The sequence below is a fragment of the Rhodamnia argentea genome, chromosome 1, assembly GCF_020921035.1.
Source record: "Rhodamnia argentea isolate NSW1041297 chromosome 1, ASM2092103v1, whole genome shotgun sequence".
NCBI classification, from domain to species: domain Eukaryota; kingdom Viridiplantae; phylum Streptophyta; class Magnoliopsida; order Myrtales; family Myrtaceae; genus Rhodamnia; species Rhodamnia argentea.
Genome location: NC_063150.1, coordinates 13,348,531 through 13,419,397, shown reverse-complemented (window position 1 = coordinate 13,419,397; position 70,867 = coordinate 13,348,531). Strand labels below are relative to the sequence as shown.

General features: G+C 39.9%; 6 protein-coding genes across 6 annotated transcripts; 3 read left to right on the top strand and 3 right to left on the bottom strand.

Moving 5' to 3' along the window:
• Window positions 1-12,954: 12,954 nt before the first annotated feature.
• On the bottom strand, window positions 12,955-18,249 carry LOC125316066 (RING-H2 finger protein ATL34-like). The gene is made up of 2 exons (XM_048283080.1): window positions 17,820-18,249; window positions 12,955-13,224 (listed from the first exon to the last, which is right to left on the bottom strand). Exons 1-2 carry the CDS (start codon window positions 18,081-18,083, stop codon window positions 12,991-12,993), a joined length of 498 nt encoding a protein of 165 aa, XP_048139037.1. The 5' UTR covers window positions 18,084-18,249; the 3' UTR covers window positions 12,955-12,990.
• An 8,007-nt stretch (window positions 18,250-26,256) lies between these two features.
• Window positions 26,257-28,251, bottom strand: LOC115751365 (high affinity nitrate transporter 2.5-like). Its single transcript, XM_030689258.2, has 2 exons — window positions 27,038-28,251; window positions 26,257-26,788 (listed from the first exon to the last, which is right to left on the bottom strand). The coding sequence occupies exons 1-2, from the start codon at window positions 28,177-28,179 to the stop codon at window positions 26,404-26,406; spliced, it is 1,527 nt and encodes a 508-aa protein (XP_030545118.1). The 5' UTR covers window positions 28,180-28,251; the 3' UTR covers window positions 26,257-26,403.
• Window positions 28,252-35,688: 7,437 nt separating this feature from the next.
• On the top strand, window positions 35,689-36,968 carry LOC115751357 (pectinesterase inhibitor 12). Its single transcript, XM_030689248.2, has 2 exons — window positions 35,689-35,959; window positions 36,388-36,968. The coding sequence occupies exons 1-2, from the start codon at window positions 35,817-35,819 to the stop codon at window positions 36,746-36,748; spliced, it is 504 nt and encodes a 167-aa protein (XP_030545108.1). The 5' UTR covers window positions 35,689-35,816; the 3' UTR covers window positions 36,749-36,968.
• A 5,688-nt stretch (window positions 36,969-42,656) lies between these two features.
• LOC115751312 (alpha-glucan water dikinase, chloroplastic) lies at window positions 42,657-60,211 on the top strand. Its single transcript, XM_048273266.1, is given in 34 exon segments — window positions 42,657-42,678; window positions 42,813-43,096; window positions 44,401-44,445; window positions 44,587-44,696; window positions 44,802-44,884; window positions 44,984-45,065; window positions 45,188-45,338; window positions 45,879-46,103; window positions 46,240-46,584; window positions 46,672-46,782; window positions 46,926-47,024; window positions 47,129-47,278; window positions 47,389-47,477; window positions 48,228-48,362; window positions 48,595-48,757; window positions 48,930-49,019; window positions 49,100-49,285; window positions 49,845-49,907; window positions 49,981-50,043; window positions 50,136-50,195; window positions 50,306-50,458; window positions 50,576-50,659; window positions 52,656-52,832; window positions 52,919-53,025; window positions 53,205-53,418; window positions 53,502-53,605; window positions 53,773-53,908; window positions 53,996-54,121; window positions 56,151-56,261; window positions 56,869-56,967; window positions 58,277-58,450; window positions 58,530-58,622; window positions 58,834-58,949; window positions 59,674-60,211. Coding segments are annotated over 33 exon segments (4,410 nt in total). The 5' UTR covers window positions 42,657-42,678; window positions 42,813-42,835; the 3' UTR covers window positions 59,879-60,211.
• Window positions 60,212-61,125: 914 nt separating this feature from the next.
• LOC115732922 (heme-binding protein 2-like) lies at window positions 61,126-62,022 on the bottom strand. The gene is made up of 2 exons (XM_030663609.1): window positions 61,781-62,022; window positions 61,126-61,683 (listed from the first exon to the last, which is right to left on the bottom strand). Exons 1-2 carry the CDS (start codon window positions 61,981-61,983, stop codon window positions 61,254-61,256), a joined length of 633 nt encoding a protein of 210 aa, XP_030519469.1. The 5' UTR covers window positions 61,984-62,022; the 3' UTR covers window positions 61,126-61,253.
• A 787-nt stretch (window positions 62,023-62,809) lies between these two features.
• Window positions 62,810-64,841, top strand: LOC125314537 (alpha-glucan water dikinase, chloroplastic-like). The gene is made up of 4 exons (XM_048276992.1): window positions 62,810-62,855; window positions 63,405-63,505; window positions 63,717-63,832; window positions 64,557-64,841. Exons 1-4 carry the CDS (start codon window positions 62,810-62,812, stop codon window positions 64,759-64,761), a joined length of 468 nt encoding a protein of 155 aa, XP_048132949.1. The 3' UTR covers window positions 64,762-64,841.
• The last annotated feature ends 6,026 nt before the right edge of the window (window positions 64,842-70,867 follow it).

The following is a 70,867-nucleotide window of genomic DNA, read 5'->3' as shown; positions in this document are numbered from 1 at the left end:
ATTATTGGTCTGACCAAGAAATTTGTTAAATCCTGCCTCGGCTTTCTCTAGTTCCTATAGTTAATATCGTACAAATCGAAGACCTTGTTTCAAATTGAATCTGTTTCGATTCTACTTTGATCCATCCATAATGTGGCATGTTTTCCTGTGTGGTCATGTTTATTGGCTTTCCATCTTCTGCTTTTTAAAATGGGAGTAATTTCACAGAATCAAGTGCAGAAATCTATACGTTCAGTATTATTTGTTCCCAACATACTTCAGATGAATTTTATCACGACAAGACAATCATCTGCTGTGGCAAAAGAAGTGCCGCGCGACGAGACATGTTTAATTTGTGGCGAAACCATGTCTTCGCTACGGTGAGGCAATTTTTGTTGGAGCTAGATTATCCTCGTTACTGTCGACCAATCGTTTTGATACGATGAATTTCGCTTCAGCAAGGTTATGTTCTATGTGGTGAGACGAATTTGGTTGAGGCGACGCGACCTCGTTTCCATTGCGGCGAGACTGTCTTCATTGTGGCGAGACGAGTTTCATTGCGGCAAGTCTGTCATCATTGTGGCAAGACCAAACGCTCTTGTCGAGTCGGATCTCTCATTCTCATTTCCTAATTCGACTCATCTAAGAAAATTTTCTTCAACTTGACAAAGAAATTGAATTGAAGAGGAAGAGAGAGAGGGATTACCTGGAGGCACCCACGAACAACGGAACAAATATGAGGATTCCCAAGCCCCTGTGGGTAGAGACATTATTGGCACTGATCTTATTTTCGAGCACGAACCCACGAATAATTCCCAGAAAATCCACAACAAAAGCAGCGGACTGAATAGCAGTGTGCATGTAGAACCACATCTCATAGTTTGGCCATGGTGGTTTGGTCCTGTTTCATAGTTTCCATTGGCCAGTAACTCTCAAGACGTTCGGACTCTTAGCGTTTGGAGGTTTAGCTCCTCTGTCGGCCTAGGGATATTCGAAATTCGAGACTTCGGCAGGCTGCAGCTGATCATTGAGAAACTCTCCACAATAAGCAGTCGAAATTCCTTGCTTGCCACCTGGCGTTCGAGTCTAGGAGAATTGGCCACTGCTCTGGCGTCTTCTCCATGTCATCCTGCTTTTGGTGTTACTTTCATGTGGCACTAACCCTTCCGTAAGGCTAAGGGTCCCTTCGGATTAAACCTCCTCAACTAACAGAAGACAACTCTTCAAGTGTTGTACTACTTGACGATGTTATATTTCAAGGTAAATGTAGGAAACGGATTTCCAAAACAATACGAGAAAGTATGGAACAACATGCCAAGAATCTCTTGAATCGTTGATTGAAAAGAATACATCATCACGTGACTAAACGTATTGTTTCCACAGATTAGATGCTACGATGCAGCTTTGAGAGAGAGTTCGTCTACTGTTCTCGCATTCAAGGAAGAAGAGAAAAATTACATCTATGTTTTTTTTCTTCTTAGCCAGTTAAGAACGTCGTTGGAAGCATTGATTAAAAGCACCGATTAAAAAGAACATAAGAAAGAGCAAATAACTGTCTTTGTGCAACCTATGGGTTGGGCTGGGTTAGCCCAACATGGCGGCCCACCCATAACCCATGAAGCCCGTCATCTCCCACTTCCTCATGATGAACTAAATATAACTATCTCTTCTTTGTAAAGTTCATATCAACAAATAATATGTGCAACTATCATACTATAAAAGCTCGTTATCATATATCTGTTAGAAATATATAGCAGCTCAAAATAGGCATAATTATTTAGGGTAAATCCAGTATGTAGTAGTACTCCGGATCAATCAGTCACATTTTATGATCTCTTTAGGTATTTTTGTGTATATTGTATTTCCAATTGTGATTAAACTCAAAAGGATAATAATTGGTTGACCTATTAATACAAAAATATAATGAGACATCAAAAGCCAATCGATCTTCCTCTTCCTTTAGATCTCTCAATTTTAACTCAATTTGCTTTGCCAAAAATGGCTCGTCACGTTGAATCATCCATGATCATCGGTGACATTCTAAGATAGCAAATATCAAATAGAAATTTTGAGAATGACTAAGTGTCATGAGAGCATTTCTCACATGACTTAAAAGTTGAAATTAAAACTTTTACCAACTCCTATTGGTCGCTACACGCATATGTAGTATGAAATATGCATTACAACATTATCTCCTTTCCCATAGAGCATATGTCTTCATGCTTAATACAACACAGATGATAGTTTAGACATTCTAAATGTTTAACTTGAGTTCACAAATATACTCTCTTGAAAAAATCTATCAGAACTAACATCTAACATTAAAGAGAGATAAAGTGAAATATGTGAGCTATATCACTTTTGGACATAATAAAAATTATGACATCATCTTAACATTTTGTTAAAGGGACATCTATATTTTGAGCTTGATATCTCAATTTTCACCTAAATAATAATCTTAAATCATCTTTATTTATCATACAATAAATAGAGGCAATTATTCGTGTGAGTGAGCTAATTTCTCATCTGTCCGGCATACCTTCACAATATAATGCACTAAGTAATAATATGCATAAATGTCGAATAAACTTATAGGCATTAATGACGATATAAAATACAATTAACTGTGAATTGTAGGGAAATACAAATGTCTAGTATATCACTTTCTATGCAATTCTAGAGATTTTGCATGACAAAGGAAAACATCTATAGGATTTGGCTTCGTCAAAGTATTTGCTATAATTCTATGCGTAGATATATACTGGACGTTCACATTTTTTACGCAACTATGTCTTTTACAAAATTATACTTTGCATTTATATGTTTGGTCTTGTAATAAAATTTGGGATTCCTAGTCTAAGCTATTACTGTTTGGCTATCACGATTAACCAATAATAAGTTTGCAACATTCTTAGCAACATCTAAATGATCCAAAAATCTCTTAAGCCAAGCACCTCTTGTGTTGCTACTAATAGTGCCACCAATTTGGCTTCCATTGTAGATAAGGTTATACATGTTTGCTTCTTAGTAGTCCAAAATATGGCGCCATTGGTTATGTGACATTTTATTATTATTTTCTTTCCACATATTTAAAAATTAATTAAAATGTTGAAAAGGCTAATGTTTAATTTAAAAAGCTCAAACTTAAAAAAAAAAAAAAAAGGAATAGCGGGGTAGAGCAAGGTCTCGCCGATGAGGCTTGGCCGCCCATCACCGTAGGGGCCGTCGGAGGTCATTGGCCTTGGCGAGGGTGGCCGGCCATTGCCAACCCCGAGCAAGACCTTGTCGGCCCCAAGCGAGGGTTGTGACTCTTGCTAGGCCAAGCGAGGCCTCGTCATCCCGTAGCGAGGGTCATCGGCCCTAGCTCGGGGCCGCCCAGGTCTCTCTTGGGGTTGGCGATAGCCGAGCACCATCGGCCACAACCGGCAACCTTTGCCAGCCCCTGCGGCGAAGGGTGGCGGCGGTCGAGCATCATCGGCGAAGCCTATTGCTCTTCCTTTTTTTTCTTTTCATTTTTATTTTTTCAAATTAAATATTAGCATTTTCATGGTTTTTAATTTATTTTAAATAAAATTTGTAAAAGGAAAATAAAAAAAAAATGCTATGTGGGAGAAAGAAATTAATATAAAAATGCTATGTCAGCATTTTTCGTTAGACAAATTGACGGTATTAAAGAAAGGACTCGATTGCACTAATTTGACAAGTATTAGGATTCGACTGTATTTTATACAAGTTTTGGGACTTGATTGCACTTTCGTAATAAGTTTTAGGACTTCTAGACAACATATCCCACGAATATAAGTTACTTTGGATGTGCGGTGGTGTTTATTGACTTTCCATGTCCCGCTTTTAAAAATGGGAGTAGTTTCACAGAATTGAAGGCAGAAATCTACATTGAGTATTATTTGTTCACAACGTACTTTAGATGAATGTTATTGCAACGAGACAATCATCTGCTGTGGCAAAATAAGCGTCGCGCCACGGGACATTTTCCAATTGTGGCGAAGCCATTTCTTCGTTACGGTAAGGTAAGTTCCATTGCAGCAAGACCAGATTTTTTTGTTGAGATACGAGTTCTCAACCAGGGATCAACGCAAGAAAAAGTGTTCTCCTTTCACGAGATCGTTCAAGCAAACGGCACAGTCACGAAATTTCGAACCGATCCCTTGATTCGTGTAACTTACGGAAGGAATCCATTAGAACAGCTGTTGTAAAAGTTGTTTCCCTGTCTTCTTCAAGTTCTCTTGGTTCTCTTATGTGCCTCTCCTCTACATGACCAATATTTCTATCAACGGTCAGAGCCTCTAGCGGTACTGGGGAGGAGGATGCCGACGGAGGGGATCGCGATGATGGTGGCAATCATGCAGATGCAGAGGACGGTCGCGCTCATTCCCATGACCGCAAGAGAAAGAGTTAATTTGGTAAGGCCTAACAAGAGGTGGCAGAGGGAGAAGAGATCAGGTGGTGGCGGCGGCAATCCGGCAGATGAAGATGAAGAGGGCAGTGGGACGCATTCCTTCAACAATGACCACAAACAAAACAGATCCAATGAGGCCTACAATGAGGAAGAGGATGGCAGAGAAGATGGTGAGGCCGCCAACAATCACGACGAGGACGGTCCAAATGATTTCTGCAACCCTGGCATCAAGCGAAACAGATTGTTATACTATTCTTATCCTCGATTTTGAGTATATCTCTTTTATGGTACCTCAAGTTCCCGTGGTTCGGCCTCGCATAGTCGTGGACCTTCACGTTAATTTGCCGGCTTTAAGTGAAAACCTAGCAAGACTTGTCCTCGTTTTGCGGAGCTGTCAAGGCTTAATGACCCTTCGATAATCTGTCTAACTAGAAATTCATCACTTGCCACCAGGCGTTCCAATTCCAATCTATGAGAATTGGCCACTACTTCTCATGCATTCTTTATATCATCCTCCTTTCGGCGTTACGTTCATGTGGCACTGACCCTTCCGTAAGGCTAAGATTCTTCAGATTAAACCTCCTCAACTAATCGAAAGACAACGCTTCAAGTGTCGTAATGCTTGATGATTGTATGTCAACATAAAAATTGCAATGGCTTACTTCTCAGGGACAAACGGAGTTCGCACGAGGCCCGGCATCGTTAGGGTAATTAGCCATTCTTGGTGATGACATGAAACACATCGTTGTTAATCCAGGAATTCCTCAAGAACCTGCCACCAGTAATCTTCTTGCTGAACCTTCCGCGCCTTGAGTTACCTCTGCAGACACCATGAGATCGCGTTCATTCTTCCTCCAGGAGTCCTCACAGAGCAACTTAATGGATTATCGGCCATATATGACTTAGCTAGCTCCCTGCAAGCTCCTACATAAATGCTTTAGCTTCCTATTTTACTCGGGTGAATCTTTCGGGAAATTTCTAAGGTTCATAATTCATCAGAAGAGAATGGATGTTGATCCCGCATAAGTCGAGGCGACTGGATCCACGGCCCTGCCCAAGAATCCTAAAGAGCTTATCAACTTCAGGGGAAAGCTTTTTAACTAGCAGAAATGTCGAACTGTTTTCAAGCTTTTATAAATAAGAGCACCTCTTTTGAAAGAGGAATCTCTTAACAAGATTGTTCTCACCACGTTAATTTGGATTGCAGTTCCGGTTGGTTTGTGTCTCACCGCTGCGACGCCGTGGCTGCTGCTGTCGCTTGGTTCTGATGGAAACCTCATCACCTTTTATAGTCATTGCTCGTGTTGCAGTTAATGTTCATGCCACTGCTACTTATAACTTCCTGGCAGCTATTTTATCACTTTGTTGTGTTTACTATTTTATCATTACCCTGCTTCCGCAAAAGGATGAGCAGTAGAAAAGTAAAAGCACAAAATTGAACTCGAACTGGAGTTTGAGCTTGAATTCTATTCCAAACATGTTCTGCTCAGAATCCAGTCGATCGAGCAAGTGTTATACTTCTAAGTGCAGCCTGCCTTCGACTATCAGATCAAATCGAGCTCGAACAAATAGTAAACCGGGGCTAAATCTTGCCCATCTATGCGATATTTTGCCACAATTAGACTGCTTGATTCATTTGATTAGCAACCAAACAAAGTTCCTTAAAAGTCAAAACCAGACTCTAAATTGACTAGCTACAGGGTCACCTTACAAGAGATCTCCCAAAAAAATGACCCAGTCCCCAGATTGTGACTTGATCCCTTGACTCGAGTGACTCACGGGAGGAAACAACTCGAACGGGTCTTGTACCTTCTCCTTCCTTTCTTCTTCCTTCCTTCTTCCATCTCTCTTATTGCCCGGAATGTCAGCGTAGGAGTCCATGATGGAGCCGATGATGCGCTCGGTGAGTACATATAGGAACAGAGATAAAACGAAAATGATGACGGAGGCAGCCATGCTGATCAGTTGTCCGTAAGGCGTTCCTTCGATCGTTTCCTCGAGCCAAAACAGAAGCAGGAGGAAGCCTACCAGGAGGAGGGTACAGACCAGGGAGGCTGCGTAAAGACAGCAGAGTTCGAGGACGTTCCGATGCATGCCTCTCGAACACGACCGCCAGGGAAACACACAGTTACACTCGCCCGGATTCTTTTTCAGGATTCTGAGTACTATCTCTTTGGAAAACGAGGAAGCTAACGAAGCTGTATTAGGAGGCAACGGACGATGCATTCACCACCTCACATACGGCAAGATAAATCGGACAACTTGCATTCTCTCTTTGCTTTACCAGATTCATGTTTCACTTTAATTTCATTTGATTTTGTTCCTGTTGGTACGACTAGAATGATGCCCAACATGATTTTCGCTTAACGGAATATAATTTTACCTGCTCAGTTCAGTTAAAAACTACATCATCTACACATGGACAACCAATGAGAAAAACATTTCGATGCGGTCTGCTTCTGATAACTACAAATGAGACCCAGTGAAAAAGATGACAAACTTAATCGAGAAAAAAGAACTAGTAGAGTTTCTATTCGCTCCTTAAATTTGTTAATCTTAATGTCTTACCCGGAGCTAAAACTACTAGCAGTCCAAATCCTTAAAATAACAAAATATTTTACTCTAAACTCTACTGCTATAGTCACCAACAAGGGCTGAACATTTAGAGATCTTTTGTGGGAATTCAAAGTCATTTTTTGCTTGGGTTGTCTTTCCTTTTCTCTCCCACTCTGTTTTGGGAGTTCGTGAGTGTGAATAATTTTCTGCAGCTGATCTCGGGTGAATGTGAAGACCAATTCAACCATTTGATCGGTCAACAACTACCGATGAGGATGTTCGTGACATGGATCCATAAATTCTCCGAGGTTGGCCTGCTTTCTTCTCTCGATTCAGATTTAGGTCTAAATTTAGTGATTGCACTCTCTCGAATTAGATCTAGATATAGATCTGGGAGTTCTTTATAAGTATTTGATCTGTGTTTTGTTAATATACTGACGTTGGTATTACTGCTCGGTAATAGTGATGGGGATGTCGAACTTGGACGCGCACCGCAAGCCATTGCAAATGGTGTGAGAGTTCTTGGTATGTGCTCATTACTGATTCTGGTAATCGGCCGCCGAACTTTTATATTTGCAGATCTGTTCTTGAAGGTTGAGAGTGGGCTTTTCGTTGTAGAATATCTTTATTATTTTCTTTATGATATTTAGTTTTATCTTCGGTTTATGTACCCCAATAATTGAGGGGCTTGTAGTGATTTTTTCCCTCGTTTGATCAAACAAAAGGACTTTGTTGAACATTTTAGAATAGTTCAAAAAGCACATGATACGAATTCAAAGTTCAATGAAACAAGTGACACACGCAGTTATTACAACAATGCAGTTTCTTCAATTGACAATTCGCCTCCATCGTATAATCTTTTACAGAAGATCTGCGAGGGATAAAGCAGAATAATTGTGGGATCTTTCTTTCTGACAAAAAAAAAACCTCTCCTGCTATCATTTCTTTTTTATGTTACGCAAGCCGAAAAGTGAAATGTTTTTAAAAGTTTAAAAGCATATTAAATTAGTTTCACTAATTTAGTTTTTTGCTTCTCTGTCTTTGTTTTTTCTTTTTTTACAATGTCAGCCAACTTTCAATTCAAAATAACTACAGTAAATAAATATGTATTGTGCTTTAATTCAACAACTTCCATAAAGAGATTTATTGTAGTTTACAAATTTTCAAAAGTTGGGTAACTCATTGAAATCTTATTAAATTAGGTAAAAAATTGGTTGCTATTTTGACTTTTATTATGTCTATAATAGGCTAAAACGTTTCCATGAGTGAAGTGCAAAAAAAAAAAAAAACACATTGAGCTTTACATTTCAGTAGTTATTTGAAGTTAAAGAAAAAAGTTCACATGATCCATCCATAATAGGGAATGTCTTGAAACTAACTCATTTTGTCATATTACTTAAATTGGCAAATCGTCAAAAAGTTTAGGACTAAATTGATAAATTGTCGAAATATTTAGGATTAAATTGGCACAATTGAAAGGTTTATAACTAAATTGACCACTGTATAATAGGTTTAGGACTTTTTGAACAATTTTCCCCTTGAGATTTATCACTTGCCACTATTGAAGTTTGTTTGCAAAACAAACAATAAAGTGCCTTTACTTCATCTCACATAAGATGGAAGGGAAAGTGTGAATCACTTTATTAGTTAGAAGGTTATTATAGTCTTTTCAATAGAGAAATGTGCAAGTGGGTTATATCCCACTACACCTGCATGCAGGTGCGCGGTTATTATAGTTTTAGGATTGAAGAGAGGTGTTCTCTTCGCTAAAAAATATAGTACGTTTTATTCATTATTCTCATAACTACAATTCCATTTTCATTTTTTCTCAAAATAAAATAGCATTGTTTTATAATTGTTTCCCTTGAGAGATCTTGGAGAAATATCGAATCGTTATCTGCTTGTCCTCACCTAAGATTTTATTATATCCTGGAGGATATTTGCAGAAAACCATTAGCAACATTATGGACAAATAAATTCTTAAAGAGAATGTTATCACGCCTCGAAGTCTAATTCCATCTATCCCATTCCCGACGATATTTTCCAACAGCTTGTTCTTGCGACAAATGGAGCTCGCATGAGGCCTGGCATCACATTAACTTAATTATCCATTCTTGATGATAAAAAGAAACACATCGTTGTTAAACCAAAATCAAGGTAGACAAAGACAACAAGAACCCAAATAACTTTGCTTCGAAATTCAATACGTATTACATCAATTTGAAGCAAGACAAAGTAATTGTTCTTTATGCTCTGGAAACAACGTTTTTTTGAACATATGACTGGACTTGCTCTTATATATATATATATCTATATATATATATATATAGATATATATATATATATATATATATATATTGGTCAGAGACTTGCTCTTTATATAGTCTTCAAAAGAGGACATAATGCACACCAGCCCAAAATTATAAAACGGCTTCTTAGCGGAAAAGGAATTCCTCAAAATTAAGGATAGTATTTTTATCATAAGAAAAATAATTTTCTACCTAGAATTTAGTTTTTTTTTTGTCAAAACCTAGAATTTAGCTGATGATGTAGAGGATTGGCAACATGCAGCTGTAAAGTTTACGTTGACGACCGTACTGGAAATCAAATGGAGGTACTCAATAAAATGCCAGTCCTACTTATTGCCATTGATTCATGCATACTCCGTTAATCGGGGAAACATACATTAGAAGTGCCATAACTTGTGTACGACGTTCACTTGAGTGCCATAACTTTCAAAACGTTCACTTAAGTGCCATAACTTTAAAAAATCATTCACTTGAGTGCTACGTCGGAGCAAAATCGTTCACTTGAGTGCTACAGTAACTTTTCCGATGTGCCACGTCGGCTTTCCGGCGTGCTACGTCATCTTTCCAGCATCTACAATAACTTTTCCGGCATCTACAGTAACTTTTCCGGCTGCCACGTCAACATGGCACTCAAGTGAATGATTTTTAAAAGTTATGGCACTTAAGTGAACGTTTTGAAAGTTATGGCACTCAAGTAAACGCCGTACAAAAGTTATGGTACTTCAATGTACCTTTCCTCCATTAATCATTAGGTACTTGCAATCACGAAGTCCAAGAAATTATTACTTTGGTAGTAAGATGGAGTTCATTGTTCCTCCTCCGGGAGTCCTTCTCAGAGTGCAACATAGTGGATTACCAACTAGATGAAATGGGTAATCACCAAAAAACTACTAAAGCTATTGCAATTGTGCCAATTCAGTCCTAAACTTTTTCTTTTTGTTAATTAAGTCCTAAACATTTTACAATTGTGTCATTTCACTTCACTTTGCCGACGGATGAGGCCACAACCGCCTTCTCCCTCGGCCGGCGAGGGCCGTGAAGCCCTCAATGGCGTTGCCCAATGGGTGAGCTCTGGCAACCCTTGCCAACCACAAGAGGAGTAGGAAGATTAAAAAAAATAAGAAAAATAAGAAAAATAAAAGAAAAAATATTGAAATATTATTAAAAATTATCCAAGTTAACGCCAACCGGCAAAGTGGACTAAATTGGCACAATTGCAAAAATATAGGGCTCAATTGGCAAAAAAAAAATTATGACTGAATTAACACTGATTGCAATATGTTTATGACTTTTTTGGTAAATTTTTGCATTAGCTAGCTCCCTCTGAGGTACTGTATGAGTGCTTTTAACTCCCTATTTTACCTGGGCGACTCTTCCGAGAAATTTCTAAGGTTCATAATTCATCAGAAGAGAATTGGAGGTTGATCCTGCATAAGTCGAGGCAATTAGATCCACGCCCTCTCCCTTGAACCATAGATTGCTTAAGAACTTCGGGGGGGAAAGCTTTTTGACATTCGACATTTGGTTCTTGCACTAGCAGAAATGTCAAAGTCAAGCCATGTTCAAGCTTTTATAAATAAGAGTACCTCTCTTGACAGAGGAATCTCTCAACAAGATGCATTTGGAAGAACCAAGGATGTACTTGCCTCTCCAGCTACAATGATTATGTGACTGTCAAGCAACTTCCTAGGACTACCTGCTTAACATCCACTAATAATTGTGTTGGTTCATGATGTCAGAGCATTCCATGAAGGTGCCGATAATGCAGAGGAGTTACCGACTTCCTAATTGCCGATCGAGTATCACTTGTCTAACTACGGCTGGCGAGAAACAATATCTCGCATATTTTTCTTTGTTACTCAAAAGTCGTGGCATCACTTGCTTTGGAACAAGGTCTTTCACGCGTGTTCGGATCCAATCAAGTATCACTTGTCTCCGGGAGAGCTGCCAAGCGGCTACTCTTACTGCCGGAGTTCGACATCACTGCTCTCCTCCCCAAGACTATCAAGTCCCAAGCCCAGGGAGATCTCCTCACAGATCGCCCCACTTAACAATAAGATGGGTACCTTCCCTTCTAATACTAGCAAGTTTCATGAGGATTCGATCTTCTCTGAAACCCAGCAAGGGGAATGGTGTGGATACTTATGCAGCTCCTCAACTGAGCTAGTTGAGGGAGTCGGCATTCTTCGTACTACGCCAAGCCTTGGCATTGAAGCAATCATTCACTTGTTGGGCGCATGCACGCCGTCCTTTGGGAAGCATCAAATAGAAGTCTCCCTCCGGAGCACACCGAACATTGAAAACAATTCATTCTATGGATCACCTCTAATATAAGCCATCCTTCGGGGTGCGGCAAACAGAAGTTGTCCAAGCATCGTTCCACATAGATGTGTAAGACAGCTTCTAAGGTGCACTATATAAGTTGCCCTTTGAGGCACATCTCTCGAAGACGATCTTCGATGTGCATTTTTAAGCTGCCTCATGTCCGACGAGATGCGCTCCACCCATTTTCAATGAAACGGATTGACATTCCTACGAAAGGTACATTGCGGCGACTCCTCGAACTGAATGATCACATGCGCTCCTCCCGAGAAGTTTGCTTCCGGCAAGTCATGTTGTCGTAGTGTCTTTGCAATTACATACTACTTGTCAATAATGATGTTCCAATTGTCGCTTCAAACAACTATTGTGACAATTCGAAGAGATCTTGTGGTTGCTTCTTAGCTACTTCGGTTCTGGAATCGATTGCTCCTCCAGTCGAACTTTTCCACCGTTTCTATTGCTGCTAGCACATCTCCATTAGTGTTCATGCCACTGAATCTTCGGTGTTATGCTGCTGCAAGTCTATCGGTATTCCTGCAGCCTCTTTACCGACCGAAGTTCTGACCCCTATTATTTGAACATGGTTCTCACCGCATCAATTTCGGTGGCAGTTCCGGTTGCTTTCTCTCTTACCACTGCGACGCTGTGGTTGCTGCTGTCACTTGGTTCTGGCAGGAATTTTGTCGCCTTTAATAGTTACTGCTTGTGCGGCAGTTAGTGTTTCTCTCTGATTCTTGTTATATCAGTGCTGTGTTCTGTTACCAACTCTTGGGTTTGCTCATATAATCTGACAAGGAACTATACACGATGCACGAGCTTGAGTGGACTGCTTTCAATCGCCCTACCTCACATTTAAATTATGGAGATGCCCACAAATGTTTAACATACTAGAATTTGAGCTTGCATTCAATTCCAAACATGTTCTGCTCAGAATCCAGTCGATCAAGCGATTAAGTGTGCGTTATACTTCTAAATGCATCCTGCCTTTCTACTATCAGATCAAATCAAACTCGAACAAACAGTGTACTGTGGTTAAATCTTGCCAATTTCTATGCGATTTTTTGCGAGGATTAGAGTGTTAGATTCATTTGATTCGCAACCAAACAAAGTGCCTTAAAACTCAAAACCAGATTCTACTTGAGATGCCCTTTTTTATTAGTAGATACAAAATAATATAAGATAAAGAATATGCGGAAGAAAAATGTTCAATTTCTGTGTGCTTTATAGTGAAGATCATATAAGGTAATTATAGGCATCGCAAAATGATTAAGATATTACTATATCAATTATAATTAACTAGAGAGAGGCACGATCAACTAGAATGTGCACAATCATGAGAGATATGAAGAATGGAGGGAGAAATGGAAATTCTCCGCATATTACATTTCTGATTATGAGCAAGTCAATTCATACAGGCAAAAGAGAGCTAAGGCACGTAGGGCAATACAAATGAATCATCAACCAGCGATCAAAGCAGGAAGAATGAAAGGTATGTTTACATGAGGGAAGGACCCAACAGGGCTCACCTTCTATGAATTCCCCCAGGCAAATTGCACAGTCCCCATGTTGTGACCCGATCCCTTGACCCGTGTAACTCGCTGAAGGAAACGACTCGAACAGGTCTCGTACCTTTTTCTTCATTTATGTTAATGCTGATGAATAATCAGCTATCACAATTTTCTGATTGCACAAAGAGAGATGGAATAGAAGACCAAAAACCTTAAATTTGAAAACTGTCAAGTACAAGCTTAATAGGAACCTGTTTTGAACTGCACACAAACATGCAAAAAACTGACTTGTTCCACTTCCTAGAAAATACCTAACAAACTAACTACCTAACAAATCAAACTTGACTGCAAAACAGAAAAGACTAAAACGACAAGAAAAACAACAGCAAGACTGGGACACGGCTCCAATAAACTCTTCCTTGGATCGGTTGCTACCGCAAACTCCAATTTTCTCCCTTAACAGCTCAAATCTTTCAACCCGAAGTGGCTTTGTGAACATGTCTGCAAGCTGATCTTCTAATTTGCAATAAACCAACTTAACTTCACCACTTTGTTGCACTTCACGCGGAAAGAAGAATTTGATCTTAAAATACTTGGTTTTGCCATGGAAAATTGGATTCTGTGATATTGCTAAAGCAGCCTGATTGTCCACATAAACTTCAATACAATCACAAAAACTCAACCACATATGCTTCATTATCTTCTTTAGCCACAAAACTTGATTTGCAGCTGCAATAGCTGCTATAAACTCAGCCTCCGTAGTGGATCGAGCTACAATCTCCTGCTTTTTGGAACACCGGGAGAAACAAGCGGAACCAAGAGTGAAACAGTACCCGGATGTACTCTTCATGTCATCTACTGAGCCAGCCCCGTCACTATTAGAAAAACCCCGCAACTTAAACTTCTAGCCTTTCCTAAACTTCACACCAAAGAACAATGTTCCTTTGATGTATCTCAAGACCCTTCTTGCAGCGACCAAATGTAACCGACTAGGACTACTCATGAACCTGGATAAAACACTCACAGCAAATAGAATATCTAGTCTAGTTGCTGTGAGATACATGAGACATCCAATCAAACTTCTATACATTGAAGCATCTATCGCTTCTATTGCATCATTCTTTTGCAACTTCTCCTTAGCAGCCATAGGAGTGCTAACACTTCTACAATCTTCCATCCGAAACTTCTTCAAAATTTCCTTCATGTATTTCTTTTGGCGGATGAAAATCTCATGTGAAGTTTGTTTGATTTCCAGACCTAGGAAATAAGCTATCTTTCCCAAGTCCGACATCTCAAAAGCTGCAAACAGACCTTGCTTCACCCTCTCTATCGGTTCCACATCATTCCCTGTCACCAACAAATCATCTACATAGAGTGACAGAATTACAACGCTGTGATTCACCTTCTTGACATAAAGAGTGAATTCGCTCAAGCTTCTTACAAAGCCAAAATCCCGCAAATATCTGTCTATCTTTCCATACCAAGCTCTTGGAGCCTGCTTCGGTCCATACAGAACTTTCCTCAATCCGTATACCTTCTCTTCTTGCCCTTTGGCACTGAAGCCTTCAGGTTGTTCAACAAAAATCTCCTCCTCGAGCTCTCCATTCAGAAATGTAAACTTGACATCTAGCTGAAATATAGGCCACCCATTCTCTGCTGCAACGACTAATAGTAGCCTGATTGTATCAAGTCTTGCAACAAGCGCAAAAGTTTCAGAATAATCTACTCCCCATATCCGACCATAGCCTTTCACAACTAATCTGGCTTTGTGTTTATTGATAGAATCATCGGGATTAAGTTTTGTTCTGAACACCCACTTAACCCCAATCACATTCTTATCGGATGGTCCGTCAACAAGCTCCCATGTGTGGTTTTTCCGAATCATTATCAACTCGTCCTACATTGCTGCAATCCACTTCTAATCCTCCTTAGCTTTCACAAAGTTAGCTGGTTCAAGCACCGCCACATTGCTTCTTTCATAAACTTCAGCAAGTGACCTTGTGCCTCTTCTTGGTATATCATCCATAGTATATTCCAATTCATTCACAACTTCATCAACCTGTATAGTTGTTGCAGGTTGTTCTGCAGATTTCTTCCGTCCCGCATTCTTTTCTTCCATCCAAGTCCACTCATCTTCCTCTAGAAAAACAACATCTCTACTCACGCTTATCTTCCCCGTCATAGGCTGAAAAATCCTGTAAGCCTTTAATTGGAGACTGTATCCAATGAAGACTCCAGGCTCGGCTCTTTGATCCAGCTTGTCCCTCTTGACTCGAGGAACATGCGTATAACACAAACACCTAAAAAATTTTAAATTCTTTACATAAGGTTTAACACCATACCAAGCTTCAAAAGGTGTTGACCTCTCTAAGGCCTTTGTGGGCAATCTGTTCAACAAGAACATTGCGGTATTTGCTGCCTCGACCCATAACTTCTTAGGTAACATCTTCTCCTGCATCATACATCCGGCCATTTCCATAATGCTTTTGTTTTTCCTCTCACCGACCCCATTCTGTTGAGGTGAATAGGGGGTAGTGAACTGCTGCATAATGCCTGCTTTCTCACGGTTTAACTTAAACTTGTGAGCAATATACTCAGAACCATTATCAGACACGAGCATTTGGATTTTCTTCCCACTCTGATTCTCAACTAAGGCTTTGAACTTCGCAAACACATCAGCAACTTCCGACTTGGCTTGCAAAAAGTAAATCCAACTCATCCTAGTCATGTCATCTGTGAAAGTAATGAAATACTTGCTAGCATTGAGAGATGACTCGGACATAGGTCCACATAAGTCTGTGTGGACTAATTGCAGCTTCTCACATGCTCTTGAGCCTCCTCCTTTGAAAGGAAATCCGGCTTGCTTGCCAAGAAGACAAGTTCCGCACTATGGAAATTCCTCCTCCAAACTTGGCAAGTCATCTGCCAAGCTATTCCTCTGCATAAACAACATGTTCTTCCAGTGAACATGTCCAAGCCTTTTATGCCATAGCTCTGCATTTTCTTCTTTGCATTTCAAAGCCATTTGTTGCATTTCTTGTGGCTTGAACAAGAAACACTTGTCCTTCATTGGCATTCTCAACACTTCCTTGCTATCCGCATTATCAATAAGACATTCCTTTCCTTCAAACTTCACCTTATAGCCCCTCTCAACTAATTGGACAACACTCAACGGATTTTGGTCAATTTTTGGCACAAAGAGAACATCACTAATTCGCTTCACCTCCCGATTTCCTTCAATAGCCACTGTACCATTCCCTTGCACTTCGATATACTGTCCATTGCCAAATCTAACTTTGGACCTGACCGACCTGTCTAGACTCCTAAACAGCTTCAAATTGCCGGTCATATGATTGGTACAACCACTACCCACCAGCCATGCATCATTCTCAACAGGAAAACCAGAATAGGAAGCCATAAACAAGCGTTCTTCCTCGGTCTCATTCACTGCTATATGTGCTTCTCCCGCTTGCTAGTGATTGTTCTCTTTGCGGATTGCTTCCATGTGACCCATCTTGTGACATCTTCTGCACTCAGCATCGGGCCTCCTCCAGCATCTAAAGGACTGATGAGTAGTTCCACCACGTTGTTGACAAGGCTTCTTGTTCTTCTTCCATTTGCTAGACCCACTAGAACTTCCTTCTTTCGCTGCAAACTTGGAGTCACTTGCATTTCCTTTAGACTGATTCCATTTCTTCCCTTTGCCTCCATCATTGAACTTCACTTTAGCTTGTAGTGCACCCTCTACGGGCCCTTCTCTTCTCATCAGTCTTTTTTGCTACTTGCTTGCGGGGCACTTAACAATTTTGCAAGCTTTATGTTAGCTAAATCTCTTGTATTTTCCGGAGACGCTATGGTGGCTTCAAACTTCTCTAGAAGAGACACCAGGATCTTCTAAACTAGCCTTTCATCCTTCAAGTCAGTCCCTAAAACTCTGATCTTTTCAGCTCTCTCAATCAGCCTATCAGAGTATTCCTTCACCGACTCTGAATCCTTCATCTGCTGTCTCTCAAACTCCCTTAAGAGATTCAGCACCTTCATGCTTCTTATCTTCTCATCTCCCTCGTATTCATCCTTCAAGCAATCCCATATTGCCTTTGCAGAATCACATCTCATGATCCTTGTGAAGATAGGGGTGAGACAACAGCATACGGGTAAGACTTTGCCTTGGCCATCCTTGTGGTTCTCTCTTTATGGAACTTTATCTGATTCAAGGTCGGATTGTTTGGAAGTGGAGCAATCTCATAATCATTCTCCACAGCCTCCCATAGATCATGACCCTCCAAGAATGCTGTCATCTTGATAGCTCAAGCTTGATAATTTTCCCCAGGAAAGACCGGAGTAGCCATTGCAAAGAATCCACTTGACCCCGCCTCCATCAGCTTTGTCTTTGCAGGCTCACTTACCCTCACTACACAGTCCCTTAAGATCCCATAGAAGCTCTGATACCAGTGTTAATGCTGATGAATAATAAGCTATCACAATTTTCTGATTGCATAGAGAGAGATGGAATAGAAGACCAAAAACCTTAAATTTGAAAATTGTCAAGTACAAGCTTAATAGGAACCTGTTTTGAACTGCGCACAAACGTGCAAAAAACTGACTTGTTCCACTTCCTAGAAAATAGCTAACAAACTAACTACCTAACAAATCAAACTTGACTACAAAACAGAAAAGACTAAAATGACAAGAAAAACAACAGCAGCATTGGGACACAGCTCCAACAATTTCTTCCTCCTCCCTTCTTCTATATCTCTTATTGCCTGGAATGTCGGCGAAGGAGTCCATTATGTACGCGGTGAGGAGCATCATGAGGCACGCAGATAAGATGTACACGCTGGCAGAGACATCCACGCCAATCCGTGCTAGCCTACCCCTCCCTTCAGCTCTGTCATCAAGCCAAAGAAATAGCTTGAGGGAGCCTATCGCCAAGAGGGTACAGATCAGGGCCGCTGCGATAGCACAGCAGAATAGCAGGACGTCCGGATTCATTCCTTTCGAATATGACCGCCAGGGAAACAGACAGTTCCTCTATTCGTTTTCCAGATTTTGAGTACATCTCCTAGGTAAACGATGAGCTAACGGAGCTTGTTATGGGAAGGCAACTGACAGTGCATTCATCACCGCACATGTTGCAAGAGAAATCGGACAACTTGCTTTGCCCGTTTCTCTTTGCTTATTATTCTCTCTTTGCTTTACCGGATTGATGTCACTGCTTTAATGTCTTCTTTTTCCCCCTTTAGTTACAACTACAATGATACAGTCGATACCCAACATGATTTTCACATGGTAGAAAACAATTTTATCTATTCAATTCAGTAAAAAAAACAATGTCATCTACACATGGACAATTAACGAGAAAATTACTTGGATGTGGTCTAACTCTAGTTACTCTAAATAAAACCAAATGGAAAGAGATGACAAACTTAATCAAGAAAAAATCTAGTAGAGTTTCTTTTCAGTCCTCAAATTTGTTAATTTGAATTCTTACTCGTCTTAAAACTAATAAAAGTCCAAATCTTTTAAATAAAAAAATTATATTCCCTGTTTTTATTTTCATGTTACTCGATGCTATTTCTGTGTGGTTGCTAATTTGACTTTCATTATATCTGTAGTAGGTTAAATTGTTCTCCCCGGTGCAGTGCAAAAGAATTGAGTTTTTACATTTAAGAGGTTATATAAAGTTAGAAAAGTTCACATGCAGTAATTAGATTTGCTTCTTATTGGTTTCTGGGAAGCTAACTTAAAATAAACGTAAGTTACTTATTCTGTGTGGTCAAATTTGTTGACTTCCGACGTTTCACTTTCTAAAAGCGGGAGTAGTTTCACCAAATCAAGGGCAAAATCCTCGTTTAGTATTTATTTTCTCACACTTACTTTAGATGAATTTCATCGCGACGGGACAATAATCAGTAGATGCAAATTAAGTGTCGCGCGGCAAGGAGACGGGTTTCGTCCGGGCGAGATTATCCCCGTTGCGGTGAGACCTTTTGCTTCGGTGAGACGAGTTTTCTCGTCACAAGATTGTATTAATTCCAGTTAGACGTGTACCGGCGTTGAGGCGAGACGAGACGAGACGACTTTTGTTGCGGGAGGACCATCTTTGTTGTGGCGGGACGATTGCTAGGGGACTATCTTCGTTGACGGGAGACGCGTCTCGTTGCGGCGAGACTATCTTCATTGTGGGGAGACTATCTTTGTTGAGGAATAAATACGCTTTTACATTTTTTTTTATTTTTTTCTATTTTCTCTTAATTAAAAAAAAAGTTGTCTTAATGATATATTTCGACACGTACCAAAACTTGCACGTTCATAGTTTTCAAAAGGGTTCTCATGCAGGGGGAAAATGACGGGCCTACCCCTTGGCTTTTAATATATATAAATTGGAGACAGTCCTTTATTAGTTTAATTTTCTACTAAACAAGTTATAATTTAGCACGATTCAATATGTGTAATTGAATGTTTGTTCTATTTTCTGTTTTATCAGCTATAGGTTTGCCTCCTATTTTTTTATATGTAGAAAAACTATCTAAGAATTTATTGTCATTATTTTATTGTCCTATTACTTCATTATGATTTGGAGAAATCACAATAAAATATTATTCATATCTATGTCAAATATATATTACGTTCCTCCATGGTATCTCATTATGCTCCTCATGCACATACCACAACATAGTCTTTGCGCCATTTGTAGCAAGAATTATCTTATCTATTTTACGAATTCTTTTCGGATGCACGGCACTTCTTTTCGTATGTCGCAAAGGATTTTCATGCAGAGGGTAATATGCAGATGGATGATTTCGGCCATTTTATTTTTTTGTGCGAAAGAAGTATATTATTTCTTGTTATAACTTACCAAATTTACTAACAACTGACCTTTGCTTAGGTACTGAATGGAGGCTTTTCTTCACAATGCATTGTTTTATGCAAGGATAAGTTGGGATTGGCGGCACGATCCTAGGTCATTCATGTCCGTTTAGAGATCTTGGCCCGTACCCTGATCCGTTCTGGTGGCTTTGGTGTTGACCCCCAGTCCTGCTAACATGCGAAAGTCTGTCATTGGTCCGTGTCCTCCTAGCATGCGGCAAACCGTCATTTACTCGTGCGCCCATGACACGTGGCAACCTGTATTTCCAACATTGATTCCCAGCACGGATTGCCGTACGACACTTTCGTGTCTATTAACCATCATAGACCTCTTATTATAATTACCTCATTAGTTCGTTCATTTGGGGACTTTGGGCTGCTGACTCACGAAACTTTGAGACTTCTGAACATTTGGACATCAGCTCCTCTCGACTTTTTTTTTTTTTTCCCAAAATAACATTTTATTCATTGCCTCGAGATATAAGTGGGAAACATCACAGTTCAATTGCAAACCAAAACAAATCCCAGATAACTCCAAAATAAATCCCAAACAACTTTAAAACAAAACAAGCTCAGATAACAAGAGAAATCAACAAAACAAGGTTATGAGTCACATGCTCAAAGAGCACATCTATGACTCTTTCACACCAAAATCGGGAGTTGATCACCGAATCCGTCTTCAGCAATGATCTCTAGGTATGACTTTGCCTCTTGGTAATGCGCGTCTATATTTAGCGTCTCCAATACCATCACCGAGCGGGATAAAAAGATTGAACGAGCACATATTTGACGCCCGTAAGAGTAAAACCCTTACAAAGTTTCTTTGATCTCCTTTTAAAGTAGACTTGCTCACTAACGAAATCGAGGGGAGCCAAATCCCGAAAATATAAACGTAGAAAACCCAAAATCTAAACTAGATCGGGATAGAAATCTCTCCAAAAATGGGAGAGAAAAGGTTCCAAATCTAAACTAAATTGGAAGAGAAAAAGCTCCGAAATGGGAGGAAAGCAACAATAGAAAATAGAGAATCAAAATAGCCTAAGAAAAGGGCAAGGGGAGGGAGAAATCTAGTTCAAACACTCCCCTCTACAAAGATTGAAGAAGAAAGTGTGTGAAGAAAAGTGAGAGAGAGAGAAGAGAAGAGAAGAGAAGAGAGAAAACTAGGGCCGGTTATGGACTGCTAAGGTTGATTAGGTGTAGCTCCTCTCGACTTCGAGGCTATGAAATCGCAATTGATCATTGAGAAACTCTCCACAAGAAGAATTCGAAATTCCTCACTTATCACCTTTCAAGTCAATGAAAATTCGCCACTCCTCATGTCACACCTTATCTATCTCATCCCGCTTTTGATGTCAATTCTATGTGACCCTAACTATTTCCCAAGGCTAAAAACCTGGGGACCGAGGGCGCATATGGCAACACTCCTGTTTCAGAAATCAACTTCTAGCAAGAAGTTGATTTTTTTACTTCTATTCAGAAACAAAAGTTGATTTTTCTACTTCTGCTTCAAAAGTTGATTTCTAATCGGAGAAATTTGTTTGATAACGGTTGAAAATTTTTACTTTTGGAATATTATTAACTTCTACGAAGAATTACTGTCGGTGGCCAAAAAATTTCTACCTCATTTTCAATTTTTTAAATTTCTTTGAAAAATTATTTTTATTATTAAAAATATTATTTACTTTTAAAAAAGAAAAAAATTGTTATTTATTTTTTACTCCGGCGGCCGAAGATGGTGACGGCGATGGCCGCAGGCCGGGAGCGATGGTGGGCGAGGGATGGCGACGGGCGGTGGTGGGCGGTGGCCGGCGCAAGTCGAAGGCGAGCGATAGTTGGCAGCGGCCGACGGAGGTCGGAGACGGTGGTTGGCGATAGCAACGGGAGGTGGTCGGTGGGGGCGTCGGTGGGCGGCAATAGTCGGCAGGAGGGTAGTGGTCGGCGGCTGTTGGTAGAGTTGGGTTGGGGGGGGCGAACAACGGCGACGGGGGCGATTGTGGGTGACAGTGGTCGAGACAAACAGCGATGCTAGGCGACGAACGATGGCGGAGATTGACCGTTGGAGGCTGTGGGCGGCGACGTTGAACGCGTGGTTGGGTGAGTGAGGCATAATTGAAAGAGGATGAGAGCGTAATGAAAAGAAGGTGAGGCGAAAAGTACTTTTTGAGTTGAGAAGTTACTTTTTTTTAACTTCTCAAATTGAGGTAAAAACAACTTTAGAAGTGAAAATTTACTTCAGAAGTAGAAATTTCTTTTAGAAGTAAAACTTTTTACCAAATGAATTTCTACTTCATAAGTTATATTATCAAACGGTTTTCTGCTCCAAAAGTGCTTCCGGAGCAGAAATCTACTTTCAGAAGTGTTATCATGCCCACCCTAAATCTCCTTAATTTGATCAAAAATAAGTCATCCATTGTTGTAACACTTAATGGTTATATTTGAAGGTAAAATATAAAATGAATTGATACGTCGGATGCATTTTGTCCTAGTGTCTTTGCCATTACATTCTAACCGTCAACATAGATGTTCCAATTGTCACTTCAAACCACTACCGCGACAAGTCAAAGTTGTCTTGTGGTTGCTTCTTAGCTGCATCTGTTGGGGAGCCCATTGCTCCTCCAGGGGAACTTTTCGACCATTTCTATTGTTGTGGCTGCTGCTGCTGCTTGGTTCTTTGTCATATTAGAACAGATAGCATTCTCGCAACTTACTTATAGCTTTGTTTATTGGGTGTTAATTTCATGACCACACATCCACATAAATATTTTTGCATGTTAGGTGGTTGGTCCTCAAATAAATCTAAATTGCCTGCAATATATCTTTTTTAAATAGTACCGGAAATGGCATTAGAGTAATCTAACGTAACTAAATCTCTAAACTCAAAATTTCTGGTTCGTAGGAGTAAAATAATTCTCTCGTTATTTCACTTAGATATCTAATCAACTTACAATAAATTGATAAGCGGCGACTCCATGAATTAGTCTTTTGGCATGCTACATGTTTGAATCTAAGTTGCGATTTGGCACGGACTTGGGAGAGTCCGAGTTAGGTTTGAAAATTTAGTAATCCACTAGCCTAGGTTCGGAAAACAAAAAATTTAGGTCACGACGGTGAGGCCAGTGGTAGACATGGCCAAATGGAACCGTGAGCTCGAGAACCGGCTCGGAACCAGCCCGTTGACAGGGCCCACGGTTTCATAATTGTTGGAACCGGCCAGGAACCGCTGGTTCCGACCTGTTTTCAAAAAAAAAAAGGTGGGGGGGGGAGGCCCGGGGGGAAAGAGCCGTTGGGCTCGGGGAACCGGCAGCTTCGAATAAGAATCGATTCCCGAACCAGAATCGGCGGTTCGGGCGAACCGACCATGTCTAGCCAGTGGTATAGGGAATTAGTTTCTTTATTTAGGTTCTTTTTTATACTGGGATGAAACAAATCAAAAGAGTTTAACACATAACACTAAACACTTGGTGTGCTTTCCTCCTTACATTAAAAAATTTTGTTTTTTGATTTATTCATTCACAATTAACATATTAAAAGAAATTCAAATTCAATTCTAAACGAGTTAATTTGTTCCTTTTGGAGCCAATAGGCCCTGCTTGGGTATTTTCTTGTCTATCTAATTGAAGTTGATAGGTCGACCATGTCTTGACTCGTCTGAGAGAGATTTGCCTTCCAATGTTACTCTCATTTTCACATACTCCAACTTTCTGCTCCCACTCCCAAACTTGCTTGTTTATTTGTGCTTTTTCTTCATTTTGTGCAATTATACAAGCGCCATAGATTTTTACGTACTTATTGTCATAACGAGGACAAAAATAGGACAAGGTCTCAACATCAAATTAGCATATTCCCTCGATGGTATAAAGGATGCATATTCAATTCTAGATGTTGTTTACAAAGTGAGTTCTCTATTAGCTGTATTTTCGTTAAAATTGTCACCGGTCCTACGTTCGATTTGGCGTCTTTCAAGTCTTCCATATACCGCTGAACTTATCACGTAAGAAGGTATATTCCTTTTTCATATAATTTGTGTGCTTAATTATCTATGTTCAAGATCTAAGTTATCAATTTAAATAAGTGGTATCTCTAATATTTTAAAGTAACGTACTAAAAAAAAAACTTTTGTTCAGGAGATTAGAGAATAAAATGTTCAATGCATATCCACTCGTTTTGGTACTATAAAATACGAAGTAAGCCAAACGTACCAAACATTTCCAAACAAGAATGAGAACCACATCAATTCTTTTGTCATCTCTTATTTTCTTCCTTCCAGGTGTTTCCAAAAAAAAAGTGTCCGTTTACCAAACTCAAAAGATATTTGGCTGAAATAGTTATATATGTACATTACTATTATTCTGATTGGGTCCCGTTCACCGCTAGTTAATCAACTAAAGTTGCAGCCGAATAATCGATCATAAGTTCAACATAAGAAGTTAAAACTTCGATGAAAGTCAAGAAACCATTCCTCGTGACTGCTGATTATAATTTCAAGAACAACGCCTTTATATAGCCAAGCTGATGAGCTATGGAGACAACATTCAAAGTCAGCAAAATGGTCACTTTTCAAAGGATCGCAGCCGCAATCATAACTGTGATTTTTCTCATTCACAGTGCTGTGAGGAGCGATCCAGACACGACTCTAGTGAGCCACATATGCAGCAGAGAAATGTACATACCATTCAGAGCATTGGATTGAATTGAGGTCGGGCTCGTGACAGCTATAGAGGCAGAGTCTTTGCAAGTTATTATCTTTGCTTATTCAATCTCTACTATGGGGGGACAATTCCCAAACCAGTCGTAAAGTTCTTACAATTATGCAAATTCAGTACTAAACCTTTTTTTGTCGATTAAGTCATAAACCTTTTGCATGTATTCCAATTCAGTCCATCCGATTAATTTTGGCTGGTCGGCACCGACTTGGAAATTTTTTAAAAATATTTCAATTTTTAAGTATTTTTGCGAATCTTTTAATTAATATTTTTTTTAATTTTCTTTTCATTTTTTTTCTTCCTTCTTTGCTTTCTATTTGTGACCAGTGAGCTAGCTGGCGAGGGTTGTCGAAGCTCATGGCTACTAGTTGAGGGTCACGAAGCCCTCGCCAGCCGAAGACAGAAAGCAAAGAAGGAAAGGGAAAAATACAAAAATCAATTAAAAATACAAAAAAAATTATTAAAAAATTAAAATATCGTTGAAAATTTTTCCCATCAGCTGGCCAGAAAAAAACTAGCCAAATGGATTGAATTGGCACAAATAGAAAAGATTTAGAACTCAATTGGCAAACAAAAATATTTAGAACTAAATTGGCACAATTACAATAGGTTTGGGATTATTTGATAATTCTCCCTTACAAATGGCTTATTATTCTCTCTTTGCTCTATCGAATTCATGTCACGCTGTAAATTATTTTTTTCCCTGTTGTTACAACTATGATGACATCCAACATGACTTTCACCAAGTAGAATACAAATTTACCTACTCAATTCAGTTAAAAAAAAATGTCATCTACACACGGTTCCTGCCTCAGAGAGAGAGAGAGAGAGAGAGAGAGAGAGAGAGAAGATAATGGAATTCAACGGCAATGTTAACAATAATGTGGAAATGAGTACCCCCGTCATACATCCACTTGTACATTTGAGCAGTGTAGGAATGGTGGCAAACTGGCAAGAGTAAGAGTAGTCCCTCGAGCCATATTCGTGCCAGAAAGAATCTCAAAGTAGAATGTCATTTTGGGCTGGTTTATGTAACATAAAACCGTTTTCGAAAATTTGCTTTTTGATTTTTGGGCGATGGACAACTAGACGATTTATAGAATTTCTTTTTTTTTCATGTACCGAAAACAACAGGCTTTCATTAGGAGGACGCAAATATGGTCCGATTAATGGGAGAAGAGAACTTTGGTATTTTGGGAGTTCTCTAGGAGTCATGTTAACCTTGTCTATCGAGGTTTTTGGCTCACAATAAAGCTGGGGTCCTGATCGAGCAACTCGTAGTCCCATCTAGCAAACTTAGGGGTTACTTGCCTTTGATATAGCAGCCGGTTCCTTTGCTACCGCAGGCTTTACGCAATCGATCGGATCATATGTAGATATCCCTTCAACGCAATCTTCTAGCAACTAACCAAACTTCACATAAGTTAACCTACTTCTTTTTCTGGCCAAAAAAAAAAAATCACTTTCCTAAATTACCAAATAAATGAAAATTAATTTTTTCCTTGAAAATGATTTTTTTTTTGTGAAATATTTTCTTTTACCATAAAATTTTTGGTAAGACAAACGCACCCTTAATATTTGTAAAGACAGTTTACATGATCAAATTATTTGGACACGGCGCAAGAGCACAAGAACACAGCGAAACCCCACCAAAAGATTGTAGAGTCTACTGTCAAACAACGTGCTTCCCGAGCAGGGCAAAAAGAGAAAGAGATGCTAATCACGCCGGCGGCTAATCACTAAGCCTGCTCCGGATCGGAGGCCTTTTCTTCCGGGGCCGTCACCAATTCCCCTCTCCTGCTACCTCTCTCGCTCTTGCTGTTCTCGGCGAACCTCAGGCTCGCCCGGTGGAAGTCTTTCTCCCGCTCTTTGTCGCTCCATTCGGACAGGTAGTAATCCTCTTCGGTGGCGCCTTTGGCTGCCGGGGATGGGCCGCAGAACATGCCGCCCCACTGCGGGAAGTAGATGAGAGCGGTGGGAAGGGTGCAGCAGATGATCGTTATGCCCATGAGGGTGATGCCCGTCTCTTTGGAGTACTTGGATCCTTTGAAGAACATCAGTTGGGTCAGGACAGCTCCCACGCTGCCACCACCTCCGGTCATGCCGGAGACCACCCCCAATGACCTGAAATCATGCCAGGTGCTTTTTAGTTGCATACTAACTCAGACATGAAAAACCATTTTTTTTTTTTTGGGTGTGATTTTTGTCTATGAGGTTGAGATATGACTACGTCACTATGACGTGGCACTCTGCAAATAAAGATAAGTAATTACTAATTTTGATACAGTTACTCTTTTTTATTTATGACGTACGAAGGTGAAAAACGGAGATTTGTCGTAAGCCCTTTTGAAAGAAAAATCATCCGTGAATTACCTCCGAGAGACGAAAGGAACCACGCCGAACGTGAGACCGCACGCGGCCTGGACGAACACGGAGAACGCGATCATCACCGCCACCGACGCACCGAGCGAGCCGACCCGTCCGAGCACCACGCACAGCACTCCTCCCATCGTCTGCACCGCCCACAGCGCCCACAGCCTCCCTCTCATCCCGAACCTCCTCGCCATCACATCCGACAGCCGCCCCCCGGCCGGCCTCGAGAACGCATTCGCAAGCCCGAAGGACGCTGCCACCATCCCCGCTGTGTGCAGCTTCAGGTTGAACCGGTCGTAGAAGTATTCGGCGATGATGTTGTCGACTGTTAGCTCGACCCCGAAGCAGTACCCGTACGTCAGCGCCAGGATCCACCCCCTGTAGTTGGTAGCGCCGTGGTAGAGCACCCTCGAGAACTCATCCTTCGGCTTCTCGCCGGAGCTCTCAAGCTTCCCGAAGTTGCCGTCCGGCATGTCTTGCCCGAAGAACATGATCATGAAGGCCGTCAGAGTCTGGAAAAGCGCTGGGATGAAGAAGGCAATCCGCCACGCCGTGAACTTAACCGCACCAGCATCACGGATGACCCCGAAGACAAGCGGCATGATCAGCTGCGTCGCGCCGCCACCGAGGTTCCCCCACCCGGCAGCCACACCATTGGCAGACCCAACGACGGGCGGCGAGAACATGGAGCTCATCCAGAACTGGGTGGACACGAAAGTCGCGAGGGAGAATCCGGTGAAAAACCGGACGAGGAGGAAGGAGCTGGCCGAGTTAGCAATGGAGGAGCAGTAGACTGCCGGGGCGGTGACGAGGATGAGGGATGCGGAAGCGAGGCGTGGCCCGAAGAGGTCGCAAGCGGTGCCCATGGCGACCCGGGCGAAGACGGCCCCCGAGACCGAGGCGATCCCCGCGTTGCCGATGTCGGTGGCGGTGAGGTCGAGGTCATCCCGGATGATGGGAAGGAGTGGCGGGGCCGCGAAGGTGGAGACGAAGCAGGAGAAGAAGGAGACCCAGGAGAGGTGGAAAGCCCGCATGTGGGGGTTCGCGAGCGAGAAGGGACGGAACGCGGTGGCCTTGTGCTCCGAGTCCACCGGGAGCGCGAACATGGCCCGGGCCGGGGACTCCTCTCCGGACAACACCATTTGTGTCCCTCAAGATTTTTCTAAGCTACCCGTTTGCTCCTTTTTTTCCTCTACAAGGAAAATGGTTTTGATCATGCTCACAAAGATGGAACTTATAAGTAGTGCCGACTTCAGATATTCCATAATTTAAAAAAAAAAAAAAATTAGACGAATCTTACAAAAACAAATGTTAGATTACACATTCGTGACTAAGAATACAATGTTGGTACAATCATCGTCACATGGCCTTTGTCCTTTGGGATCGTGCGAAAAATTCCACCCACATGTTTCCAAAGGCGTGAGGTTTTGAGACTTGGAGGATTGACAGCGAGAACTGGCTCTTTGAGAGAGTAAAAAGGTCGGGGCTTAAAAGGTCGGGTCTTTCGCCGAGTCTCAGTCACTTGGGTTGAAGAGTAGGAGGTTTTGGAAGCAAGTAAGGGTTGAATTTTCCAGGGAGAGAGAAGGACGAAAGGACTTAAATGATCCGACAAAGTTGCGAACTTGCGATTGGGCATTGACTTGGTCTGCCCCAGAGACTTTTTTTTTTTTTTAAATAGTACAAGGACAATAATTGTGACACCACAAAATATAGGCACCAGAAATAAACTCTCCCAAAAACTACAGGGACCCATAGTATGACTTTTTCCCAAAAAAAATAAATAATCATATTTTTTTCTGAAAAAATAAGTAAAGCTGATGGAGATATAAATTGTTAACCGAAGGTACGCAATCGGCAAGCCGGTTAACAAGCACTGTGCCCAGCATAGTGTGACTACGCAGGAGCCCAAGCTCCAATGTCTAACTCTAGATGCGGGAGGCTACTATACATGCCTACTCAACGGTAGACAACCAAAGTTAACGTGAAGTCTACCTTCCTCACCGTCATTCCCTTAAGTTGAGAGAAAAAGTTTTTCTTTCTTTCATTTCAGGGAATACCCTTGAATTTTACATCCCAAAGTTTAGATGAAGCATTTTAAGGTCTTGCTTAGGACCAACACAACAAAGTATAGACACAAAAAATAAACTCTCCCAAAAACTGCAAGGATCAATGATATAACTTTTTCCAAAAAAAAAAAAATCATATTTTTTCCGAAAAAATAGGTAAAGCCGATGGAGATGTAAATTGATTTGAGACGTATAAACTACAAGAATAGTTTGTACAGACACATAAGTATTGAATTAGATGATGTCGCGACCTAAAAAAATAGGCTAATGGATTATCATGTTAATTAAAAAAGTAAGCCCTACCAACTCGTACCTTAGGTTCAATTTCATGCAAAAATTATCTTGAAGTTGCCATTAATCATTATTGGTAGGTCGATTAGAAACCTAAATAAAATAGCATGAGAACTATTTTATTCCTACGAACCAAAAATTAAGTGTTCGAGGATTTAGTTACATTAATTTTTTCAATTAATGTCCTTTCGGTACCAATTTTCATGAAAAGATCCTTGATTCGATGATTTATGGGTTTTCTCTTATTAGGTGAAATGCTAATGCTAATGACATGGAAAAAATATGCATGAATGATGTGCATGGCATGGCAAGTATGATTCTAAACTATATGCTATGCATGATGTTTTTGGTTTTTTTTTTTATGAATTTTCGGATTTATAAAAAATAATGGCAAAAACTATCCTAAAGTGAAGAAAACATTAATTATAACTTAAGAAATTAACTTCTCAAAATCCTAACTTATATTAAATGTTATTTTCATGTAAAAGATGATAAAAAAAATGTAATTTACCTTAAGAAAAAGGTGTCATTTTTTTGGTATTTTTTAGGAATTTAATTAAAAAGGAAAAACACAAAAATTTGAACAAAAATAAACAATTTTGCCCATAATACACCTTAAATTCAGAAAATTCCGATTTTATTCGTAACGTGCCCTTACATTAGGGCTGGAAGAATGAATTAAACATAGAGTTACCGTCACCCCTATGCACATAGGGCAAACCATGAAATTCTCTGGAATTATTAATCCGCCCTCAAAATAGAGAGTTTGATGTATAATTCTCCTGTATATTCGAGCATGATTATGCTTTAAAATAGAAGTCAAATTGCGTGCATTGATATACATATTCCGAAGGGAAAACACACAAGGGAGCATGAATTATGGGCACGATTATTTATTTAAATGCAAATTATATCATGATAAAAAAAAAATAAGCAATCGAGATAAAGATATGATATGAGGCAATTCAAATAAAATAACTATAGATAATGTGCCAAATTTAACAATAGGATAATATCGCGTTAATGTCTAACGCAATATTACCCTATCGATAAGGATTTACATCCTTTCGAAAATAGGCAATAATATCTGCAAGAATAAATACTTTAGATATCCAAAAGATAGGATAATATCTAGACAATTCAAATTAGGAAACAACTTATCACTAGGATAACATTATTACCTAATTCGAATAGGCTCGAGATAATCTTCCAAATTTGAACGGGGACCATGCGGATTGGACTGAACGATGAACTTGGTGGTTCATGGGCGGCACCACAGTGACCAGACTCGCTGAATATGGCCGTAGCTGTCTGCGGAGACCGAACGTGAAGGTTACCACTCTCGGATTCTTGGCCGCTCGAATCAGTACTAGCTCGGCAATAAGAATTCAACGAAGCCGCCTGCAATAAAGGGCAAAAGCAAGCTAGACCAGAGTCTGGTCCGTGATTGGCCAAGAGCAAATGAACCACCACGATAACCAAATAACGTAGAAAACCGGATGCGCGTGGGGAGTCTTAGTGCGGTATTGAATTCGTCTTTCGGCTCGTAGTTTTGCTCGGGACCACGGACTATTCAGCGACTGGAGGGACAAAGAAGCCCAGGACGGTTACAATAACACTTCAGAAGGCTCTTGGTCCAAGTCAACCTTTGCTTTTTGAATCAGGCTGGCACTAGTGCAGGCGTAGGACCTTGTGTGACCTGAAAAAAATAAACTAAAAAAAAAATGACACCTTTCAAGTCTGAGTTAGCAAACGATTCGATGATACTCTTTATTCGGATGAACGAATCCACCATGGGGCCGATTTTCGTCAAGGCTCTCCATAACAGCTCGTGGTTTCGTCGTCGGTGTGGATCAATCGGATTGCAATCTCATCCTCGGAGGTCTCGAACTTGAAAACCTGTAATCTTGGGTCTCGCTGGGTTCCCGATCTGGAATCAACACTTGATGGTTACAAATATCAGCAGGATCATGGCGACCATGGCGATGTCGTCCGTGAGGTGGCTCTTGGATGCTGGACTTGCAAAGAGAGAGCTGCCGGTGGTCCCTTTTTTCCTTTTGGTCTTTCCTGCATGTCATGGGGATGACATGGATGAAGATGGTGCATTCATGGGGCGTGTGGAACTCACAGTGGCCAATCATCCCCAAGCCTCCTGTCTCATTCGCCCCTTTCTCTCTCTTTTTTTTGGTCGGAGCCCCTTTCTCTCTCTCACTCGGTGTGTTTTCAACGAGAATCTCATGTGAGCGATTGGCTTTTCTCAGGGAAGATTCTTGCCTAATACCATGACACCGATTTGCCATATAATTGAGATTTATTAGCCTTCTTGATCATAATCTGTTCAAATTCAGAATAATCCACATGCGAAGCACATGGAATTTTCGGCCATGAGCCTAAACGAACTTATTGAAAGCCCATGTGTACCGGTCCAAACATTTCAATTAAGCTCGGAATATTCCGCCGTCGCCTCCGGTCCATAATAATGCAAATGCAGTGCATGTTACATTATTGGTCCTTTCATAAGTTTTGACAGCACCTTTACAAGCTTTTAGAATATCGATAGACGAGCTTTTGTTGTTGGTTTTCTCGTTAACCTAATCGTTGAAATTAGGGTCCCATGATTTTGGAAGGGCGATCGAGTCCGATCGTAGATGTCGGACGTGGGAGCAGTTGTAGGAAAAATTCTTGGATCGATTAGCTCGACATAAATCATTGAATGAGGTGTGATTTTTAAGAGCATGAGTGCTATAGCTCGATCAATATGAGATCATATTATGTCACTACATCCACAAGAGCAAGGTCGGGTGTGTTTATTTCACTGAAAATTTCATGACAGAGGAAAATATTTTTTAGAAAAAAAAAAGCTTTAAGGAAATTTGCTAGCTTTAATTTATTTGATAGTTTAGGGAAAGTGATTTCCTTTTTGTAAGAAGGGGAAGACGTTTGTTTCTAATTTAAACTTGTTGTTTTATTTACCCAAAAAAAGAAAGGGAAAAAAAACTTGTTTTCAATTAATGACAAACGTTTTCCGTAAATCGACTAATTTTCCATCATCCAAACACCAAAAAATCGAAGAATAACTTCTCGAAAATAATTTTTCGTTCAAATGAACGAACCCTTAGCTCAAACACAAAACTCCAAGGGTGATAATTCCGCATCCTTAGTCAACCGACTCCGCACACCTAGTGGGGAAACTCTACCCTCACCATGACCTTTAGCACCAACCGAGGCTCAATCAATGAGCTTGAAGATCTGGGGCAATGAGCATTAATAGCTCAAGTCGCATCCATATATTTGACAAAACGATCGTGGCATTTACTTTTCCATTTAAGGATTTCACACACATTACACTCATTGCAATCTCTAAGAGCGCGCATGGCGACACTTCTGTTTCAGAAATCAATTTATGACAAGAAATTTATTTTTCTACTTCTGTTCGGGAAGTTGATTTTTTATCGTAGAAATTCATTTGATAACGATTGAAAATTTCTACTTTTGAAACATTACTAATGCAAAATCTTCTATGAAAAATTATTATCGATAGCCGAAAAATTTCTACTTTGTTTTTAAACTTGTTAAATTTCTTTAACAAATAATTTTATTATTTAAAAATATTATTTACTTTTTAAAAAATAAATTTTTATTATTTATTTTTTTTACTTTGGTGGCCGGAGACGGCGACTCTGCGGCCGCGGTAGACTGCGGCGACACGGAGCGATGGTCGGCAACAACGACACGATGGGCGCTTAGCGGCGGGGGGTGGAGGTTACGGCCCGTAGTGGGCAATGGTTGGCGGCGGCCAGCAAAGGTCGGCGATGGGCGGTGGGTAGCCGTGGTCGCGGGCAGCAATAGGCATCGGCCGGTGGAGATCGGCGGTGGACGGTGGTTGGCTACGGGGCGCAGTTGGCGGGTGGCAACGATCGCTGGTAGCAGTGAGCTGTGGGCGGCGGAGATCTGTAGTGGATGGTCGCATGCGATGGGCGGTGGCCGATGGTGGTGCATGGCGATGGCGGTAGTCGATAGTTGGCGATGGTTGCAAGCGGTGGTTAGTGGTGGGAGTTGACGGAGGAGGGTGTGGTCGAAAAAAGGTGAGTCGAGAAGTACTTTTTAAGTTGAGAAGCAATTTTTTTTTTAATTTTTCAAATTGGGGGAAAAACAACTTCAGAAGTGAAAATTCACTTCGAAAATAGAAATTTCTTTCGCAGATAAATTTTTTTGCCAAACGGATTTTTGCTCTAGAAGCTACATTATTAAACGGATTTCTGCTCCGAAAGTACTTCTAAAATAGAAACCCACTTCCAAAAGTGTTATAATGAGCGCCCTAATACTCGCCAATCACTTAAGGTTCATTGGTCATCATTCTTACTTGGGAAGGAAGAGGTGGGGAGTTCGATTCCTCACCTTCTCAGGAGGTTAGAGGTGGGGACGCATGAGTGAGGGGTGTGGCAACCTACACATAACACACACAGTAGTGGTGGATCGATCCACCGACGTAGAAACAGTTCAACCCACGGTTGAGATTATATTCATTGTGATCGGACGGCTACCAATCCTCCGAGGAGAGGCTCCTCAGAGAAATTCCGCAAATTGCAGAGTAGGGGAAATATTTGCATGGACCGTCGCTACTCTTTGTTTTAACTTGGGAAGGGCCCAACTAGACAACGTGGCCTATTTAGCCCAAACCATGCGAAAATTTGAAGTCCAGATTCAAAAGAAATGGTCCAAACAACTCTGTTATTGTTTTTATTTCTATTTTTTTGAAACGTGAGTACGGTACTGATATCTCGAGCCCAATTCACACTTGAAAGGTGAAATACGTAATTTTTGGAAACGAAAGTGTATTCCAAGAAGGTAGATGTGAAATAGTCTTTCGAGAGAAAAATGACGATAGAAATTTCATAACTTTTATGCGGCGCTCACTTCAATACCAAAACTTTTTGAGCGACCATTTAAGTGTAATCCCCATTTGGGTAGTCGGAAAATTCAGTATCACGTCATTGTAAAATAAACGGTCCGACGTGGACATCGTACTTAAATGCCTCGACGGACTTAACTTTGTCCATGTTGTACATCAATTTTTTTTTTTTTTTTCAAATTTGCAGAGAATTACAATCAAAGAAGAAGATGAAGAAGATTCTACATGAATTTTTAGGAGCTAAACCCCGGCTTGCCCTAAATTAACGAGCTCAGGATGAATTCATTAAATTTGTTTTGCTCTTCCAAACCACAATCTCTCTCTCTCTCTCTCTCTCTCTCTCTCTCTCTCTCTCTCTCTCTCTCTCTCTCTCTCTCCATCTTCAGTAACTACCGACCTCTTCGATATGGTGTTGACAGAGGTTCGCGGCCTCGAGTTGAAGGTCTTGGACCTCCAAATCATCTAATTTAGAGGTTTGGGACCTCCGTTTGAGGTCGAGGACCTCCACCGGCTTCGAAAAGATGAGGTCGAGGACCTCCTGTCGCTTCAGCGACATTGTTGAGCTTGTCTCTTCGGAGGTGCCTGAACTCTGGCTAGCAAAGGCAACGACCTAATGAGGGCGGGCAGTGCGGCCGGCAAGGGTGGTCTTGGCAAGACTGAGTGACAAGACCATGCAGAGGAGGTAAAGCATAAATACGCTCGATTGGTGAAGAAGATGGAGTTCTTCAACTACTTTTCCTCATTTGTAAGGACCTCTTCACTTTTACGTTTTCATATTAGTTGTTTGGAATCCTTTTGGCCACTTAGGTTAGCTTGGGACTAAAGAAAGGGCTATGTTAGTGTCGAATTTTCAACATCGGAAATTTATTAGACCCGATATAAACATCAGATCCAGGTCATGTATGGATCGTTGAAATTATATTGCACACAAATGGCTCGATATGATGGGTTAAACCACTTAATTTGAGTCGATCAATTTTCGACTCCATTCACCTATTTGGCGGGTCTATCAACTTAGATACTCATAAGGACCTATTATATCGGATAGCATTTTTCCGCAACCTACATCGACTTTGCTTTTATAAGAAAAGGTCTTTGAATCTATCCGACCTGTGCGGATAAGGCATGCTTTGCGCTAAGCTTTACTGTTTTCTGTGCTTTCTCGATCTATTTGAGTTTTTTTTTTTTTTTGGTCAATAACCTATTTAAGTTAAGGAGGAGATCTTTGACTCATTTAGCCACCTCAATCCATGATAGGAACTATTTTTTACCTTAACAGTGCGATTGAGAAGTATTCCCACTCTGGTATATTAAGAGCTTTTCCTAAAACAATGGCCGACCTTAAAAATCCAAGGTACAATGTAAGCCACCGTTACGAAAGAAGGCTTAGACGGTCAACAACGAACAAACTAAAAACAGCCAACTTCCCAACCCCTTGCCGAGCTTTCCGCTCCTCTATAAAAACCCGGCATCGCGACATCGAATCGGGTCATCAACAATTCAATCAAACATGGTTTCCGCCCGCACCTCTGCCCTGGTGGTCCTCATCGCCGCGGCAACCACCACCCTCTTGCTCGCCCACCACGCAGATGCGGGCCGAATCTTGGAAGAAGTCGATCTCTGCCAAAAAACCGACTACCCGATCCTCTGCAGGTAAAAGAGCCCGGCAACGTAGGACATTGTACGTGGTTCTGAATCGTACGAAATGGGTTGAAAAGGGGAAATTTGTGTGTGGATTGTGTTTCTTCGATTTGATATGTGTTTAGCGTGATCAATAATGTCATGTGGGCTCAAATCGAACATCTGATCACTTTGGTAAGCAACGATGTATAGTTTTTGCATGAATCGGGACCTGTTCAATTTCAAAGTCATATTGCCTCAATTATAAATCTTCCGGTCACAATGTGTACATTCGAAAATTACAGGATAAGCGATATATATCCAAGTCGTGATTACAAAGGAGCCATGTTAAAGCGTAGAGAGAATGAATTACCGGCAGGACAAATTGACATGGAAGTTTTACAACCAGATGAAAGCAAGAAAAAATAAAGTCTCATTTCCATCTCACAAATTAACCGCAGGACAATGGTGAAGAGCAAGGTGAATGCGGAGAAGGCGACCCAGAGCGCGATCAACTACCTCATCCTCCAGACGAGGGAGGCGAAGACGTCGTCCTCCAAGGCCAAAGCCGACAAGTCGCTGATGGACGTGTGCAACGAGATGTACGACGACGCCTTGTCGAACCTCGTGACCAGCCTCCAGAACCTCAAGTCCCGCGACAAGCCCAGCCTGCAAACCAACCTCTCCGCCTTCATCTCCGACCTGGAGACTTGCAAGGACACGTTCGCGGAGTCCAACGCCAAATTGCCCTTCGAGAACATCATCCGCCTGCTGGAGCAGATGGCCAGCAACTCCTTGGCCTTGGCCGCCGGGCTTCACTAAATCATCCGGTCGTGACATGGAGAAGAACCGGAGTGACCGTCATTGCAAATTCACTTGGCGTTTGAGAGTTGTGTTGTGGGGGTTAAGTGAGGGAGAGGGAAGCCATGTCTTAGATTGTGAATTGCAAAGGGTTTCTGATGGAATTTCACGCACTACTTAGAAACCTGTGCATGTTTGATATTTGATTCCAATAAAAGTTACGATCAAGAGTATTGATTTTAACTTCGCTTTTCCGGTGCTGAAGTAAGCTTTTTCTTTCCACTCTGAATGCCCGGACCTGGAGATATGTTGTGGAAGAGGAGAGGATATAAGCTAGAAGCAGATAATTCATTGTCATCGGCATCGTCATCGCCGGCAAATGATCAACCTCAAACACAAGCAACAGGATTTGGAAGACGGGCACCTTAGTAAGATATCTTCAGCGATAACATTTACACTAAATCGATCGTGCCCATCGACATTATTTCTTCCAGCTCATCACCTTAGTAAGATTTATGGAAGAAGTTGGACGTCGGTCCCAGTCGTGTACCGTGCAGGATTCGGGTCCTATTTCAAGAAACCCTATGCAGAATGGATCCCACTTGACATTTTACATCTCAAATAATAAAAAATGAAATGAGTCGGCTTGGTTTTGCATACGCGGCAACTTGATGAATGAATTCGCGTAAATCCCACGTAGCACTCAAGGATTCCAAATATTTTCTCCCTGGCAACGTCCCTAACATTTAAAATGTTCTATGTTTAATCCTTTTGTTATACTTTTCTCTTGCTGAATCGGGTGACGGACTGATGATATGGACATAGGAGTACACGTGTTGTGTTATGATTTGCTCGTAAAATTTTACGTGGCACCACGAAGGTGCCAAAATCCTAATCGTAAACCCCAGCATCGAGCCGACGTGGACGGTGGACCCTTTCAAAATATTTGCATGCAGTTGCTTTTTTTCTTTTTCGTTCAAAATATGAAGGTGCTTTGGGGAAAGCTATAAATGCTTCCGATCATTTCCTTCCCCTCAAAAAGTGTAAAAGAATCGATAAAGACAAAAATTAAGAAGCAAAATGTCGGCTTGTAAAATTAAGATTAAATTGCAAAAAGAACAATAAAATTGAAGCATGTGAAGTGTCCTTATTCTCTCTCCGAAAAAAAAAAATTTGTCCTTATCGAATCCGATGATTTTTTAGTGCTAAAAATTCAAGCATCTCCGTTGTCCCCAAATCGGGCCAGGCGATGACGACTAGGCCCTCGTCGGCCCCAAGCAAGGGTGCTGGGGCCCTTGTGGGATTGGACGAGCAAGGGCGTCCTGACCCTCGCCGGCCCTAAATTTAGAAAAATAAAGAAAAATAAAAAATAAAAAAGTATAAAAAATCAATAAAATATCAAAATAAAATTAAAAATGATCCGTGTCGGTGTCGGGCACCTCACGTCATCGATTTCGATCAAAATTGATGCAATGGATTAAATTGCATAAATACAAAAGGTTATAGTTCTACGATTTTTATGGTAATTTTATCGAAAGGCGACGAGATTTGCTTGTCCGGTTAGATCAGTGTCTGGTCCCAAAAGAGCAAGTGTATTTCCACGTGGATGGCCAGGGACCTTCTTCAAAAATCATTTTCCCTCCCTTCTTTTATTTTCGGAAGTTTCCATAAGTAATTATAATTATAAATATAAACGTTGTATTCTCGCTCGTGAATCCATGTGAAAGATCTAAACACTTTATTCGATGCCTTTCGTTGTCCTTACACTTCGGTCCTGTCTGCCTTTCCCTCGCATGATATTGTTGTTTATTACGTGAAAAGTTATGTCTTTAATAACATAAAATGAAAATCAACGGATGGAAGAGATTTGGAGGCCGACCTCCTTCTAGAACAGTGGAAATAAAGTAAGGGATTTGTTTATTGAAAGTACTAAAACTTATCACAAATGTGCAATTGAATCTTAAAACTTTTAAAAAGTGCAATTAAGTTTTAAAATTTAAAAAATTAACATAACCCAGTCATTCGGTTAACTCCGTCCAATATGGTCGATGGAAAATGTCGACATGACAATTTTTTTTATTACTTTCTCCCTTCTACGTGGCGTTGACATGGCTGAAACAGGAAAGATAAATCGAAAACGATGCCGATTTGGTTCAAATTTGATTTTTCACATAGTTGTTAATTAGATTAAATTAAAAATAAACTATATATATAACAGCAGCGAGGGCCCTTGATGGCCCTCACAGCTGGTGATGGTGGGATGAGGTTTGGCCGGGGTCGCCGTGGCGAGGGATGCTGCCACCTGGGGTGGGCATGGGTGGCGGCCCTTAGCCCGATTTGGATGGCCAACGTCACCGGCCGTCCCTTGCCGCTGTTGGTCTCGTTTTAGACTTGTCTTTCTTGTTTTAACACTTCAGCACCACGTAGGAGAGAGAAAGTAATAAAAATATGCGACGTCATAATTTTTCATTAGCCGAATTGGACAGAGTTAATAGAATGACTCCATTGCACAAACTTATCAAGTTTTAAGACTTTATTACACTTTTTAAAATTTCTAAGACTCAATTGCACCTTAAGGGCCTCCGGTGAACATATTCCATAAAATAATTTATCCTATTGTCAACACCAGATCCTTTTTAACGTTAGGCAAAGAAGATATTTTCTAAATAATGGGTTCCTCGTGAAGCAGGATAGTGTGTGCAGGAGGGACCCATCTCCTTCTTGGATCCATCGAAGCTGTGCTGTGAATGAGAGGAGCAATTTTCCTCGAGGCACGGGTGGTATGAAGAGAGGATAGCAATTAAAAGAGAGCATTTATCGCTGAAAAAAACATCATTCGAAAAATATTTTATTAAAAATTGTCAAGTGCATTACTTATGAAAATAACTGAAAATAATATATTTTTACCATTCATGGAAAATTTTCATATAAATCATTATCAATAATGAAAAATTTCGTTAACTAATCATTTCAAATGATATAAACGATTATTTGTAAAAAAAGATATTTTTCAAATAGTTCATTTTTCGTGAACAGGTGGATCGGATTGGATCTAAGATGCTCCAATCTAAATTGACACATTTAGTCTGTTTTGACCCATTTATATTCCATGTAATTATGGTGACTCATACCCAATTCGAAATCAATTTTTAGCAACTTTTCTCCATGAATTTTTGCATTTGAAGAGTGTACTGCTCCATGTACCGACTCGTCAAGTTAGTAAGGGAGCTTGGGGTAGACATGGCCAAATGGAACCGGGGGCTCGGAACCGACCCGTTGACCGGGCCCATGGTTTCGACCTGTTTTATTTTTTTTTTTAAAAGGGGGGGTCGGGGGAAAGAGCCATTGGGCTCGGGAACCGGAATCGGCGGTTCGGACAAACCGGCTACGTCTAGCTTGGGGGTTTGGTTGTGAATCGAGACATGAAGTTGTTGGTGAGAGTTTTGGGTTCCCTCATAAGCGCAATTTGTCACGGTAGTGTGAAGTAGTGAACACTTCCAATAGACCTATTGTAGGGTCCCAATGGCTTGCATTAGAGAAAAAAAAAGAAGTAAAGGATCCAAAATTTCAAACCAGAAGTTGAAGAAAATCTGACGAAAGGCGAAAGCTGAGTGGACGGCGGAGAAGGCTGTGAGTGACGAAATCAAAGAGGAAGAGAAAAATAGATTGGCGAAGAAGGGTCAAAATGTTTTGAAAGTGGGTCTATGACCAATCCACTAAATCATTCGGCTTTTAAATTTAAATTCGTTGTAACCCATATTTTAAGTTTAATGTGATCCATTTATGATTCATTTAAAGAAATGTGTGACCAAGACACGTCTCCATAATTCATGAGACAGGCCACGATGGCGGGGGGAAATGAACCCCCTTCACTTGGCGGATCTCAAGGTGCGATCCTAATCACCTAAGCTGGATTGGGAAGAGCAAAACACTTGCCTTCTTTTCTCCACAACACATGGTCCTGTTTCTTAAATATAATAATTTATATCATTTGAAATAGCTAATCAATTAAAAATATTTTCATTAGCAATAAAGATCTACGTTTAAATATTTTTGTGAATGATGAAAATATTTTTTATCATTCAGTTCCGTCGGCGATGCAAGCGATTGTTTCTAAGAAAATGTATTCCGAATCCTTCATTTTTCGCGAAACAAGCGGAGCTTATATTCACGCGTTTGACTATATCTATCTAAGATGCGCGCATTAAAGAAATCCTAAACAAAGATACTAAATGTTTGTCCCAACATTCTTCAAAAGACCAAAATTACTTACCTAGATCTGGTCCACTTGACCCGGTTCGTCGCCATTGTTGATCATGTCAATCTCACGCAAACTCCAATTGTGAAGCTCGTGCTATCAAAGGCTGGAATTCCCATATCTAACGAGTTCGGATCTAGAAATTTTTTTTTTTTCCCATTAAAACTGATCAATTTATCTCTCTATATATGACTTGAACTATAGGTACTACATTTTGCACACCACATCCATTCGCGGAAATGGGGAAATTGCACCTTTTTCTCATGCCTATCCGCGTCGGTTGCTTTCGCTTTTTTAAAGTTGAAAGCAACCTAAGTGATTTCATTATCAAACTTCAAAAATATCATTTCTTTTTTCTAACAGATCATGATGAGTTGTGTTCATATTCATATGTCAATATTTGCATGTTTTAAATGAAATTATATGCGTGTTTTTTTTTCCGTATAAATAAGAAACTGACATGCACATTGCGATTCATGGCTATTTCCAACGATAATCAGTCTAAAACGCTGAAAAGAAAAAAAAAAAACTTTATAGAATCACGGAAATATCTCAAATCATTTATGCTTTTCGATTTTTGCGTTATTTTGAATCGTTTTTGGCGCATTTCGTGTTAAATAAAGGCAAATCATAATACTTCTTTTTTTTTTTTGGGTCGAAAGAATTATAATACTTGAAAGATCTGGAAAAAAAAAAGTGAAGAAGTTTGGAAAGAATTCGAGGCTGATTTGTGATGTCTGCTTCACTGAATATCTTCTTGTCCCTGGTCTCCAACTTCATATGGCTATAAACTGAGATTCCCCTTCAGACAAAATCAATCAAAAAGAGCGAAAGGACGGAAAAATATCAAAAAGGAGGGAAGGTGAAAGAGCGACGGCTGCGGACGGTCTCACTCGATAATATCCTCCAAAGCCAAGGGCATTTTAGGGACTCCGCCCACAAATATCTGCCCAAAGTCGTCGGCGTCTCCTCGCGTGGACCCCCACGGGATCCGCTTTGTCACGTGACCGGAGCTCCGGGTTCGAGCTCCTTCCCCGCCCCCACGTGGCGCGTGGTCTGCCCGCCACGTCGACATCGTCTTCTCCAATTATAGGAACGGAAAGATCGCCAGAATAGGAAAATCAACAGTAAATAGTAGTAATAAAGTACCCTCAGGCGCATTTCACCGTGCTCAGCTTTCAGTTCAGCTTCTCGAAGCGAGCACAGAGACCAGCGAGCGAGAGCTCCTTCAGGCTCACCCTTGGTTCGATCGAGCTCGCTGCGGAGCGATTGCTTGCCGTAGAACACTGCTGCTCGCATTCCCAATCGATCGCAGGTAGTTTCAGCAGCTGCTGGTGATTGATCTCCGCGCGGGTCGCGCTTCATTGCCTCCGTCGGAGATTTTCGCTTCTTTGTCGTGTTTGGGTTTTCGTTTTGCTTGGTGGATTGTGGTCGTGCGATTCACTCTGGAGATTGTTCTTCAGCGTCCGGTTTCGACGGACGAGCTACGAATTTTGTCGCGGTGTTTGTGAAGAATTTCGAGTTTGTGGAGCCGAGACTGTGTTTTGTCGGCTCGAGTTGGTTCGGCTGAATGGCTTCGGCTTAGTTTCGCTACTGTTGTTCGCGTGTCCCGGTGATCATTATCGGCAATAATTCGAGTTTGGGAGCTGAAATTAGTGCACGATCTATCGACCGTTGATTGAGGAAAGATTTGGTTGTGGTTGTTTCTCCGTTTGGAAAGTTCGATGCAGAATTTCCATAGGAATGTCCTGTCTCAGTGCCTTGTCGTGTGAGTTCTCTTCGCTTTGTTCATTTGTACTGTTCCCTGATCCTTGTTTTTTGCTTCAGGGCTAAGGATTGCATCGAGGAACATGAGTTTGCTTCACCAGAGTTGGCTCTGCCCCACGATTTCGGAGCATCAAAGCAACCTGAACAGTTTGGCCATTCCTGCAAACACTTTATTTCAAACGGCATCCGCCAATCAAGCGGCAACTAAGACCAGGAAACCGAAATTGTCTACAAAGTTTTTGGGAAGTAGTCTTAACCAGAGGAAGAACAAATTGACCATGGGGAAAGGCCGTGCTTATTCATTTGTTGCTAGAGCCGTATTGGCCACTGATCCAGCTCCGGAGGTAAGTGCATGTGTGACTACCTTTGAGCTTGAATTATAGAAAAGGTGTGGGGGTGCAGTGCGCAAATAACAAGTTGTGCTTACTTGATTTGAAAAACTTTGATCAATCTGACAAAAGGATTTGACTCTTAGAGACATATGGCTTAGGGACATATGGCTTTCTTCTAATTGACATATTAAATTTGACTGCCTGGATGATATGTTTTTTGCATTCTCACCATGCTATGGTTGATTTTTTGTTACTTATGCGCATCAAATCTCTAAAAGGTTTCATATTTGTCCAACATTTGGCTTGGTAATTAGAAAGTGTTCATCAACAGATAATCGGGAATGATGCTGTTGTCTGGTGAAGTTGAAAATAAAAGAGACTTACAGTTTTTATGCATTGGCTAGGAAAGCATTTTGTATTGAGAGTGGCAATTAAGGGACATTGTGGACAATCTCAATGGCTTTGTGTGCTGATTCGGCAATTTTTAGGGTTGAACTTCATAGGGAGGAAAGAAGGATACACAAGAGCTGCTATCTGATTATTTAGTTTTTACACCAAAGTAATTTGGCAAAAACTTAATTATGATGTTTGTCATTGTGAAAAAGGAAAGATGGATTTGAGCATGACTATGAAGGTTTTATGATTGTACGGCCACACTATTATTTTACTTCAGACAGATTTCCTTGAGTTTTGATTCTCATTAGCATTTCATAAGATGGAAAAATCTTCATTTTTTTCTTTTGTATTTGTAGGCGCCAGGCAGTCTAATTTGCAAGCTAGTGCTTTCTATCAGTCTATTACCAAGTTTTTTTTAGGCTTAATCAATCGTTGTGCATTTGGAAAGCTATTTCTGGCTACTTTTTTTCCCTTTTTGCCTGTTTCTAATATTTAACATTCCAAATTCATCGTATCTTCGATGACTTTCTGAGTTGATTTCAAATGGTGTTTTCTGATTCCTTCTCTGGAGATTGGTAATTGTGTGCATTGGAGTACATTAATTGGTGCTTGCGAGCAAGCAGTAATGTATTGATGCTGGACATCGATTTTTCTACTCCTTTCATTTTATATTTACTGGAACTTATTTCACCTTCTTTTTGGAAGAGGGATTTCTGATGGACTCAGGAAATTGATGCTTCAGATGAATTAATTAGCTACTGTTTCTACATGTTTGGCACACGCATTGGCTGGGTAACCAACACTTAAAAACATGGGCAACTTTGTCTGTGTGATTGATAGTATTTTGCATTCCAAAATAAGTAGAGTTCCTGAGTTGGGTTCGCACACGATGATATACTGACAAAAAACTCCAACTTTAGCAGCTTGCTGGAAAATTCAACCTGGATGGGGATATTGAGTTGAAGGTATTGCTAATTTGTTTCTTTCTCTTACATAGTTCGTCCATGAATTTGGGATGTGAATTTCTGAATAGGTCGATTGTCAGCTTTTGTAGAGCCTAAATAAATTAGAAAAGTACAACACTGATTATGGCAATTTAATCTCAGGTTGAAGTTAGTGCCCCAGTTCCCGGGTCTACGACTCAAGTTGAGATCCACGCCGCTTGTAGTAGTGATTCTCTGATATTACACTGGGGTGCAGTACGTGACAAAAAGGAGTGCGTAAAAGTTTGCGATTTTTTACTTTCGTCTACCGGCTTTAAAACTAGATATCCCACCCATCACAGTTCTGAAGTATTCTCTGCTTTATTTCCTTATTGAAGAAAGTGGATTCTTCCATCACGGCAACCGGATGGGACCAAAGAATACAAGAAGAGGGCCCTTAGAACACCTTTCGTCAATGTAAGTTCTTCTACCCAGAACGGGCCTTCTAATGGATATAAATTTTCCATTTATCATAAAGGCACTAATAAGATGCTTATATGTGATTTTAATTTTCACCTTTAGTCATCCCTCAAAATAGAGATTGATGATCCCTCAATCAAAGCTGTGGAGTTTCTTATACTCGATGAAGCCCAAAATAAATGGTGAGGTCTCTTGGTCTTTTTATCTACTTTTACTTTAATTTTGTTTTTTTGTAGAACACGATTAAGATTTTTCCCTTTGAAGTGAATTTCCATCTTTACTTCCATTTATTTTTATTTGTCAGGTATAAAAACAATGGTGAGAACTTTCATGTAAAGTTGCCTCTGAGAGAGAAGATACCAAATGTGTCGCTTCCTGAGGACCTTGTACAAATCCAAGCATATGTGAGGTGGGAGAGAAAGGGGAAACATATGTACACTCCTGAGCAAGAAAAGGTACTTTCTTTCATTTTTTGTAATTCAATTGTTTAGATGTTCTGCTTGTTTCTTTTTCTTCTTGGTTGCAATTTCATTGCCAATTCTATTTTATTGTTCATCTTAGTCATGATTTGTGGCTTTTGTGGAAGAGGTGGAGACCAGTCCAATTATATCTTACTGGATTCGTAGCTGAAAAATGTTATTTAAATGTTGCTCTTCCTCAAGCAGAATCTGCAGCACCTTCTGCTGTATCAGATCATGTCGATTGTACTATTTTTTCCTGGTCAGATATTATTTCCACATGAATTTACAACTGGCAAATTATTGGCTTCGATCGTTTCAGATGTGCCACTTTATTCTTTAAAATTTACTGTAGGACCTGAGCTTATTTTCTGCTGGAGTGATAAATAAGAAAGCAGGAACTTTAGTCTTGAGCTGAAGAGATATAAAAAGAGATCACGGGTTTTGTATTTCCTTGATATATCTCTCTTCTGGAGCTCTGAGACTATTACAATATTTAACATTATGGATGTCACTAATCCCATGATTCTGTTATAGGCGGAATATGAAGCTGCACGCTTTGAGCTATTGGAGGAAATAGCACAGGGTACTTCCATTGAGGACCTCCGAGCAAAACTTACTAAGAAAAGTGATGAAAACAAAACTGAGAAGCAATCTCCTCCAGAACAGGAAAGTAAGATACCCAATGAACTGGTGCAGGTACAAGCTTACGTACGGTGGGAGAAAGCGGGAAAACCTAATTATTCAGTAGACCAACAATTGGTATGGTTGAAATTCTCATTTTATTTGCATTCCTGTTCTATGCATGCACATCTAATGGAAATTCCAGTCATAGTCTATAACTTAGTAGCCGAGTTTATCCTTGGTAATTTTGTCTTTCTTTTCCTCTCAAACGCAGAGGGAATTTGAGGAAGCAAGAAAAGAGCTGCAAGCTGAACTCGAGAAGGGTTCTACAGTTGAAGACATAAGGAAGAAGATATGCAAAGGGGAGATAGAATCTAAGGTCTCAAAGCAGCTGCAAAAGAAAAAGTATTTCCATGTTGAAAAAATTCAGCGCAAAAAGAGGGATGTTATGCAACTAATTAATAAAAGTAGAGCTAAGCCTGAAGAAGAAAACATCCCAGTTGTGCATGAGCCGAAAACCTTGACGGCAGTTGAACTTTTTGCAAAAGCAATAGAGGAACGCGATCTTGGTCGACCTCTTAGCAAAAGGTTTTACAAGATTGGTGACAAGGAACTTCTGGTGTGTAGTTGCACAGTAATGGTTTCATTTCTATTTCAGACCATTCACATAGTTTCTTGAGATATGCTAAATAATTGTCTTGTGTAGGTGCTGGTATCAAAATTTGCTGGAAAGATGAAGGTTCATTTTGCCACAGATCTCAATGAGCCCGTTACTCTTCATTGGGCTTTATCTAGAAAAAATGCTGGAGAGTGGTTGGTGAGTCTCCTAAAAGAAATATTTGTGGTTGTCAAGTGGGTCATTGGCTAGCCGGATGTTTAAACAAATCTTACATTGTCCTTTGCACATCTTTCCTAGCTTTTCTTATGGTAGATTGGTTTCACTGTTTGGACATTTTTCAGGCAGCCCCTCCAAGCATCCTTCCTCCAGGATCAGTTTCTCAACATGGAGCGACTGAAACACCATTTTGGATCACCTCTCCTGAAAACCCTCCTTGCCAGGCATGTGATGTTGTCATTTGGATCTTCATATGTGCCTTTGGATTTCTTCATTTGTTTCATCATTCTTAGTACTCCAGAAATAAATCTCTTTTATAGCTCTTCAGGTCCAACTCGTGGAAATTGAGCTTGAAGATGAAAGCTTCATAGGAATGCCGTTTGTCCTTCGTGCTGGAGGGAATTGGATAAAAAATAAAGGCTCTGACTTCTATATTCAATTCGTTGCTGAATCTAAGCAAGCCCAGAAAGCTATTGCTGTATGATCTTTTAGCAAAAACATTTTCTTGAATTGTGTGTCGTCTTCCTCAATTATTGGCCTTCTCCCTTTGGTCTTAATGATTGATGACATTAGCTTTTTTGTTTTAAGGATATTGGTGATGGAAAGGGTACAGCGAAGGGTTTGTTGGACAAAATAGCAACAATGGAGAGTGAAGCACAGAAATCTTTTATGCATCGGTCAGTGATATCTGATGCTTTCATTTATTCAACCAAGACCAAATGTCCTTTCATTCAGTGATAATTACGACATTTTCTAATCAACCGATAACTTTGAACAAGCTCACCTTGTATGTGTGAGATTCTTTCCTATATTGAACTAGGATACCCAAGGAAAATTTATTTTTCACTGGGTTCAAAACCAAGGACAAGAAATGATGTTCCAACATCCTGCAAATTTGCTGTCTTCCTGATTTCGGAGAACCGGTTCTCTCATCGTGTTCTGGTTGGGAAATTCTTTGATGTTTTTGTAGTACTGGTAGCATAACTTGATGAACAAAAAGATGGAGATTACCAAATGCAAAAGCTTTATGCTATTGACTCCTGTCTACTGTCCTCGAATTTTTCAGCGAAAATCTGCAATTCTGCAGCTATATGTAGAAAAATGCATTTTATATTTTTCTTTCCGGCTAGCGTTGAACAAAACAGGAAGCTGGGTGTGGGGAAGCTATCTTATTCCTTTTTTTTTTTTTGAGTGGTTGGACATGTCTTTCTGTTTATTCCATTTGGAATAGGAAGGTATGCCATTTATTGCTTGCTTTTCAGTTTATGCTGCCTGGGTGGAAGAAATATCTATATTGTTCTTTCCATGAGTGGATTTTATCATGAGGTCATCAATAACTTGCCATTATTTTTGTAGCTTGAGTACTTTGAATTGTTTGACTTTTTCTTTTGTTACTTTTGACCAAATGAATCAATTTTCTTTTCCAGATTCAATATTGCAGCTGATCTGATTGATCAAGCCCAAGATGCCGGTGAATTGGGTCTTGCAGGAATTTTGGTGTGGATGAGGTTTATGGCTACAAGACAGCTGATCTGGAACAAGAACTACAATGTGAAACCACGGTATAGCTAATATAAGTAAACAGACTTTGAAGTCAGATAAATGGATCTTTTGTACTTATTACATTGACTTCTGAATGTCAAATACCATCATATTCCCATGAATTACAAACTGGCTATTTAAGCTGCTTCTATATCTGCTCGGTACCATGTCATGGATTGACTGTCACCTTAATTGTCCAGTGGTGATCGTTCCATAGTTTGTAACTGAGGTCATCTTCTCGTTATGGTGCAGAGAAATCAGTAGAGCTCAGGATAGGCTTACAGACAAGCTCCAGAATACTTATATGACCTGTCCACAACATCGGGAACTTCTACGCATGATTATGTCTACTGTTGGTCGTGGAGGGGAAGGGGATGTGGGACAGCGAATTAGAGATGAAATTCTGGTTGTACAGGTATTAATTATTTATGCTCTTTGTGCGAAATGGGATTTTTCTGTACGTGTGATATTTTTGTAGAGGGTTTATGGACACGCAAGGGCATGATTCTTCTATAGTTTTTTTCCTTATTTTTCTCATTCTACACAAAAAAGTGCTGGAATTTTCTGACTTGGTTGGACGATGGCAGAGGAACAACAACTGCAAGGGAGGAATGATGGAAGAATGGCATCAGAAGTTGCATAATAACACTAGTCCGGATGATATTGTTATTTGTCAGGTACAAGGCATACCTCTTCTAAATGGACTTCCCTGCTCATGTATTTAGATTCTAAAAGATCTTTAAATTCTCTTCTACAGGCACTGATTGACTATATCGAGAGTGACTTTGATATTAGTGTCTACTGGAAAACATTGAATGAGAATGGAATAACTAAAGAACGCCTTCTCAGTTATGATCGTGGAATTCATTCTGAACCAAATTTTGGAAGAGATCAGAAGGGTGGTCTACTGCGAGATCTGAGACACTACATGAGAACCTTGAAGGTTGGAGTCATTATCATTCCTTGCTTAGGCTTTGTCATGTGTGGGTTTCTTTGTGGGTTTTATGACATACACAATCCATTCCGATTGAATACTTCATTTTTATGCTACCATGTTCTCTTTCATGGTATGCAGCATATATGCCTTCAGATCACTTCCATCTAGAGAAAAAGAGGCTTTTCCAACGACTTGACTTTTGTTGTATACAGTTATAAGACTGCTTAATCAGTTATTAACTATTTTATTTCTACATGAAAGTGAATTTTTCTGTCACAAGAGCTGGTTACACACAAAATGTGATGCCGGCATCCCCTTCTCTGCCATTTTTCTACTAAATTATTCTCAGCAATATATTCCCTGAATTCCTTTTATTGATGTGGAAAGGGAAATTGATGACTTTCGTTCAATTGAGAAATATTTGAGGGAGTTTTGCATTTGAGTAGCATTTTCATCATTATTGTACTGAAGTGGCTTATGTATGTTGCTGTCTTCATGTTGCATTATTGTATGTCTAAGCCCTAAACAGCTCAGGTTTGATAATTTTTGCTGATGGTCTATGCAGGCCGTTCATTCAGGTGCAGATCTTGAGTCTGCCATAGCAAACTGTATGGGCTATAGGTCAGAGGTAATGAGCATGCTGGATCTTTTGTACAAGGCTTTTGACTCTTGGATATGAACATTGTTCGTGCTTTCTTCAGGGCCAAGGTTTCATGGTTGGGGTGCAGATAAATCCAATACCTGGCTTACCGTCTGGATTACCTGTAATGCTTTCTTTTCTACATTCTCTGTGCTTAGGATTGTCATACAAGTTCGCAAGATAGAAGAAATTCTCAACCGTCTCTTTATCTAACAGGAAGTGCTACAGTTTGTTCTTGAACATATTGAAGATAAGAATGTAGAACCGTTGCTTGAGGTTTGAAATTTTTAAATTGTTAATTCTCCCTGTTGTTCATAGCCCTTCTTTACTCTTTATGTTCATAGCCCTTCTTTACTGTTTCTGTTATCTAAATTCATTTCAATTAGGGTCTTCTTGAGGCTCGACAAGAGCTTCGTCCATTGCTTTTCAAACCCAATGATCGATTGAAGGACCTTCTGTTTTTGGACATTGCCCTCGACTCTACTGTAAGGACTGCAGTTGAAAGGGGATATGAGGAGCTGAATAAGGCCAGACCTGAGGTACATTTTAATTTAAAGTTGCTGCATTTAGTGCTTGATATCCTTAAATAATTATTGTTGTGTGATAATTAGTTTTTCCCTCCATCATCTGATGTTTATACCTTGTACATCATGCAGAAACTTATGTACTTCATCACTATGGTTGTGGAAAATCTTGCACTCTCATCAGACGACAATGAGGATCTTATTTACTGCCTGAAGGTAATTTTCTACTTATGTTCAGTTTCTGCTGCCTAGAGGCTTCATGAGTGTCGTTAGTGAAATCAAGCGCTCTACCATTTAAAGCATGTGTGTGTCTGTGTAAAGCTATCAACCTAATGCAATAGTGGCCACAAAAATAGTGAAAGTTGCATTGACTTTGCTTCTTTGTCACGACACTTAATATGATGGGTACTGTATATGGTATGTGGAACAAGAATCTTGTAGCTTCTTTGTGAGCTTTCAGCTTTCATGGAAACCGACTTTCTATCTTTCATGGTGATAAGGCAGGAATTTATTTTTGCTACATCTTTGCAACAGATTATATCCAAAACTACAGTTTTGACTAATAACTAGAAAGAAGGTACTTATATTTGAACACGTTTGAAGACCTTGAGTCTGCTTCATTTGTTTGGATTTTACATGTTGGGGGGCTCATTACTTCAACGGACCTTGAGTCTGCTTCATTTGTTTGGATTTTACATGTTGGGGGGCTCATTACTTCAACGAGCTTCACGTCCCATGTACGGGATCGCTTAGTCCTTGAGGAGGTTTCACTTGCCCCAAGGCAGTACGGCAGGCTATTTGGAGAAAGATATTTTAACTGGAGTTCACAGAAATGTCCTCTCACGTGCAAGCTATATCACAAGCGGCACGAAGAATTTCAACTATGCACATTCGCGATACCATGTTTAGGAAGTCCAACCCAGAACTTTAAGCCGATGGGTGGAAGGAGACCACTGTAATATTATTTCAACAAAAAGCTAACCAAGTCCCTGCTTTTACTGTTTCATCAAATTCCTGCAAAAATCAAGATGATGCCTCTTAAGCTTTATTTTGGTTAACGCCATTAAATTTTCGCAAATATTGCACAAATTGGTGATAACTAATGATAAAAAAGTTCTGATAAATCATGATCTTGCTAACCCTCAGATAAAAAGAAAAATCACACAAAACCTCGAGCCATAATTGAGCAAAATTCACTTAAAATCATCAAACTTTTAAAAACCCAGTTTTCTGCAAAACTGGTTTGGTGACCCATGTGGAGGTTGAAGAAGATTACTACATGGGCAGCTCTGTCACGGTTCTGATAAAGGATTTAAGCAAAGTTTGTACTTGAATAAATTTAGCGACTAATGAAAAACTTTAGGTTTTCTAGGACTCGATTGAAATTTGTTCGTAAATTTGAAGAATATTAGTCCAAATATCCTTAGTATCAATAGATGATTTTGATTCCTATTCCTTGTTGAGGATGGATATTACTGTCATTGGCAACTGTAATTGGACCCTTTTCCAAGTAGTAGTCGTCTGTATAGATTTTTTTCATGCCACTTATCTCATCAGGAATGTTCTTATGATAGTTGGCCCACCATGCTTTATATTGCCAAATTCTTGGTCTTTGTTAGAATGTTCAATCAAAAAAATTTGGCCATTCAGTGGAGGGAGACTACAATTGTGGGACAGCTTTAACACCTCATCTCATGTGCAAACTAGACTAAGAACAGCACGTGGAATTTGCATACACTGAGCCACACATACACGAAATAAACATGGGGAGTTAAGGATTCGAAACGTAGCTTTAATACTATGTCAAAATGCCCAACCCAAAAGCTTGAGCTATTAGCTAGAGAGAAACCACAGGCATATAAGGCTCAAATAAACCCTGTAGGCAAGCAACGTGGAACACTTATAGTGCACGTGCCAGCTGGACTAAGAAAACCACATGGAATTGACGAACCAGGAGCCACATACTCGACATTAAACGGGGTGGAATTTGGCTTTGATGCCATACTAGAATGTCTACTAAAAAGTTTAGGGAAACTACATGTATATGAGGCCTATATAAACTCCATAGACAAGCAATGTATTACAACTTTGATAGTCTTCATGTATTTATTATGGGCAGATAAAAAGTCTTCTGGCATCAATCCAGTCCTTGTAAGCATCTATTGTATTTGCAAATGTAATGTCCTTAATCACATCTATCCTTCTTCTCAAGGGATGGAATCATGCAATGAGCATACTCAAGAATGGAAGTAATAGCTGGGCATTATATGCAAAATCTGTTCTAGACAGAACCCGTCTTGCACTTACAAACACGGCAGAATGGTACCAGCAAGTTTTGCAACCATCTGCAGAGTACCTGGGATCATTGCTTGGAGTCGACCAATGGGCTGTATGTAACAGCTATTAACATCTGTTCTGATGCTTCTCCACTTCATTAATGTTGATCAATTGTGTGTCAATGAATGTTCCATGCAGATCAATATATTCACTGAAGAAATTATTTGAGCTGGATCAGCTGCATCATTATCCTCACTTCTTAATCGACTTGATCCAATTCTCCGGAAAACTGCTAATCTTGGAAGGTTCTGCTAATCTCCTCTCGTTACTCAGCAGATTTTGAAATGGTTGATAACATAATTTGGTATAGAAGTCTTGACTAGAAACAGCTGTCTGATCACAAAAAATAGGATTGGGGACTTGAATCTCAATCTCACCAACTATGTGGTGCGACAAACATTCTAACTTGATCATCATTATTCAGTTGGCAGGTAATCAGCTCATTTGAAGTTGTGGGATATGTCTCGGTTGTGAAGGAGTTGTTAGCAGTTCAGAATAAATCTTATGGGAAACCGACAATTTTGGTGGCAAAAAGCGTAAAAGGAGAGGAGGAAATTCCAGATGGTGCAGTTGCTGTTCTGACACCTGACATGCCAGATGTTCTATCTCATGTCTCCGTGCGTGCAAGAAATAGCAAAGTAATGATTTACATTTGCAAATGAAAAATCTTTGTGTATCTGATTTCTAGTTGAACATTCACTGAACATTTAAGCAATGACAGGTCTGCTTTGCCACATGCTTTGATCCAGAGATTCTTGCTGATCTTGAAGGGCATGAAGGGAAGCTATTACGCCTGAAACCAACATCTGCAGGCATGCTGTACAAGTAATTTTTTCTGTCTCGCTCACTGGGCATTTTTTTTTTTTAGTTAGTATTTTCTACATCCTGTGTGGTGCAATGCATACGCAAAAGTTCCATGGGCTCGAGGTCAGCTCAAAATCTTTTACCGCTGTTATGTTGTTAACAGCTAACAGAAGTTTTAATTATTTCAGTGAGCTAAAGGAGAGTGAGATATTGGATGCAAGTACAACCAAATCCGAGGATGGTTCTTTTCCATCTTTGACTTTGGCCAAGAAAAAGTTTAGTGGTAGATATGCCATAACATCTGATGAGTTCACGGGAGAAATGGTTAGGCCTGCAAAATCAGCTTCAAATTAGCATTAATATTGTGCATATGAAGTTTGTCTTGACTTCTCTGTGGCTGAAAACTTTTAGGTTGGAGCCAAATCACGTAACATATCTCATATGAAAGGAAAAGTACCATCCTGGATTGGACTTCCTACCTCAGTTGCCATACCATTTGGAGTGTTTGAAAGGGTTCTCTCAGAAAGTGCTAATCAGGTATTTTCTGAAGCTGAGAAGCTGCAAGAACAGTTTGTTTTTTATCTTGATTTGTTTGTGTCTTTCTTCTATCTTTTGTCCGGTTTCATAGTCTTGAGTGCTTAACTCTCTTACGTGGTGGTACCAATCAAGTTCACTAATTAGATATTTTCATTTCTGAAGCTGAGAAGCTGCAAGAACAGTTTATTTTTCTTCTTGATTTGTTTGTGTCTTTGTTCTATCTTTTGTCCGGTTTCATAGTCTTGAGTGCTTAACTCTCTTACGTGGTGGTACCAATCAAGTTCACTAATTAGATATTTTCATTTCTGAAGCTGAGAGGCTGCAAGAACAGTTTTTTTTTTTTCTCTTGATTTGTTTGTGTCTTCCTTCTATCTGTTGTCCGGCTTCATAGTATTAAGTGCTTTACTCACTTACATGGTGGTATCAATCAAGTTCACTGTCTTTTAGGTGAAGGGTATATGAGCAACAATTTAATATAGAATTTGTGTCATAGAGATTAGAGATGGTCAGAGGTATAATCAGATCAGAAAAGAAAATAGCATCATCTGAATTATTAATAAAGTATTAATCTCAAACTGGAAAATGCTCTATTTTTATTTGGTTGGTCAATTGTTCTCTGCAACCTATTATTTGAAATAAAATTTATTTTTCATTAGCCTTTATTGGTGGAAACAATACACTCAATCTGCAAATCTACTTTTCAAATTTTGAAAACCTATAAATTTTGTAGTTCTACTTCTTTTTAACAAGTTGCAACAAATGCTAGTCATTTGTGGTCTTGTCAACAAATAGTAATGCATCATAAAGAAATAATAGTTCCATTAAATAGGTCAAGGGTCAATATAGGTCCAATCCAAACTGATAGACACAATCCAAGTCGGGATTATACAGGTTGAATCTGAACATAACCCATTTACCAATCGTGTCAAAAGACGATAAACCTGAACATTCGAATTTTTGTTGTGTATGAGTTGCATTCTTTTGCACATATGAAACACGCACTTAGTTTGTCTCCACTCTGGATCATATGTTTTCTTATATCTTTGCTATTTTTGACTTAAAGAGCAAAAATAATTTGCTATGACTATCGACTGCTTCACTTTTTAATTTTGGCTGTTCAAGTGATGCCTGTGTTTACCTTGTGGGGCAGCCTTACCAGTATCCATACTTTACGGCCAAAGGAAGATCTGAACACAACTTGGGCTAAAATGTGATTTTGAATGAAATGGCATACTTTGTCGTCGAGTTTTATCACATGATGCTGGAATATAACATTTTTGAGATGTTTGATACCACTGTGATTATCTATTTGAAGGAAGAGCGGAAAAAATTAAATAGAGATACATCCAACCACATATTGGTGTATCTATATATCCAATTACACTTGGGCTCCATTTATTTCGCAAAAAAAGATGATTGGGAAAACATTTTCCTAAACGCGATCGCTTATATCGCTCACAAAAATGAATGAACAAAAAATATGTTCATGAAAATATTTGGGCATAAAGTTTTGTTGAACCATTATCTAATTATTTTAAGTAATGCAAGCGATCATTCTTAGGAAATTGATTTCCTAATCATTCATTTGCCGCGAAACAAACAGAGCCTTGGTTATTGTCACTGTACTTTTGTGGTCGTTTCTGTTCTTAGAAGTATTAGTGCTTTCTACAAGTTGCAACACGCTCTTTTTACATAACATACAGTTAGTTTGACCATGCATAACTCTTAAGATATGAAATATTACGTTGTCCTCTAATATTTAAGGTTTGAAGGATTTTCGGACGAAACATTGGGCATTCAACTTTTACTTATTGAGCTCTATTGTTTAGTTAAAATTAAATGTTTTGAATGGACACATTGCGCATTCAACTTTTTACAATAATTAAGCCTTTTTTCCTCAATTTACGAACTTGCAGGATATCAGTCCTATAAGTGATTGTTCAAACTTTGCAGATAAAGTGAGCTGTTCAATGATAAAGGTATTCCAATTAAACTGACAGATATCCCCCATTTCACAATTATCGTACAGGTGGTTGCGGAAAAGTTGCAAAACCTGAAAAGGAAGTTGGAAGAGGGTGATTTCAGTGCTCTTCGAGAGATACGAGAAACAGTTTTAGAGCTGCAAGCACCAGAGCAATTGGTTGGTTCTTTTTCTACGGTGACCCTTTTTTTGGCTGTGAAGTTATGATATGGTTTGTAATGCCAAGTTGTAGATTATTGTCATGATGAATAGCAAGTAGCTGTTGCTACTAATTTGAATATTACATCCACCAAAACATCGTAGTAGGAATATGTAATGCCCTTAAATAAAGACTTCCTGTGAGCATATATGGGACTTCTACAGTGGCATCACCCGTTCAGGGTAAGAAGGGTAAGAAAGAAAGTGGGAACGGGGAATTACACACATACACACACCTATGCAACTCTGTACCCACACTTACTCTTATGGAGTCCCAGATTGATGGTCAAGGCAGGTACATCAGAGGAAGCATTTGACTTGGTTTTGTGGCAGAGAAATGTCTTCCGTTCATGAGGATTCCATGAATCTATTCCCCATCCCATTATTCATGTTAATTAGTAGCTAGTGATGCATCAGTCACGCTGATGCTCTCAGCAAGCTTTCCCCTAGTACTGCATGCTGATACCAATTTAAAGAGTTGATAGCTGGAAAGTAACTCCAGCTTGTCAGACGTGACCCATAATTTATCATTTTTGCACTAATCCCAGAAACAATTTTTTACTTGCAGGTTCAAGAACTGAAATCGACAATGAAAAGTTCAGGAATGCCATGGCCCGGGGATGAAGGCAACCAGCGATGGGAACAAGCATGGACAGCTATAAAGAAGGTCAGACTTTACTAATGCAGTAGCATGAATATTCAAGACTCTGATCTATATTTCGACGGTGTTATTAAAGCTGGACTGGCTGGTTCGACTGATTCTTCCAGTCTAATTGAGCCTGGAATCAGCACCCTAAATCTTTTGGATCTGGAACCACTAAAAAACCCAGAGTTGACCAGGTTCAACTGGCCGAACAGGTGAATAGGATCTGGAGACTTTGTTAAAGTCAAAAGCCCTTTGTTGGTGGAAGGATTCAATTCCGTCGTATGGAAATTCCATCTCACGCATAGTAATTAGAGCCGAGCCTCTCTTTTGGTCATTTAATAGCAAACAAATTCCATTAGCATCTGACCCTTTCTGAAGTGAAAAGGTCATCGTTACTGATTGACATTTGAAATTGTTACACTATATATCTAAAACGGTGTATTTGATCATCTGGGCTGTGAATGGTCGTTTTGTCAGATGAGTGTTATTTTCTTTATATCAGAACTTTACTGCGAAATGCCTCTTTAACTTAAAACGGATTGTTCAGCCACTTAAAACCTGTTCGACCAGTTGAACCATGTATTGCCGACATTTCTTGCGCCATTACAGTTCCAAAGGCATTGCATTTTATATTGAGTATAGCCAGCTGAATATGGATCTTCGTTTCCACATGTGAAAGTAACTTTATCTATTTCAGTACATTAGGTGACCTAAACTTCCCCTGCTCCCACCTTAAAGAAGAAAATGACTACTAGAATGTTTATGTTTCTGTTTCTTCTTTCATCCTCCCCATGTAAAAGCTTGCTTCTTTGAAAGTGTGTTTAGGGAAGAAAAAATAAGTTTTCAATTGGTTTTTTAGTACAATGTAATGTGACATGTCGGTTGTTGTAATTCAACAACTAAAATGATGGAAACTCTTAAAAGTTCATTCCAAGTCTTGGATCTCTCAATTAATTAAAGCTCAGAGTGATGTCATACTTTATAGGCATTGTTCTTGCGTATTGTCTCACGATTTGTGGGGAAGTTGACTATAATTTTACTTTTTTGAAACCTTTTCAGACAATTTCTGAATAAGAGGTCCAGATCATTGTGACAAAAGAATTCCTGGGAATTCTATACAAGAAACTTAATTATTCTAAATGAATCATGTCACATGTACTCATATGGCATGTTGTTGTTATAGTTCAGCTGTAGCTAGAGGTACAGATATAGAATACCCTTTATTTGTTTAGGTGACCATTTCCAAATCCCATTGCTTGTATGTCTAATTATTCCTGCTTATGATAAATAATCTACTTCTGGTTTATCCTCATCTTCCAAAAATATTCAGGTCTGGGCTTCGAAGTGGAATGAAAGAGCATACTTCAGCACTAGAAGAGTGAAATTAGATCATGATTACCTTAGCATGGCTGTTCTGGTACAAGAGATAATAAATGCTGATTATGCATTTGTGATCCACACAACTAATCCATCCTCAGGAGACTCAGAAGAGATATATGCGGAGGTACTTTAGTGTTCAGTATAGTTTATGTTGTCTGGTAATTGTTGAAGTTGAATGAATTTTTCTGGTCTTCCTCATAAAGGTTGTCAAGGGACTCGGTGAAACTCTAGTTGGAGCTTATCCAGGTCGTGCCTTGAGCTTTGTCTGCAAGAAAAATGATCTTACATCTCCTCAGGTGACGCAACTTTCTTTCCAGCTAAGGCCATTACATAGGATATGCCTGGAAGGCGAGATTATGCAATTTCTCTGTGTTGAAGATGAACATATTTGATGACCCTTAAAAAGTTCTCTTGGAAATAGTGGAATTACCCTTACCTTGAGTATCGGACTTATACACAAGTTTGAATTTTCTTAGACGGTTTTCGTGTCTGAATTTCTTTTTTCAGGTACTGGGTTACCCAAGCAAACCAATTGGACTTTTCATCAGAAAATCCATTATTTTCCGATCTGACTCAAATGGAGAGGATCTTGAAGGTTATGCTGGTGCAGGCCTTTATGATAGGTAAAAGTATACTACACGAATCTTCTATACCAACTCAGCATTTCTCCTCTCTTTTCCCCATACAGATGGGCATTAAATCTCAGAGTGCCAAATGATTCTCATCCTCAGTTAGCTCCGTGAATTATATTTTGTACAAAATAAACATCCTTCACTAGTAGGCTAGTAGCTTCATTAATCATATTAAGTTTTTCCCTCCTAACAGATAGGTCTATCTTCATTATCAGTTGCACTAGTCAATCAGTTCTTGATTGCGCAAAAAGTAATCCACGCATCAAGTTTTTCCATTCAGACATTGAACAAGGAAAAAGGAATCCTAACTTACTTATATTTGAGACAAATCCTTAGGAAAAAGCAAGCACTTATAAATTGAATGGGGAAATGTCTTATAAGTTGACACCTCTTGAGCTTAGTTAGTTGACAATATGCGTAGTGTCAGTATGCTGGCCAGCTGTGAATTTTCCACAGCAAAATCAGAACATGGCCTGGCAAAAGCTCATGCATAGATACTGGGATATGAAGTTTAGTCATGTTTATTTGCCCAAGGGTGGTCCATCCTTAGTTCCATTTCTGCACAAACGAGAAAATCTGCAAAATCTGCAATATACATGATCATCAGCTGTCGGCTATATGAGAGTGTTAGTTTCCAGTTAAGCCAATTTCTCTGCGGGCCCGCGTCTTCCATTTTGTTTCATATGATTCTCATACATCAAGTTGCCTGTTGCAGTGTTCCCATGGATGAAGAAGAAAAGGTCGTGGTCGACTACACATCCGACCCTCTGCTCGTCGATGGAAACTTTCAGCATTCTGTGCTTTCCAGCATTGCCCGTGCGGGAAGTGCAATCGAAGAATTATATGGCTCTCCCCAAGACATTGAAGGCGTCGTAAAGGATGGGAAAATCTATGTTGTCCAGACAAGGCCTCAGATGTGATATCACTGGTTTATCTTCGTGTTAATTTCTTTCCCCTGTATCTGGCTTATATAGAAGAGACGACACAGCAAACCAGAGATCTATATAGAGAAAATTCAAATAGGGGACAGATTGGATACATAACGGGAAGGGGTAGAAAGTATCATAACACGGTCCGCATAAAGTAGATGCTGCCATATCATATCATTAGGATGGTCGGTTATGGCCATGTATAGTCCAGTCCTCGAATTATTCAATTATGTACTACGTTGATTGATCAGTTATCGTATCTGACCAGGAAATAAGCTTTGGCAACCTTGTGGCCGGCATACTTCTTTACTGGTAGTTAGGTAAGTTTTCATTTATTGCATAATTTCGTAGTGTATATGTGGATCCAGGAGATCAAGAGCTCAAATATGGTGATCGCTTATGAAGAACTGGTTCTCTATCCCGTTTGACGGGGATGGTGCAGTTGATTCTTTATCATGGAATTACCATGTGACCGTGCTGATAATTAGTTTATTTTTGCTTTGCTACTTGAAGATGCGATAGTCGGTGGACGTTTCACAACCATTCATTATGGTTTGTGTTTTGTGGGAAAAAGTAAATTCAGTCTTAAAACCCTTCAATTGAATTGATTTAGACAAACTTTTTGGTATTGATATTAATTTAGTCTCTCCGATTAATTTTGATTGGAAATCGTTGATTGGCTGTTGTCAGCTCACATGCGTGGTATAATTGACGATGACATTGATAAATTTTATAAATTTTATGAATTTTATGATATTTTTAATATTTTTTCCTTTGTTCTTTTTATTTTCATACTTTTCCATTGTGGCAATTTCGTGCTCTTCCATTGTCGACTGTAGGCAAGGGGTGCCAAGCCCTCTCTCGATCTAGCGAGGGCTCAACCTTCATAGCGGGTGAGGGCCTCCCTTGCCGAATAAGTAAAATAGAAATATAAAAAAAAAAATTAAAGAAATAAAAAGAAAATGAATAAGTAAAATAGAAATATAAAAAATTCATATAAAAAATAAAATTTTAAAGAATTTGTTTCATCAGTCTTGATCGTGCCATGTAAGACGTCCGGTGTCAATATCAGCGAGTTACGATCAATATTGGCTAGATTGAATGAATTGGTACCAATGTAAAATATTTGTGATTAAATTGGTTCAATCGAAAGGTTTATGACTGAATTGGTATTGATGCAATAAATTTATGGCTTTGTACTTTTCCTGAATTTTGTGTACCAAAGCCATATGATGAGATATCAGATGGTCGAATGCATCGATTAAGTTGCTGCGGGATTCCAACGTTTACAATCACCAAATAGGCATTCATAATGCACAGAGATAGCCATAACATACGCTTATTCATATGGTACACGCAAACATGCTTAAGGTTGACATTTATCTGCAACCGGGGTACCGACGTCAAGCCAAATTTCATTTAAGCGTCCTGAGAGATGATGCGAAGCGTTATATTGCGCGACAGCAAACTCGTTCTTGTCGTCCATAGCAATCCTGCCGGACGTGTAATTGTCCAAGCTGGCCACAAGAGCCTCCATTTCTCCGTCGATGTTATCATCCCTAGCGAACCCGGCGAACTTCCTCACCGCCACGCAATGTGCTTTCTGCTCGTCGAGTTTCAAGTTCAGCTCAGGATCAGGCTGTGGAGGGACACCTTGAAACTTGGCTGGCAAATAGAAGCTGACCCAGTATGATCTGAAGGATCCTTGAGAGGATTGCGCGATGCCCGTCACGATAGGAGAGGTCATATCGATTTCGGAGGAGTTGAGGTTCTCGCCACGAATGAATCGGTACAGCCTGATTCAATGAACAGGGAATTGAACTTCATGGTCACTAGCTACACCAAGCAATCTCACATCCTACCCGATCAAAGAATAAATTGAACTTGAAAAACCTGTGAAAGCCTTCTTGTGTGGACTTCTCGAAGGAGGTTCCTTGGAGAGCAGCAGACATCCAGGTGGAATTTCTGTAGTGTCTGATCTCAAAATCAGTGGCCAACAACGCCACCGTGTATTGAGGCGATTCGATTGCATGATCACAAGGGATTATTATCAGTAAAAACAAGAACAATATCAACATGCTTGACGATCTTTTCATTGTTGTTTTAGTGCGAGTTGCGATAGCGCCTTTGCTTGGTGCCTTTTATAAGCGAAATCTTCAACAGCTAAAAAGAGAGCGCAAAAACCAATATTGAATCTCTTTTTCGAAAGTTTTGTACTATGGTTTATTTAAATACTAGATACGAAAGATAACGAAAGATAACGCACTAGTATTTGCCTTTTGGTGGTTGGTCGTGCGATGCTTATGCATAACTAGTTTTTCTTTGAAGGACTATGTTTTTCTTCATCCCCGATTGGTGAAAACTTTCTCTAATTATGTTTCTAATTAGTAAATTACAAGTTATAGATATCGTTCGCATGCAGATTTAACTGTATAGGAATGTAGGTGAGGTCCACCTTTGTGACTAACCAATTGAAAGATTGGCTAGTAGAAGTTTCCTCCGCTCAGGGATAGCGATTCAGCATGATAATGGCCTTGTAATGGTTATTGTATCTAGACAACAGTGAAGTTTGTAACAATGTCGATTTTCGTCTAGTCGAAAATATTTTGAGATTGACATGTTGGAAGAGTTATGTAAATTAACTCCGCATACACAAAACATTCCTTCAATGTTGACCATGTAAACTTCTTTCACACCCTCAATCACATACGCAAAAGGCTCTGGTGCCAAAACATTGTCCAAGTGCATGAGCATCAGAAACATAATCATAAACTAACATTCCACTACTTAAGTTGTCATACATCACCATTTTCCTGCCAGACAAAGACACCCAATATCACAAGTCAAAGATTCAGTCAAGAACTCAAGTTATGGCTGTCATATTTTTTAAAAATAAAAAAAGGATCGAAGTGCTCACTTTTGATGTTGCAGAAAACTGATGGAATCTGGTACGGAGGAAGTGCCCATGGTATTCCAATAGAAAGATAATATACATATTCTCCGAAATGATCTCCCACTAAGTTTTCCAGAATTTTTTCTATTTTTTTTCTAGAAATAAGAGCATTGAAAAACCTAAAATTTTTCGTAAAAGTACAACTGAGTCTCAAAACTCACAAAAAATACAATCAAGTTCTATAACTTGTCAACTTGGTATAATCGAGTCCTTTTATTAACTCCGTCTAATTTGATCGACGAAAAATATTGACATATTTTTTGTTTAATATTTCTCCTATCTTACGTGGCATTGATGTGGTCAAAACGATGTCATTTGGAGTTTAAATATGATTTTCTAGTACAAAAGTTATTTAATTTATATTAACAAAATAAGTAAAATTAAAAAAAAAATACAACGAAGGAGAAAAAAAGGAAAACGCAAGTGAGCAGCTGTTGCCGCTCCACCATCGCCGAGAAGGGCCAGCGATGGTGGGGGAATGGTCAACGCCGGCGACCCTCGCTAACCGTTGATGAGGTCGCAGCCCTCAACCAAATTGAGCAAGGGTCGCTATCCCTCGCCCAGGTTGGGCCGAGGGCTGCCACTATTGGCCAACTCTAGTTGGAGCTTATCCAGGTCGTGCCTTGAGCTTTGTCTGCAAGAAAAATGATCTTACATCTCCTCAGGTGACGCAACTTTCTTTCCAGCTAAGGCCATTACATAGGATATGCCTGGAAGGCGAGATTATGCAATTTCTCTGTGTTGAAGATGAACATATTTGATGACCCATAAAAAGTTCTCTTGGAAATAGTGGAATTACCCTTACCTTGAGTATCGGACTTATACACAAGTTTGAATTTTCTTAGACGGTTTTCGTGTCTGAATTTCTTTTTTCAGGTACTGGGTTACCCAAGCAAACCAATTGGACTTTTCATCAGAAAATCCATTATTTTCCGATCTGACTCAAATGGAGAGGATCTTGAAGGTTATGCTGGTGCAGGCCTTTATGATAGGTAAAAGTATACTACACGAATCTTCTATACCAACCAGCATTTCTCCTCTCTTTTCCCCATACAGATGGGCATTAAATCTCCGAGTTGCCAAATGATTCTCATCCTCAGTTAGCTCCGTGAATTATATTTTGTACAAAATAAACATCCTCCACTAGTAGGCTAGTAGCTTCATTAATCATATTAAGTTTTTCCCTCCTACCAGATAGGTCTATCTTCATTATCAGTTGCACTAGTCAATCAGTTCTTGATTGCGCAAAAAGTAATCCACGCATCAAGTTTTTCCATTCAGACATTGAACAAGGAAAAAGGAATCCTAACTTACTTATATTTGAGACAAATCCTTAGGAAAAAGCAAGCACTTATAAATTGAATGGGGAAATGTCTTATAAGTTGACACCTCTTGAGCTTAGTTAGTTGACAATATGCGTAGTGTCAGTATGCTGGCCAGCTGTGAATTTTCCACAGCAAAATCAGAACATGGCCTGGCAAAAGCTCATGCATAGATACTGGGATATGAAGTTTAGTCATGTTTATTTGCCCAAGGGTGGTCCATCCTTAGTTCCATTTCTGCACAAACGAGAAAATCTGTATAATCTGCAGTATACATGATCATCAGCTGTCGGCTATATGAGAGTGTTAGTTTCTAGTTAAGCCAATTTCTCTGTGGGCCCGCGTCTTCCATTTTGTTTCATATGATTCTCATACATCAAGTTGCCTGTTGCAGTGTTCCCATGGATGAAGAAGAAAAGGTCGTGGTCGACTACACATCCGACCCTCTGCTCGTTGATGGAAACTTTCAGCATTCGGTGCTTTCCGGCATTGCCCGTGCAGGAAGTGCAATTGAAGAGTTATATGGCTTTCCCCAAGACATTGAAGGTGTCGTAAAGGATGGGAAAATCTATGTTGTCCAGACAAGGCCTCAGATGTGATATCGCTAGTTTATCTTCGTGTTAATTTCTTTCCCCTGTATCTGGCTTATATAGAAGAGACGATGGCTTATATTGAAGAGACGACACAGCAAACCAGAGATCTATATAGAGAAAATTCAGTAGGGGACAGATTGGATACATAACGGGAAGGGGTAGATAACACGGTCCGCATAAAGTAGATGCTGCCCATATGATGTCATTAGGATGGTCGATTATAGCCATGTATAGTCCGGTCCTCGAATTATTCAATTATGTACTACTTTGATTGATCAGTTATCATATCTGACCAGGAAATAAGCTTTAGCAACCTTGTGGCCGGCATACTTCTTTACCGTTGGTTAGGTAAGTTTTCATTTATTGCATAATTTCGTAGTGTATATGTGGATGCAGGAGATCAAGAGCTCAAATATGGGGATCGCTTATGAAGAACTGGTTCTCCATCCCGTTTGACGGGGATGGTGCAGGTGATTCTATATCATGGAATTACCATGGAACCATGCTGATAATTAGTTTATTTTTGCTTCGTTACATGAAGATGCGATAATCGGTGGACGTTTCACAACCATTCGTTATGGTTTGTGTTTTGTGGGAAAAAGTAAATTCAGTCTTAAAACCCTTCGATTGAATTAATTTAGACAAACTTTTTGGCATTGATATCAATTTGGTCTATCCGATTAATTTTGGTCGGAAATCGTTGATTGGCTGTTGCCAGCTCACCTGCGCGGTATGACTGAAGCTGACATTGATAAGTTTTATAAATTTTATGAATTTTTTGATGTTTTTAATGTTTTTACCTTTCTTTCTTCTTTTTATTTTCGTACTTTTCCATTGTGGCATTTTCGTGCTTTTCTATTGTCGGATGTAGGCAAGGGGCGCCAAGCCCTCTCTCGATCTAACGAGGGCTCGACCTTTATAGCGGGTGAGGGCCTCCCTTGCCGAATAAGTAAAATCGAAATATAAAAAAAAATTAAAGAAAAAGATAAAGAAATTGAATAAGTAAAATAGAAATATAAAAAATTCATAAAAAAATAAAAATTTAAAGAATTTGTCCCGTCGGTGCTGACGTCCGGTGTCAATATCGATGAGTTGCGACCAATATTGGTTTGATTGAATGAATTGGTATCAATGTAAAATATTTAGGATTAAATTGGTTCAATCGAAAAGTTTATGACTGAATTAGTATCGATGCAATAAATTTATGACTTTGTACTTTTTCTGAATTTTGTGTACCAAAGCCATCTGATGAGATATCGGATGGTCAAATGCATCGATTAAGTTGCTGTGAGATTCCAACGTTTACGATCACCAAATAGGCATTCATAATGCACAGAGATAGCCATAACATACGCTTATTCATATGGTACACACAAACATGCTTAAGGTTGACATTTATCTGCAACCGGGGTACCGACGTTAAGCCAAATTTCATTTAAGCGTCCCGAGAGATGATGCGAAGCGTTGTATTGCGCGACTGCAAACTCGTTCTTGTCGTCCGTAGCAATCCCGCCGGACGTGTAATTGTCCAAGCTGGCCACAAGAGCCTCCATTTCTCCATCGATGTTATCATCCCTAGCGAACCCGGCGAACTTCCTCACTGCCATGCTTTCCGCTCGTCGAGTTTCGAGTTTCTCTAATTATGTTTCTGATTAGTAAATTACAAGTTATAGATATCATTCGCATGCCGATTTAATTGTATAGGAATGTAGGTGAGGTCCACCTTTGTGACTAACCAATTGAAAGATCGGCTAGTAGAAGTTTCCTCCGCTCAGGGATAGCGATTCAGCATGATAATGGCCTTGTAATGGTTATTGTATCTAAACAACAATGAAGTTTGTGAAAATGCCGATTTTCGTCAAATCGAAAATATTTTGAGATTGACATATTGGAAGAGTTCATTATGTAAATTAACTCCGAATACACAATAACATTCCTTCAATGTTGACCGTGTAAACTTTATCTTTCACACCCTCAATGACATACGCAAAAGGCTCTGGTGCCAAAACATTGTCCAAGTGCATGAGCATCAGAAACATAATCATAAACTAACATTCCACTACTTAAGTTGTCATACATCACCATTTTCCTGCCAGACAAAGGCACCCAATATCACAAGTCAAAGATTCAGTCAAGAACTCAAGTTATGGCTGTCACATTTTTTAAAAATAAATAAAGGATCGAAGTGCTCACTTTTGATGTTGCAGAAAACTGATGGAATCTGGTGCGGAGGAAGTGCCCATGGTATTCTAATGGAAAGATAATATACATATTCTCCGAAATGATCTCCCACTAAGTTTTCCAGAATTTTTTCTATTTATTTTCTAGAAATGAGAGCATTGAAAAACCTAAAATTTGTCGCGAAAGTACAACTGAGTCTTAAACCTCATAAAAAGTGTAATCAAGTCTTATAACTTGTCAACTTGGTATAATCGAGTCCTTTTATTAACTCCGACTAATTTGACTAACGAAAAACATTGACGTAGCTTTTGTTTGATATTTCTCCTATCTTACGTGGCGTTGACGTGGTCAAAACAACGTCATTTGGAGTTTAAATATGATTTTCCAGTACAAAAGTTATTTAATTTATATTAACGAAATAAGTAAAATTAAAAAAAATACAACAAAGGAGAAAAAAATGGAAAACGCAAGTGAGCAACTGTCGCCGCTCCACCATCGCCGAGAAGGGCCAGCGACGGTGGGGGAATGGTCAATGCTGGCGACCCTCGCTAACCGTTGATGAGGTCGCAGCCCTCAACCAAATTGAGCAAGGGTCGCTATCCCTCGCCCGGGTTGGGCCGAGGGCTGCCACTATTGGCCAACTCTGGCCACCGGTAGCCCTCTGTAATGCTGAGCAAGGGCCGGCGATCCTTGATGTTAGCTAGTGGTATCACCTAGATAGGAGTGAATAGGTGATAGTTAACTATGATCGGGACCAATTGACACAAAGCATGAATATTATCATAGTAATATGATTAGTGTTCTGTAATATTCAGCGAGTGTAGAAGCATCTATCAAATAGTAAACAAATATGGGTAGAGAGATAGAAAACTTTTTTCACAGATTTTTATAGTGGTTAGGCTTATTAGAAGCCTACGTCCACTCTCCCATGCTGACAGACTATTAGCTGGATTTCACTAATAAAATAAATGAGAAGTTAAAATAGCAAGTGCTGCTTATATCCAAGCATTCTTCTCGAAATAGGTACTGCTAATACTCAAGTTGATAGTGTGATGGCTGAATTTTTGTTTGTTTAATTATCGAGTGAAACGAGTTTTGATATTACAAATTGTGGACGACGAAATGAGAATTTATTTTGGAAATTGAGCGCGATTGGAATGCAAATGGAACTTAAGACTGAAACCCACTAAAACCCCCGTATAAATAGCCCCTCCTCTCTCTCTCCCCTCTTTTTGCGACACCCCCTTTCCTTTTCTCCCCTCGTGGAGTCCACCCGAGAGACCCACGCCGCGCTCGACGCTTCTCGCCCCGCTCGAGCACCCCATAGGTGGCGACGATGGCGGCTACTCTACTTAGGCAACATGCTCAATGCCTCTTGCTCATTCCCTTAAGCCCCGACACCTTTGTTCCTCCCCTAGAGCTCTCGGCCGCGCGATACCCGTAAAGGAAGAGGAGTGCCCGAGCTTCGTTCGGCTACGGATCGACTTTGTTTTCGTTGGGTATCAATCCTAAGGCAAGTGAAGCTTATAACACTTCTACTTGCTTGCCGATTTGTCATTCGATTGGCCACGATATGGTATTTTGAAAATGGGTCTCTGAACCTGATGTTCAACTTGCATGAGCTAGGAAACGAGAGTGATTTGACGATCCATTGCTTGAATTGTCATTTGTGAGGCTTAGGTATGCTAATTGTGTGGTTTGATTATGTGGGTTTTTGCTGATTGAGCTTGAATTTGAGTTACCTAATCCATAGGGGTTTCGACCATGCATGTAATATGAGTGTGAGATGTGTGATTTTGAGTTCTAAGGCTTATTTTGGGTTGTGCGTGAAGGGTATGGGTCGAGTTGTTGTTGGGTTGTTCTGTTGTAGTTTCGAGTTGCATTGCATCTAAAAAATGAAGGCATGAGTTGTGTCCTCGCGTGAAAGAGTGTGATTGAGCTTGTGTGGGATGGTGGTGTTACTCGATGAGTTCTGATTTGTGGAGTTGCATTTGAATTCAAATTGTAATCTGAGGATCCCGTCGGTCGGTATATATATATATCTCTGCTTGTGCTCGGATAATTATCCCATGGGAGCCTAAGTAGAAATCGGGAAATCCAAGCCTGTGTCTCATTGGAATGGAGCCCTAGAGTAGGGGAAATCGAAGCCTGTGTCCCGTGAGAAAATGAGGTCTGTGTCCCTCATGATTCCCATGGCTAATGTCCCATGGACAAAAAGCTGACGTAAAACTCACAATCGAGGCTTGTATCCATCGGAACAAAAATGAGACATGTGTCCCTCATGAACTCGAAAATAAAGTGATAACTAAAGAATGAACTTGGAGCCGTTTGTGTGTTCACATACATATGAAGTCCAGTTGCATGAAATGTGTGGTGTCGTCATGAGTTTTATGCCTACGTGTTCCGGATATCGTGTCCTACTTGATTGAATGATTGAATTGCTTGTTAATTATTGAGTTATTTATTTCACTGTTGAGCTATAGACTCACTTCTAAGGTTAAACCATTTTTCAAGTAAATAGGTATGATGATTCCTCCTGCTATCCCCACCCTTCATTTTGGTGCCCTTGTAAACTTTGTACATACGTGGGAAGAGTACTACGACCTCAAGTTTCATGCCGAATAGTTTCGTATTTTGGTTTCGGTATTATGGATAGATGTGATTTATCCGAAGTGTTGATTCCACTCCATTTCGTATCTTTGTTCTTGTTGGATTCATCTGGTCTCTTGTCCGGGTCTATGCTGTTTATGCTGTCCGATGACGATAGCGATGGTGACCATGGTGTGGAGTAGTGGATGCATTTGGAGCTATGGAGCAATTAGCTGTACGGGTAGACTTTTGGGCGATAGCGTAGCAGCATACACTTTTTGACTTGGCCGCAGAGAAGTAAGGACGTGGATGAGGGTCATGGTGGTGGAGGTGGTTGATGGAACGTAATTGTCTTGTGTTATGTCCTAGATATTTATGAGTAACTCTAATGTAAACATAATACACACACACGCACACGCACGCACGCACATATATATGTGTGTGTGTATGTGTCTACTTAACTAGAGTTCCGTTGAGTGCGAATATATGATTGTATGATAGGTGCAAGAGATAAACCCTATCAAGACCGATCCTTGCTGTGTGCATACCTATCCTCGATTCTTGTGGTGCCCTTCCTTAAGGCTTCCTTAGCGTTTCTCACATACACTCCTAATTTATATTTTATGACAAATTAAGTGAGAGTTCGTTAGCAACGCGGTGGTCTAAGACATCACGGGGCCTCCTTAATGGATTTTGAGAGTGGGCTCATCCCGAGGTGATATTAGAGCATGGACGGAGGACGAACCCACGCACGGGCCGTCACAGATAGATCTCACTAACTCACACATATACACTAGCCATTATTCTGCCAATGCCTCTCAAATGTTTTTCTAAATGTAAGCTCTCATAAGACATTTAACAATAAGCGAGGCTCTCTTCAACTTTGGAATATTAATCATTGATCACCATAGTGTCCCCGAGTCTTCTTTTATACTCGTCGTGTTTGAAAAATGTATAGGTTGGTGATCTTCATGAGAATTAATCTCCAAACTAACCTTTGAATAATTGATAATAAGATTAGGCTAGTCATTGATGATGAGCAATTAAAGTTTCCGTCGATTTAGTCGTCCATATAATCAAATCTTGGTTTTCATAACGGGAATGCTTCAGCTAAGCAAAAGAATCTTACTTTTGGGTGATTGCCAATCAATCAAGATATTTTGCGTGATATAATTTTATAGTAATCTTTATAAAGAAAGTCAATCAATATCATCAATAGAGAGAATCCATCTTTAAGAGGCACTAGGAACTTCCATTTCCTTATGAATGCTCATGTTAATCTTTTAGTCATAGCGAATCCTTTCGATGTGAATGTTACTTGAAACACAAACACTTCTCCCAT

Coding starts and splice junctions, on each gene's coding strand:
- LOC125314537 (XM_048276992.1), top strand. CDS start 62,810: ATGTTGCAGAAAACTGATGGAATCTGGTACGGAGGAAGTGCCCATG. Junction 63,506..63,716: donor ATGATCTTACATCTCCTCAG/GTGACGCAACTT, acceptor TTCTTTTTTCAG/GTACTGGGTTACCCAAGCAA. Junction 63,833..64,556: donor GGTGCAGGCCTTTATGATAG/GTAAAAGTATAC, acceptor TGCCTGTTGCAG/TGTTCCCATGGATGAAGAAG.
- LOC115732922 (XM_030663609.1), bottom strand. CDS start 61,983: ATGAAAAGATCGTCAAGCATGTTGATATTGTTCTTGTTTTTACTGATA. Junction 61,684..61,780: donor ACACAAGAAGGCTTTCACAG/GTTTTTCAAGTT, acceptor TCATTGAATCAG/GCTGTACCGATTCATTCGTG.
- LOC115751365 (XM_030689258.2), bottom strand. CDS start 28,179: ATGGTGTTGTCCGGAGAGGAGTCCCCGGCCCGGGCCATGTTCGCGCTC. Junction 26,789..27,037: donor GTTCCTTTCGTCTCTCGGAG/GTAATTCACGGA, acceptor GCATGATTTCAG/GTCATTGGGGGTGGTCTCCG.
- LOC125316066 (XM_048283080.1), bottom strand. CDS start 18,083: ATGAATCCGGACGTCCTGCTATTCTGCTGTGCTATCGCAGCGGCCCTG. Junction 13,225..17,819: donor GAAGAAGGGAGGAGGAAGAA/ATTGTTGGAGCT, acceptor GCATTAACATAA/ATGAAGAAAAAGGTACGAGA.
- LOC115751357 (XM_030689248.2), top strand. CDS start 35,817: ATGGTTTCCGCCCGCACCTCTGCCCTGGTGGTCCTCATCGCCGCGGCA. Junction 35,960..36,387: donor GACTACCCGATCCTCTGCAG/GTAAAAGAGCCC, acceptor AATTAACCGCAG/GACAATGGTGAAGAGCAAGG.